The sequence below is a fragment of the Salvelinus namaycush genome, chromosome 12 (assembly GCF_016432855.1).
Source record: "Salvelinus namaycush isolate Seneca chromosome 12, SaNama_1.0, whole genome shotgun sequence".
Classification (NCBI taxonomy): Eukaryota; Metazoa; Chordata; class Actinopteri; order Salmoniformes; family Salmonidae; genus Salvelinus; species Salvelinus namaycush.
In genome coordinates, this window is record NC_052318.1 from 49,375,297 (window position 1) to 49,447,385 (window position 72,089).

Sequence of the window (72,089 nt, forward strand, 5' to 3'; positions counted from 1 at the left end):
CATTTATTTTGTTGTTGTAACAAAGCTGCCTCTCACTTGCATGAGAATAATTATGCGCCAAAATTGCGAAATATCATTGTCTAAATCAATTTAGTGTCGAGTTCCCCGGAGATCCTCAACTACACAGCCACCCTCGTCGAGAGCACACGTGCCCTCCCTCTTTCTCTCTTTATCAACCTCTACTCTCTTTCTGAAAGTGAGCTTTGAAAGTAATCACTGTCCATCAAAAGGCTGAGGGAGAGTCACATAACACATGATCAATTAACCAAATTACCATTTGAAGTGAAAAATAAGACATTGAGAGACTTATTGAACTGACCGTGTGTTATATTGATTTTCTATTGCCTTTAGCTGCAGACTGTGTCCTTCAATGAAGTGGTGTGTTTACTAAAGGTCTGGCAGTGGACCAATGACATCACACTCTCTAGACAACAGTTTGGTGATATAGAACACTTTTAAAACCATCTGCGAAAAATCACTTAACCCCCAATTTATTATTGACTTTTCACTAAATAGCCAGGCGTTTTGCAAAGAGCATGAGCCGTGCTTTGTGGGACTAGTGAAGAGGTGTGTGTTAACCCTTTCTCATGATTTACCTCCAGCAGCATCTGTTGAATGGCTCATTCCCCTCTCTTCCCGCTGTTCACAGTAAAGCCTAAACTCCAACAGAGCTCATAACAGCCACTGAATGTTGTTAGAGCTAGACCATCATCAATAAAGATAAACATGACAGATCATTTTAACCAGGATTAACCAAGCATATGAATCACCATCACCACTTGGCTGATGCCAAGTGATTCAGTTCAGATAAAGTGGCGTTACAGTGAAACTACAACTTCTCCACTGCTGAACGTTTTATTTGTTCATTAAGACTTCAAAGTAACAATATTTATTTACAACGTATTTACAAAACCAAGTCAAATTAGACATAGTGTTTCGTACAAAAGGTGCGAATATGTTGTCGTAATACAATAAACATAATACACAAAAACATACATCATTCATATTTGACAGATGCACATGGTGAGGGACTTCAAGTCCCTGTTTATAGATATACTGTAAATAGACATGATAACAGTTCAAAATTATTGCAAGTTACCAGTAAAGGTTTATATATTTAAGGCAACACTAAGCCAACGTGGGGGCACAAAACATATGAATTAAATACAGGATATAAAATACTCACAATAACAAAGTAACATCAAAAGTAGAGTAATTTCTCTTTACCACAGGTTGTGCCATTACTTCAGTTACGATGAAGAGTTGTAGTACAGGGACTGGAACACGACAGACTGGAGGGGGAATAGAGGAGCAACCAAACAAAACATGGAAAAAAGAAAAGAGAGATGGAAACACATGTTGTTGCTCTTGCTGTCAATGACAACCAAGTATGTGGACTCCACTCTTTGAAGTGCTCTGCAGAACGATGGAGTGTCTCATTACGTGTGTTGTGTATTGCTTTCTACTGCAGCATCAAATACAGCACAAGGTGGTCCGCTCTTTTACTTTTCACTTATGACAGAGTGCATAGCTAGCCTACAGACTCTGTCCCCCTGATATTCTCCCTTGCTCTGAGTCTCAAGTGTTGTTTCAAGTTGTCATCATGGCCGCCCTGCCTTGATGCCATCAGTATGGGTACTGCTTCTTTCTCTTCCCAGCGAAGCAGGCCATCCAGGTACATAACATCATGGCTGCTGCTGCCCCTGCTCCTGTGCAGTAGAACGCCCAGCCAATCTCACAAGAACCTGGATACAGACAGACAGACAGACAGACACAGACACAGACACAGAGACAGAGACAGACAGAGAGACAGAGAGACAGACAGACACAAACAGTTAATTAAAATCAGAGCTAACATAGCATAATATGAGCTGTGACCAAATTGAATGACTTGTTGATTATCAACGTGTGACTTGAATATGATGATGTTGTGTGGATGTGACTGTGTGTAGATGTTTGACCCGCACCAAGCTCAAACTGGTTGGATCTGTTGCTGCATGTCTGTCGGACTTCCTCACTGTCCCAACCTAGAGGGTAGAGTGCACACCCCGACCCAATCAGCAACGCTGTACAGAGAGAGAGAGAGAGAGAGCATGTGCTAAGCTATGTCATAACAAACCCATCATACAGTGAATAGTGCAGCTTGCATTATTCAAAACCACTTAAGTTAAAAAGACAACACATTCCACTATGTCACATGATTTCCTGAGATGGTACTTTCATCAAGAGCCTACGAACACTTCCCAACATATTTATGTGGGCAGTGAAGGCAAAACTTTTACTCCAGCATTTTAGATTTGAGATCAAATGTGTTATATGAGGAACCAGTACAGAATGTCACCTTTTATTTGAGGGTATTTTCATACATATCTGTTTTACCATTTACAAATTAATGCACTTTATTTATCTAGTCCCCTCATTTGAAGGTGTCATAAGGATTTGGACTAATTCACTTATAGTATTAAATTTAGCATTTGGTCCCATATTCTAAGCACGCAATGACTACATCAAGCTTGTGACTCGACAAACTTGTTGAATGCATTTGCAGTTTATTTTGGCTGTGTTTCAGATTATGTTTTGCCCAACAGCAATGAATGGTAAATAATGTAGTGTCTAAGGCACTGCATCGCAGTGTTACGGCGTCACTACAGCCTGGGGTTCGATCCAGGTGTCACAACCGGCCGTGACTGCGAGTACCATAGGACTGCGCACAATTGGGCCAGCGTCCGAGTTAGGGGAGGGTTTGACTTTAGCGACTCGAGGGGGCTTTGCTTGGCTCATCACGCTCTAGCGACTCCTTGTGGTAGGCCAGTTGCCTGCAAGCTGACCTCGGTTGTCAGTTGAACGGTGTTTCCTCTGATATATTGGTGCAGCTGGCTTCCGGGGTTAAGCGAGCTGGTGTTAAGAAGCAGTGCGGCTTGGCAGGTCATATTTCAGAGGACGCATGACTCAACTTTCGCCTCGCTCAAGCTTGATTGGGGTGTTGCAGCGATGAGACAACATCGTAATTGGATATTACAAAATTGGGGAGAAAAAGGGGGTAAAAAAATAATGTAGTGCCATTTTGGAATTTACTAAGATGCAACGATATGTTTTGATTGGACAATGCATCTTAACTAAAGTGAGTTTTCCCCTTCCTCTTTTTCCGTCAATACCCATATTATTGAACAAAATTTGACACCTCAGCTGAGAACTCCATTCCCTAAATGGTCAACCGATGGCGCCACGTCCGTTTGCGAGTTTTCTTTCAAAAAGGGGGGTCGAAATATTAGCATTATGCCATAAGCGAGACTTCAGGAGACATTTAAGAAATGACACTCGAATCACAGGAAAGGATAAAATATCAGAAGGGCCTTCCGTTTGAATATCCGAGAAAGTTGTTGTTGATGTAATTAAAACAAATCTTTTCTCTGCTGTCTTTTCCATTAAAAAAAATTAAAAAGCTTAATTACATGGGGAAAGGCAAATGCTAACAGCTAATAATTATATTTTGTTGGAGGAGAAACAGAAAAGAGAGACACAATTAGGTTTATAGATCATACATTCTCAGTTACCGGAGAATGTAGAATGTCTTGATTGGAAATCTATTTATTATATGTTGAGGAATGTGACGTCGTTCTCTTGTCTAGACTAATTGGCACCGTTAGCAACCAGTAGCTAGCGGCACAAGTTATTAGCTAACTACATAACGTTATATTCTGACATCATGGACACTAAATATATTTTGTTAAATTGTTAGCAATATTCAGAATTTAATTCAAATCAGAATGCTTTAATTTAATATGTTTCTGTTAGCTTCTGTTGTAGCTAAGTAGCTAGCTAGCTAACTGTTGTTAGCCAGAAGGCTCCAGAGTTGTATGTCCCTTCCCAGCGACCAACAACTAGCTAGTAACATTATAGCCATAGCTACCTCTCCGACCGGTGATGGCCACAGAGGAGGAATGCCTCTGCTGTCAGGAGTGTGTACAAGGGCAGGGACTGCGAACAGAAATTGAGGAGCATGCATGCCTCCTCGCCCACCACAGCATTGGACCCCACACTGACAGAGGTATACTTTCCACCTTCCAAATGCTGAAGAGGAACTGTAGTAAGCAGCCCAGACCAGAGGGAGCGGGAGGACAGATGTCCATCAGGTTTGTTATTTCATAAAATTCATTACTTTTTTGACAAGTTCCTTTGCTGCGCATAAGTTAGCTAATGTTAGCTAGAACCAGTCTAGCTAACTAGCATTAGTAGCTTGTCACGCCCTGATCTGCAACTTGTCACGCAACTGTCTTTGTAATTGTCTCCACCCCCTCCAGGTGTTGCCCATCTTCCCCATTATCCCCTGTGTATTTATACCTGTGTTCTCTGTTTGTCTGTTGCCAGTTCATTTTGTTCCTCAAACCTACCAGCGTTTTCCCCCTTGCCTCCTGCCTTGTCTATTTTCCTGTTTTTCTAGTTTTCCCGGTTTTGTCTTTTCTGCCTGCCCTAACCCTGAGCCTGCCTGCTGTCCTGTACCTTTGCCCTCTACTCTGGATTACCGACCTCTGCCTGCCCTGACCCTGCATGCCGTCTGGTACCTTTGCAACCACTACTCTGGATTACCAACCTCTGCCTGACCTGACCCTGAGCCTGCCTGCCATCCTGTACCTTTGCCTGCCTGTGTTCGAAATAATAAACTTTTGCTACTTTGACCTTTTCTGCACCTGGGTCTTACCTTCAAACGTCTCACCTTAACGTTACATTAATTCATTTCCATACGAATAGCTAGCTACATTGTGAAAAAGTAATGACACAATTTAGCTAGCTACCAAACAAACTTTCCCATACTGATGTACTCATACCTTTCTGAAAAGCCCATGGCTTTGTATAAAGACATGTTGATTCATTTTGTGTGGAGTATGTAGCATAACTGGAAGGACTGTCACTTTTTATTTTCACCCATTCAAACCTACCCATTCATTTTAGAAAATCTCCCATCCCCACATATTACAATTATTAATGACAATGATGGTATCGGGAGAGACAGTACCTGTTACCTGGTGAGTAACATGAATGTCTTGCTATCTATTGTGCCTGACAGAAATTTGTTTAGTTCTTTGTAGGCAATTCTGCCTGCCTACTGGTGCCTGGAGTGGGCCATGCGAGGATAGAGGCTGGGGCCAGACAACCAAGTGGTGCTGTTTTGTCAGCTCCATCAGGAGCAAATTCCCCTCTCCTGATGGGCACTACGTGGGGTTCCTGGAGGTTGAGGAGTCGCAAGATATATAATATATTAAATGTTTAATTAAACAAAAGTATAAAAACAGGTCTACTGCACGTCCTTATTCGATTTATAACTTTGGCGAGGGGTTTGCTACAGTGGAACAGGTTTAGAGGAGGGTAAATTAATCAGGCCACAAAAGTAAAATGCATGCTTTATTCAGATACACAGTTGTCTCCAACTATAGACTTGTGCTGTGAACTTCAGGTAGTTACTATTCATGGAGGGCAGGGTAGCCCTAACCCTACTGAGAAGACTGGTGGTACCTGCAGGGAAGAAAATACAGACAGAGAAAAGTCAGGTAGTAATACGTTTTACCAGGTACCATTGGTCTCTAAAAATCAATTCTCTCCTACATCCACATCTCTGTGACTGGGAAATCAATACATTGACACAATATGTAAGATCAGGGTTATGGTAAGGGTTAAGGTTAGGGCTAGGGTTAAGTTTAGGGTTAGGGTAAGGTTTACGGTTACAGCTAGGGTTAAGAAGGTAGAAATGTTACTGATGGTCTGTAGCAGAGGTGGGACCAGTTCACTATTATTCAAGTCACAAGCAAGTCTCAGATCACAAGCTCCGAGTCTCAAGTTGAGTCCCAAGTAGAATGGGTTGAGTCAAGTCCAAGTCATGCATTCTAAGAGCAAGTCAAGTCAAGACAAGTTTTTCAAGTCAAGTCTCAAGTCAAGTAAAAAAAAATAGAATGGGAAAAAATGTAACACGAGGAATAAATACACAATGAGCAATGACAGCTTGACTATATACACGGGGTACCAGTATCAAGTCAATGTGCAGGGGTACAAGGAAATTGAGGTACATATGTACATATAGTAGTGCAATGACTTCTTCGACTACAAATCTTTGTCTATTTATTGAGGCTACCAGACAGCCCTTTACATTATTTTGGCTACAACACATTTTGATTACGTAATTGTCAGCAGAAGGCAAGGCATGTTGACATGCTCGGTGTAGATTTACACTGAGCGTATAAAACATTAAGAACACCTGCTCTTTCCATGACAGACTGACCAGGTGAAAGCTATGATCCCTTATTGATGTCACTTGTTAAATCCACTTCAAATCAGTGTAGATGAATGGGACGAGACATGTTAAAGAATGATTTTTAAGCCTGAGACATGGATTGTGTCATTCAGGGTGAATGGGTAAGACAATATATTTAATGGGGTATTGTAGTAGGTGCCAGTCGCACCTGTTTGTGTCAAGAACTGCAACACTGCTGGGTTTTTCACGCTTAACAGTTTCCCGTGTGTATATCATACAAAATATACAAGTAGACGGCCAATGGCCCAAAAGAAATAGCCTCTTTATCAGGCTAAACCTGTCCTATCTGAATGGACACAAGTAGAGGGCAAGACCGCACACCCTCCCCTTGAGAAACCAAGTTGAATCTGTCTAACAGGACCTCAAACAGGTACATTTAAGTTCTTGGCCCCTACGAAGACCAGGCAATTACCCAATTGACAGTTACAACCAATGGGATCGGACCCTTTTTCCCCATTTTCGCCTAAAATGACACCCAAATCTAACTGCCTGTAGCTCAGGACCTGAAGCAAGGATATGCATATTATTGATACCATTTTAAAGGAAACACTTTGAAGTTTGTGGAAATGTGAGATTAATGTAGGAGAATATAACACATTAGATCTGGTAAAAGATAATACAAAGAAATAAACATGCGTTTTCTATTTTTTTATAATTTTTTTTATCATCTTTGAAATGCAAGAGAAAGGCCATAATATACGGGATCAATATCATGCCAAATGTATTCGCAAATGTAAATCACCAATCCACAAATGTAAATCACTTTCCACAAATGTAAATCGCTATCCACAAATGCAGTTCACTATCCACAAACAAACACATTTTGATTTGTAAATCGAGGGCCTTAAGTAAAATGACTGCCATAAAGATATGCACATAGGAGAGATATGCGCAAACATGACAGATATGGCAAACCTGCAACTCCATATTTGAAAGAGTTTAGGTCACCGTACTTTTGTCAGGGATTCGACGACAAAAATAAGACAAGTATTTCTCATAAGTAAAAAAAGGTACTCATGGTAGAAAGCGATTTGTAGTCGTAGAAAACAGTTATCACGCGTTTAAAAAAGTTAGCACGCATATAAAGCGATTTGTAGTCGTAGAGAAAAAGTTGACCCCATTGATGCTGTTGACCAGGATCACTGGTTGGTGCGGAAACAAGGGGTTGAGTGTAACCGGTGTGAAATGGCTAGTTAGTTAGCGGTGTGCGCTAATAGCGTTTCAATGAAGTAGGTGTTTCCCTTGCTCTGCAAGGGCTGTGGATTTTGTTGCGCAATGGGTAACGATGCTTTGAGGGTGACTTGTCGATGTGTGTAGAGGGTCCCTGGTTCAAGCCCAGGTTGGGGCGAGGAGAGGGACTGAAGCAATACAGTTACAAAGTCTGATCCCATGTCCTACACCTCCCCTCTACCTTTTGCATGCCTCTCCTGGGGAAATGGTTAGAGGCCTCAGGAATACTTATGTCTCCTTAATGCTCATTGTCTGTGCAACATGAGACAGCGGATGGATTATAATCACTTACAATGTATGACATATCCTTCACATTTAGTGGTGCTATCACACTGGCCAGCTAATTCAACTATTTGGGTGATGAACGGGTGTACACCGCAATAGTGTTGCAAATATAGAGTAATCTAGGGATATGGTTTTGATTATTTACGTTGGACATAGTATGGGTACATATATGGTTAACATATTATGGTTACAATACTATAATTTATGCAGCCTTGAAAGGCAGGCATCAAAATGGCCAAACGAGAGGCTGCCAGCAGTTTATAGAAATCGCTTTCTATGGGTACAAACATTTTTTCTACGACTACACATCGCTTTCTACCGTGAGAACTTGTTTTCTATGTGTGAGAACTTCTTGTCTACACCTGAGAACTTCTAGTCTTATTCTTGTCGTTAAATCCCTGCCAAAAGTCTGGTGACCTAGGCGCTTCCAAATATGGAGTTGCAGGTTTGTCAAATCTGTCATGTTTGCGCATGTCTCTCCTATGTGCAAATCTTTATGGCAGTCATTTTACTTAAGGCCCTCGATTTACAAATACAAAATCAAAGGGTGTTTGTTTGTAGATAGTGAATTGCACGGGGCGGCAGGTAGCCTAGTGGTTAGAGCGTTGGACTAGTAACCAACTAGTGCCTATTTTCAATGTTAGCTAGCTAAGACACGAATAAAGCGAAACTTATGCCTCGATCACACCTACAGCGTCACTGCTCAAAATCATATGCAGCATCATCTGGCTATGTGTGCAACAAAAGTTCAACATTCACCTTTTGCTACTATTTCTGTCAAGTCTACACATACAATTTGATGCATACATTGGCTAAATCCAACGTATGCACCACACAGAACACAGAACGCATTGCAACTGCCTCTTTAAAAAACAAAACAATGTTAGCCTTTATTTAACTAGGCAAGTCAGTTAAGAACAAATTCTTATTTTCAATGACGGCCTAGGAACAGTGGGTTAACTGCCTTGTTCAGGGGCAGAACGGCATATTTTTACCTTGTCAGCTCGGGGACTCGATCTTGCAAACTTTCGGTTACTAGTCCAACGCTCTAACCACTAGGCTACCTGCAGCATTGCAACGCAATGTTCTATTGGAAATAAATGTACTTCTGGTGAATCAAAACTCAATGACGCTGTCCGTGAGATCAAGGCGTAATGCCCGATGTCCACCAGATGCATATGCGTTTTGTTTGATGTCTAGCCCGCATTTTCCAAACTTGTCCAACATGTGCTTCGCTTTTTAACTTGCTAAAAACTAGCTAGTTGGAGTGTGTGTACTTCCCTTTTTACCACCCCATTGTAAAGCAAAGCAATGCACAAGTTGAAAGTATTGAACACATGCGGTACACAGAACGCAACGCAGCCTAGTGCGGCACCCCTAACATAGCTTTGCGGACTGCTCCACTGACAATGACTTCCGCCGGAACGCAAAGAGTTTGATGCATCTGGTGGATATGAGGCGTAAGAAAGTTAATTGCTCACGTTACCTGGCTCACTAAGTAGCTGGCTAATGTTATTAAACCTTTTGCGCACCGACACAGTTTCAACAGACAAAGAAACTTACCTCTCCGGTGTGATGATGTCCAGTACAGTATCCACTCGCCTCAAAAGACTACTATCTTACTAGCTAGCGACTGCGAGTGTCCCCGCACACACTCTCCCACCTGACAGCATAACCAGAGAGGAAGAGGCGAAGCGAGAGCGTTTACTCCAATCAAAATCTGTCCACAATAAGCAGACCGATAAGCAGATTAATAGGCAGACTGCCTGCCTTCTCGCCTTTGGGACAACAACTCCCATTGTTAGGGCGGATACAAGACCATCACATCATTATAGACAGTATCTCTGGCATAACCACCAGAGGGCATCTTTGAGAAGCATTTGATAGTCTTCCATATTGCAGGCACTTAGGAGACAGGGGTTCAATCCCCCAGCGGGGAGGAAGGAGTAGGCTGTCCTTGTAAATAAGAAATAGTTCTTAATTCTTAGGGATAGCCCCCTTTTTTCCCAATTTTCGCCTAAAATGACATACCCAAATCTGGACTGTGGCTCAAATCTGGACTGTGGCTCATCGCCGGAGACGCCGGGCTGGGGACCGTCGCTGGAGACCCCGGGCTGGGGACCGTCGCTGGAGGCTCCGGACTGGGGACCGTCGCTGGAGGCTCCGGACTGGGGATCGTCGCTGGAGGCTCCGGACTGGGGATCGTCGTTGGAGGTTCCGGACTGTGGCCCGTCGTTGGAGGTTCCGGACTGTGGCCCGTCGTTGGAGGTTCCGGACTGTGGCCCGTCGTTGGAGGTTCCGGTCTGTGAACTGTTGCCGGACGCTCTGGACTGGGTACTGTTGCCGGATGCTCTGGACTGGGTACTGTTGCCGGACGCTCTGGACTGGGTACTGTCGCCGGACGCTCTGGACTGCCGAGGCGTACTGTAGGCCTGGTGCGTGGTGCCGGAACTGGTGGTACCGGGCTGAGGAAACGCACCTCAGGGCGAGTGCGAGGAGCAGGAACAGGGCGTACTGGACCCTGGAGGCGCACTGGAGGCCTGGTGCGTGGTGCCGGAACTGGTGGTACCGGGCTGAGGACACGCACCTCAGGGCGAGTGCGGGGAGGAGGAACAGGATACACTGGACTGTGGAGACGCATTGGAGATCCAGAACATAGAGCTGGCTCAATATGCCCTGGCTGAATGCCCATTCTAGCCCGGCAAATGCGAGGAGCTGCAATAGAGCGCACCGGGCTAAGAATGCGAACTGGAGACACCGTGCGCATCTCTGCATAACACGGTGCCTGACCAGTTACACGCTCCCCACGGTAAGCACGAGGAGTTGGCACAGGTCTCCTACCTGACTCAGCCAATCTCCTCTTGTGCCCCCCCAACATTTTTTATTGGGGCTGCCTCTCGGGCTTCCGTGCTAGCCGTGTACCCTCATATCGTTGCCGTTCCTCTATTCTCCGGTATTTCTCCTCGTAGTATCGCCGTTCCGCTTTCGCTGCCTCTATCTCCTCCTTAGGACGGCGATACTCCCCCGGCTGCGTCCAGGGTCCTGCACCCATCTAATATCTCCTCCCAGGTCCATTTCCCCATTAAGCGCTTTTCCTCCTTTTCACGCTGCTTGGTCCTGGTTTGGTGGGTTATTCTGTCATGTTCGTCGTAGTGAAGAGACCAAGGCGCAGCGTGATTTGAATACATTCTTCTTTATTTAACGAAGAATACTGAACAAACTATACAAAACAACAAAACGAACGTGAAGCTAATATAACGAGTGCTGACATGCAACTACACATAGACAATAACACACAAAACCAAAATAGGATGGCAACCTAAATAGGATCCCCAATCAGAGACAACGATAAACAGCTGTCTCTGATTGGTAACCAATTCAGGCCACCATAGACCTATAATAAACCTAGACTAACAAACACCCCATGATATACAAAAAACCCTAGACAGGACAAACAAGCATACCCACCCTCCTCACACCCTGACCTAACCAAAATAATACATAAAACATAGAAAACTAAGGTCAGGGCGTGACAACCATGCTCAAAGGGATATTCAATGTCTGTTTTTTTATATTTAAAAAAAAAAAAATCTACAAATAGGTGTCCTTCTTTGCGAGACATCGGAAAACGTCCCTGGTCTTTGTGGTTGAATCTGTTGGAAATTCACTGTTCGACTTTACAGATAATTCTGTGTGAGGTACAGAGATGAGGTAGTTATTCAAAAATTATGTTAAGCACTATTATTGCACACAGAGTGAGTCCATGCACCTTATTATGTGACTTGTTACGCAAATTGTTACTCCTGAACGTATTTAGGCTTGCCATAACAAAGGGGTTGAATACTAATAGACTCAAGACATTTCAGCTTTTCATTTTTAAATACTTTGTTTTTAAAAAATCCTAAAACATTATTCCACTATGGTGTGTGTAGGCGAGTGACAAAGAAATCTCAATTGAATCCATTTTAAATTCAGGTTGTAACACAACAAAATGTGGAAATAAGTCAAGTGATGTGGATACTTTCTGAAGGCACTGAACTGAAGGCACTGAACTGAAGGCACTGAACTGAAGGCACTGAACTGAAGGCACTGAACTGAAGGCACTGAACTGAAGGCACTGCGCATGATCCTGCCAGCTGTAGCTGATTGCTTTACCACATGAAAGGTGTCAGGATTGTTTTTGTGAAATGCTATAGCTACTTCCTTTTCAAACTGTGTGAAAAGTTGGACACCACTTGTATCTCACTTTATGTGCAGTAAACGTCCCTCTAACTGACTGTGTATTTTTTTAACGGTGATGGTAGTAGCTAAACCAGACTGAATGTGTTGATTTGGAGGTGTGATGTTGTGAGGATGTGGGTGAGATGATAGTGGAGGTCCAAGCAACTGGAGCATGTGGCAGGAGGACTTGGGGCTGTGTCCCAAATAGCACCCTATTCCTTATATAGTGCACCACTTTTGATCAGGGCCCATAGTACTCTGGTTTAAAAGTATTGCCATTTGGGATGCACCCAGTGCCATTTGGGATGCACTCAGACACTGCGGTCTGGGTTTATAACCTGGAGTCAAATACAGAAACACCACAGATAGTCTGCATGGTGGTATGCTGTTTGTCTTTGACTGTCTGTCTGTTACTTTCGGGAGGTTGTAAGAAGTTACAGATGAAAGCATGACTGCAGTGCCACCAGCAGTGGGCTATATCTAACTAAGAATATCGTTATGGGAATGGCTTCTATTCGGAATATTCTGAAACCCTGACCTGAAAAGAAGAAGAATTTATGTTTTACTCTTATTGAAAAGCAAATTCATTGGGAGCTTAGGGAGAGGTCTTTTATTTAAGAATCCTCTGAAGAACTTTTCGAATAGAACTCAGCCAGCTGACAAGTAGAAACCACTCACATGCATAGATAGATACATTGCAATGTCTTGTATTCAAATCATCCTCTTACTTTGCTGCCAGCCCAGGCCCACTATATCATCGTGTCTTTCTCTAAGCCCCTTTTGTCTGTATGCATCAAATCCTTTCTATAGACATTCCACACATGCCTAAGTGTCTCCCTCCATTTCTTATGAATACTACCCCAGAAAATCCAGTATGTGTCATTTTAGATTCTTTACTCTTTAATCGAATCCCAAATCATTCAAGGCATTTTCATCTGGGTTAAAAGGCTTTGTGAAATGTCCACAGACTACTGACTGCAGTATATGAGAGCAGGAGAGAGTAGTAGGAGAGAAATGCCTGTCTGGGAATAAACCACACCCTGAACATGACCTATAGGTCATTATGCCCTGAGGGATGCCATAAAGGAACAAGGTGATACAATAGTGAGGTAGGGTCCGTCTGTGAACGTCATCAGATAATACAGATAACAAAACCAAAGTGGGAAAAACAAAGAGGGCAAAAAATAGAACAAAATAGAACAGATAACAATCACAGAATATTAAAAAGGGACACTTCACTATTTTAATTAATCAATCATTTTCTTAGGACCTTTTCTTATCTTTTGGACTACAAAACATAGAAAACTTAAGTTTTTACTTATGTAGACACTGGTATGGTGCTTGAGATGATAGGAAGTTAAAAAGGGGTGGTGTCCCTTTAAATGGTTTCTGCATAGTGTGAAGGTTTAGGGAAAATTGAGTCACGCCTAATTAACATTATACTGACTTTTGAGTGATTTGGTAAACATTTATCTACAGCGCCCTACTAATCAGGATGGTGAAATGCATCCTACAGTAAAGAACTCCAGCCAGAGTCCTGAGCTCTACCACTCTTTAAGAGAGCACGCACGCACACACACACTTCAACATTTTGTCTCTCAGACTTCTATAAGATTTCCAAGATGTCTATGTTAGCTCTTAGAAGAAACGTTGACCAGATTTTCACCACAGATTTTCCTTCCAATCCTCACAGTTTTCACGACCGGCAAGTTCATTCCTTTTAGTTGAGTCATTATCTGTGCACCCCTTAGAATAGTCTTGCCTAGTTAACTGACTTGCCTAGTTGAATAACGGTTAAATAAATAAAAATATTAGTCTTGGAAGGAGAACTGCCTGATGACCCACTAGAACAGCTGCCCTCTCTGCAGTGAGTGTATTCAAACGTCGAGCCGTTGTTGTGTCCCAGAGAGAGTTCCTACCGACAGCTCTCTGATCTCACCACAGAACAGGTGGCATGCTGTCGGCAGCCCTCTGTCGGAGTCGCTCGACAGCACAACCAAACCTTAAAACTGTTCACTGAACTTGACGTCTCGACAGAAACAGGTGGTGCACCGCACCGTCAGGAGGCTCTGCTGTCGAAGACTAGCTTGACAGGACCTTAAAACTGCTCACTCAACACAAGAGCCCCAAACAGGCCCCTGTTTGGCCCTCCTTTTCCTATAGTCCACAATCAGCTCATTTGTCTTGCTCACATGTAGAAGCAGATGTAGAAGCGTATTTCACACCGCCCTCCTCTCATAAAACTCACCCAAACAGGCCTACTCCACTCACAAGACTAATTGTATGCATGGTATGCAGTGAGAAATGCAGAGTGGGGAAAGATCATTCTTTTTTTACTCAAACGTTGTACAGCTATACACTGTACAACTTGAACTATTCATAACTTGACACAAGCTAACTTTTCCACCATTTAACAAGATAATATTTTAATCCAGCATGAACTCTGACTCAACTTTCTACATTTTTCTTTAGCCCTCTCAAAGATAAGGGAATGATACAGTGTTTGCATTAAGCTCAGCAATGTGAACGATAATAACAAACCAAGGATATGCCTTTGAGAGCATGTGGGGGAGAACAATGAGGAAATTAGCTAGAGGGATAAGGATTATAATAGTTGGGCTAACTTACTGTGATTATGGTAAGACTTTTCCATCCTCAGTGTCTGACACATTTCAGCTTTGCTACATCGCTGCAAAAGTACATTTCCCACAACCAATCTATCGTTGTCTGATTCATTTTTGAAGACTTTCTAAAATACTAATTAAAAGGTCAATTGTCATTGTCTATTGGCATTGCCTGCAGCAACGAGTGTATTATAGTGTTTCCCACGACCTTCCTTTCACTCTAGAAGAGACCATGGGGAGACATGGAATGAGGTTGGGCCAAGGGCTTGGAAAGTAGGGAAGGAAAACACAACCCCCACAATTCTGTCGGGGGAAAAATAGTTTAGCTGAACATCAAAAGCAAAATGGATTCTAAACTCGGCAAAAATAGAAACGTCTCTTTTTCAGGGCCCTGTCTTTCAAAGATAATTCGTAAAAATCCAAATAACTTCACAGGAATGAATTGTAAAGGGTTTAAACACTGTTTCCCATGCTTGTTCAATGAACCATAAACAATTAATGAACACGCACCTGTGGAACTGTCGTTAAGACACTAACAGCTTACAGACGGTAGGCAATTAAGGTCACAGTTATGAAAACTTAGGACACTACAGAGGCCTTTCTACTGACTCTGAAAAACACCAAAAGAAAGATGCCCAGGGTCCCTGCTCATCTGCGTGAACATGCCTTAGGAATGCAGACGTGGCCAGGGCAATGAATTGCAATGTCCGTACTGTGAGACGCCTAAGACAGCGCTACAGGGAGACAGGACGGACAACTGATTGTCCTCGCAGTGGCAGACCACGTGTAACAACACCTGCACAGGATCGCTACATCCGAACATCACACCTGCGGGACAGGTAGAGGATGGCAACAACAACTGCCCGAGTTACACCAGGAACGCACAATCCCTCCATCAGTGCTCAGACTGTCCACCATAGGCTGAGAGAGGCTGGACTGTTGTAAGGCAGGTCCTCACCAGACATCACTGGCAATAATGTCGCCTATGGGCACAAACCCAGACAGGACTGGTTGGACCAGACAGGACTGCCCAGACAGGACTGGCTGGACCAGACAAGTGCTCTTCACTGACGAGTCGTGGTTTTTGTCTCAACAGGGGTGATGGTCGGATTCGCGTTTATAGTCGAAGGAATGAGCGTTACACCGAGGCCTGTACTCTGGAGCGGGATCGATTTGGTGGTGGAGGGTCCGTCATGATCTGGGGCGGTGTGTCACAGCATCATCGGACTGAGCTTGTTGTCATTGGAGGCAATCTGAACACTGTGCATTACAGGGAAGACATCCTCCTCTCTCATGTGGTACCCTTCCTGCAGGCTCATCCTGACATGACCTTCCAGCATGACAATGCCACCATCCATACTGCTCGTTCTGTGCGTGATTTCCTGTAAGACAGGAATGTCAGTGTTGTGCCACGGCCAGCGAAGAGCCCTGATCGCAATCCCAATGAGCATGTCTGGGAGCTGTTGGATCGGAGAGTGAGGTTTATGGCCATTCCCCCCCGAAATTTCCGGGAACTTGCAGGTGCCTTGGTGGAAGAGTGGGGTAACATCTTACAGCAAGAACTGGCAAATCTGGTGCAGTCCATGAGGAGGAGATGCACTGCAGTACTTAATGCAGCTGGTGGCCACACCAGATACTGACTGTTACTTCTGATTTTGAACCCCCTTTGTTCAGGGACACATTATTCAATTTCTGTTAGTCACATGTCTGTGGAACTTGTTCAGTTTATGTCTCAGTTGTAGAATCTTGTTATGTTCATACAAATATTTACACGTTAAGTTTGCTGAAAATAAATGCAGTTGACAGTGAGAGGACGTTTCGTTTTTTGCTGAGTTCATAATGGTTGGAAAAGGATAGTGCTCCAAATTTGTTAGGAAATAATCTTCAAAAGGAGAACCTTTTTCATTATTTCCTCGACCTGATATGAATATGCCAAATGCATACAAAATCCTCAACTTTACTGGCAATTTATCAGGCTGTAACAGATAAGATCTGTCAGGTATGCCAGTGCCAATGGAACCACTTTGAAGACTTTGCTTCCCTGAAATAGATCATGCAGCTGCTTAAGCGAATCTTGACAAAATTATTACAGAACAAGTGCACAATATTGCTCACACAGAACCCCGAGGCCCCCTAACGGCACTACTGTAGTTCCGCTATAACATTTCTCTGACAGCCATCTGCTTACTGTATGAATCAGCTTAAATACAGAACTGATATGCCGTCATAGCTGCTCTGATGTTGCCCTTTTATGAAGCTGCCAAGTGCTATTTTTGGATACAGGAAGAGGACCTTGTCTTAATGGAATAAGATACACAGTGACATTATTAGTGTATTTTAACTGCTTAGCAACTCCCTTTGGGGATTCCAATTCCAGCCTGTTTTGATTAGTGACATTCTATACATTCAGCAGAACTGAGGTGACTTTCACAAGAACAACATAATAGTGTTCTCTCGGAATTCACAAGAACAACATATTGTTAATGCGGCTCACTTCAGATGGCTCACCTGCGATAACCTTAGTGTTTGTGCTAACTGAACTGCCCAACAGGGCATGAAGTCATTACAATTCGGAGGGCACAGAGGAGCTGCAGCAACCCTTCACTGTTACCCTTAACCTCATGCTGACCTGGAACAGTCAAAACAGCTCACTTCCTACCTTGCTATTGTCTCAGAACCTGGTGACCTCACCCCATTGGGAGAGGGAGGGGGGGGGGATGAGGGAGGGAGATCTATTGTCAGCCGCAAAAACACAATTTGTTCCAGTCACAGAGCAGAACACACACCCTTTAGATTAGATAGGTGAGGCCTCAACTCCACACCTGGTTGCTCACGTCACAACAGAAAAGTCTTTCTGCTGAAAAGGTCAAGTGTGGAATTCTAGTGCACACCTACAATTCATTGTCTTTGTGATGTTGAAGTGATTGTTTTACCCATTTCTATATTGGAGTGAATGTAGAGCCTCCGGTCAAAGCGGTAACAGAAAAACATCTCTTCTTCTACCCTTTTTATAGCCTTTGCCTTCTTTGGCAATGGACAAACATCATCCATCAAATTTCTATGACAAGCTGAGGCTTTTTTTGAAACAAAAAAATAAGAGTACAGATTATTGTATGGGACAATATACAAACGTTTTTGTGAAAGTTCATTTTGAAAAATAAAATGTTAGAGTAAATGTATTTGTTTTCTTTTCATTTTGAAAATGGAATGGATTGAAGTTTATCTGTTGATGTAAAAATGTGAAATTCTCAATTTTTGAGGTTGTGTCATTAGTTTTGGGGTGGGGGTGTGAGAAAATATTGCGGGGGAAAAATGGGGTCCCCAGAAATTCTGGCGGAAAAAAATGGGGTCCTTGCTGAATACCACTGGGCTAACTCAATCAGCCAAAGACACAAAGTGTAAAAACAAAAGTTGAAGTAGTGTCAGTCATACTGGCTCCAATCCCTTTCGTGTTTAGTTCTCTGTTACTTTTTAATATGACTCCTTTTAACATGCTAGGGAGTCTTGTGTCCTGCTACCGTTCTCTGCTCATTATTCATTACCAGACGCCGGTGAAATCCTGGCTCATGTATACAAGCTGCTGCAGATGGCTGCATTAAAACAAATACTATTAAGGGAGAGGCGACACCTTAGGGTTGTCAAAGTTTATTTTATTTCAACCTGATGCACTTCAAAAAAAAATCTAACGTTTCTGGATTCCTCAATAAACAGGCCAGGTCCACGCCCTCCACAACGAGAGAGAAAATGCAAAGTCATTCCTTAAAGAGCAAGGGCATACTGCACCTCAAGTGTACTTTTTTCCAAATACAGTAAGACTAGCGCAAGTGTATGGAGTCAAATACGATAAAAAAAATCCAACGGAAGCGAGATGGCGCATGTGAGCAAGATGTAACATCATTGCCAGAGCAAATACTTGAGTTGAGAGAGAAGAAATGTGGTAGAGCAAGCAAAGGATGGTCCAGCGAGCGCAGGTCAGCGTTGTGCACGCTAATTAAACTTCAGAGCTTGCGAGTGGGACTTTGAGTGAGCAGAACTGCATTGCTGCATGTAGTAAATTCATTTGAGAGGAGCGATTTTTGTGTTTTGTCAAGACTCAGAAATTGCTGAACTCTCACGAATACACCACGTCCCCAAACAAAGTATCCTCTCCCTCTCACACCAATTTTCCAATTTGCTCTCCAAAATCCATTTTGCTCTCAACTGCTTACTATAATTCTATATCAGGGGAAAATTCTAGCCAATTAACATAGCCTGTAGCAGTCTACTGAAACGCAATTGGTCAGGTTTTGGACCAATCCGGCTTGACTGATTTTTTATCACAGATGAATGGGGATGGTGAAAGGTGAATGATGGCTGACAAAGAGGTAAGTTTGCTTGTTTTCAGTAGAGAAACTAGCTAAACAACGAACTAGCTAGTTAACCAACTAGGATTACAAAATTGAAATTTAAGTAGATAGCTATTTGGTCTTCTGTTCTTAAAGAAAGCAATTGATGAGGCAAGCTAGGTTAAACGTCAGTTAGCTAGGAAGCTAACTAACGTTAGCTAACTAGTTAAGGTTTAACCAAAGCCAAGGTGGTTTTGTTTTCATACCGTCTCTGGTTTAACTAAAAGCATTGTAGCTAAGTCTAGGGCTCCCGAGTGGCGCAGCGGTCTAAGGCACTGCATCTCAGTCCAAGAGGTATCAGTCACTACAGTCCCTAGTTCAAATCCAGGCTGAATCACATCTGGCTGTGATTTGGAGTCCCATAGGGCTGTGCATAATTGGCCCAACGTTGCCCAGGGTAGGCCATCATTGCAAATAAGAATGTGTTCTTAACTGACTTGCCTAGTTAAATAAATAAAAGTTGAGGAGGAGGACTTGGAAGACCAGTGTGGTGGAAGGGTGAGAACAGACAGGGAAGACCCTCACTTGGGAAGAGGTCAGTGATTGAGGAGGGGGAGCCAAGAGAGGTCAAGTGCCAAACCAAATAAAGATTTGATAACTTTTAGTCTGTCAGTTTTTGTGCAGTTACAATAAATGAAGTCAAACCATTGTATCTCTCCATCCAGGTCCAGTGTCACTAATGTGGTAGTGACGTTTTTCTCTGCTTAGCTGACAGAGATAGGAGATACAGGAGTCCATTATGTTCCAAGTAGGTTACATTGGCCCTCCTCTATGCACAGCACTCTGGGGACTTCCTGCAGGTAACCACGCAACTCACCAATCACCTTCATAATTTAATCATTAGTGGTACTGAGAGTTCCTCTAATTACTTTGACGGTGTATGAAGGCATTGTATATAGGACATTAGTCATGTATAGATGATGATGATGACCAGCTGCTGTCTATTGGTTAGAAAGATGGTTCTATGCAGAGTATGGTTCTACACTGAATGTATAGGATAGTCATTGCTAAACAATATGTGGAATGAAGGTAAGGGATGAAGCTCTCCACAAGGTAGGTTGGGCATGAAATTACAGCAGGCTGTTTAATACTGAGCCTTGTTGACTGACAAGTGGCGTGGATTTGACAGGGCAATTCCACGGAAACAGTGATGCTGAGACTCAGGTTTTTCCACTTTAAAATGTATGTCAAACAAACCAATAATTGCAAGTTGTTAACAGTGCATAGAGTTGTATGGTTTGTTACACTTTGAAATCATAGTTTTTGTTTGACATACATTTTAAAGTACAGGGATCACTCAATTAACATGTAATTGCCCTGCAGCTCAGTCCCACAGTGTGTTATCACTTACTTGGCTAAATGATTAGCATGATTGATAGACAGCCACAGCTGTTTTAAAATGGACTGTTGCCTTGAATGCAACATTAAAGATGTTAAAACGTTTGAACTCTCATTGAACTCTGTCTGCGACATTTCCCGACCTCTTATTTTCCTCTCTCTCTTTCACTCCAGCTGTTCTCAGGAGACAGGTCAGTGTGTGTAGAGAACACGTTTGACCAGGTGGAGTCGGGCTTCTACTTCATCGCCCTGGACCACTACACCAATGAGACAGAGGATCTGAAGTTTGGACCAGTGAGTCACCAAGTCATCTTATGCCTTACACAACTCGGCACATATGTATCGCTCCACCTTCCTCAAACTCCCGTACCCTTCTTTTGTTGATCTTTTTACCAATGTTAATGGATTGTACAATTTGGGACTTCGATTCCATGCTAAATCTAATTCCATCTCCTGTATTGTTTTGCCCTCTCTATAGATTATGCTGATGCTCCACTGTAAGAACCTGGAGATCTTGACTGGTTCTGAGGGAGGTGACGTGGCCACAAACAGTGCCTGGGACACCTTCCATCACTACCTCTGTCTAGAGAACAGTCGGAGGGTGGTCAAGACATCTGCCACAACTTCGTGTCAGCTCTGCTTCACCTGGGATCTAAAGGTATGGTACCGCACTCCCAACAGTCATGTATAAATTACATACCCAAATCTAACTGCCTGTAGCTCAGGACCTGAAGCAAGGATATGCATATTCTTGATACTATTTGAAAGGAAACACTTTGAAGTTTGTGGAAATGTGAAAGGAATGTAAGAGAATATAACACATTAGATTTGGTAAAAGATAATACAAAGAAAAACCAAACCGTTTTTTTTTTGTACCATCTTTGAAATGCAAGAGAAAGGCCATAATGTATTATTCCAGCCCAGGTGAAATTTTGATTTTGGCCACTAGATGTCAGCAGTGTATGTGCAAAGTTTAACACTGATCCAATGAACCATTGCATATCTGTTCAAAATGTTGTATCAAGACTGCCCAAAGGTGCCTAATATGTTTATTTATACATTTTCAAGTTCATAATTGTGCACTCTCCTCAAACAATAGCATGGTATTCTTTCACTGTAATAGCTACTGTAAATTGGACAGTGCAGTTAGATTAACAAGAATTTAAGCTTTCTGCCCATATCAGATATATGTCCTGAGAATTTTTTTGGTTTCTTACAACCTCATGCTAATCACATTAGCCTATGTTAGCTCAACCGTCCCGCGGGGGGTACACCGATCCTGTAGCGGTTTTAAACATACTTGTATGCTCATTTATGTGTTTTTTAAAGCAGAAATCAGCAGTTGAAACAAAAACATTGCCATTCCCACCCGTTTTGGTAAAAAACTAGGGATGAGGCTGGAGAAATGTAACCATTCTCAAATTCATAGACAAGAGCTATGGATGCAAGGACTGACCATCGCGCCTCCTTCTAAAACCCCATTGGAGGAGACGACCCAGGGTTCCTCGCCTCAGACCTCCTCCGATGGGTTTTGAGAAGGATGCGAGTAGAGATGAAGTGAGGAGTTGAGCAGAGATGAATTGGGACAGAGCTCATGTCATTGTTTTAGTTGTCACCTTATGTTGAATGATACACGTATTATCGGTTTGCCCTTATATCTTTGTTCTACTTTTGCTCTTTCCACAGATGGCTCTAGCTTGTTGATATCTGATGAGACACCCTATGTGATTTGACTCTTGTATTATTGACTGTATTCAATAAAACTTCCAATGCCAAATTGAAATCATTTGGGATTCTCTAATTGGTAGAAAATTGTAGATCCCAATCAGACAATTACTATAAAACAAATATGTTTCCCTCAGTGCAGTGTTTGGTGAATGCATGGTGTTGTTTTGTGTCCATCCTCACCCCCTTGATCACTGCAACGTATTATCTGGTCTGCTGGGAGGGTCCTTGACTGCCACATGCCCTCCATCGAGGTCCTGCACAACTTCAGGGCAAGGACGTGTGCAGGAAAGATCATCACCGGCCCTTCCAAACCCTCTTCCAAAGACTACCCCTTGGCAAACGGTTCAGGTCAATCACAACAAAAACCTCCCACCACCTGAACGGTTTCTTCCCCCGTGCCGTGGCCCTTACCAACCAGCCACTTGGTCCATGATGATCCTCTCATCCATAGACTTTGCACTATGCTCAAGTGGCTTTAGCTAACTCAACATATGGCTTTGCAGTGCATCGCATTTCACAGAGGGCCATCAATTGCTTTAAAACGTGGTGAATTCAAACTATAAAATGAAGTGGTAGAATACCTCTATTCTGGAATTATTAAAGGGATAGCAGGCTAGCTGTTCCTGGAGACTTCCAGCCATTGCAATAATGATAATTAGCGATGGCTTCAGAAACTACCTTCAACTTCTATTAAACTGCATGCTGAGCCATAAAAATGACATCCATAAGTTCATCTTACTCTGGGTAAATAGAAAAAAGGGCTTGATTGAAGAAAAAAAACAGACCACTATCCCTTTAAAGAACAGTCTTGATAATAAAACGTAGTGAAAGTGCATTTATGTTAGTCACGACTTGGGTGTCACAATCTTCCCTGCTTCGATCTTAAAAATCCCGACATTGCTGCCATGTAGAGTAAGGATAGTGAGGAAAAAGATTGTGATAAATTCACTGCTGCTTTGCAGTTTTAAACCAAGTCAGGATTTTACATAATCCACCAACTGCCTCCCCCTGAAATTGAGTGTAAGCACCTTCTGTGTATATTTCGGTAAATATAGACAGTACTGTAGCTATGCCTGCATAATGAGGTGAGTGTGCGAGAGAGAAGCATAAAGTAGCCCACCACAAAAATGCTGTGATTAAAATGATTTCGCAGAAGAAATAAAGCTTTCCTCTCAGAAACAGAAACATGATACAAATAGAACTCAGCTGTAAAGTAGACTTGAGCCTTAAAGAGATTCCCCAGACCGATGTTGACGGCCTCCGTGAACAGAACACAGTCTTTCTGACATCTTTGTATGTCTTTCTGTGTATGTCTCTCTGTGAAGTCTGTATACACTGAGTGTACAAAACATTATGAACACCTGTTCTTTCATAGACTGACCAGGTGAATCCAGGCAAAAGCTATGATGAAAGCAATGATCCCTTATTGATGTCACTTGTTAAATCCACTTCAGTCAGTGTAAATGAAGAGGAAGAGACAGGTTAAAGAAGGATTTTTAAGCCTTGACACAATTAAGATGGGCCAACATCCCTGTGGAACGATTTCGACACCTTGTAGAGTCCATGCCTCGACTAATTGAGGCTGTTCTGAGGGCAAAAATGGGTGCAAATCAATATTAGGAAGGTGTTCTTAATGTTTTGTAAACTCAGTTTACAGTACGTCTCCAGTGAGCACTGAGCAGCAGATAGAGTTACCCATACTAGACATGAAGGATCCTTACAGCCAGGATCTCTGGTACAGGAATATGATAGGGGACAATGTTTTAATTCACCACTAGTACCTATAGAAACACCACATCTGGACATACTTGAGCTCCAACACGCGAGCTGGTGCAGCCAAAAGCTGGTGCAGCCAACAACTAGAAAGTAGCTTGGCCTTCTCTGTATGGGGGACAGTGCTCTCTTTCTCTTAAAAAACCCATCTGAAACATCTGGACTCACTCAAGCTCTAACTTAACACAATATAGCTAGTGCAGCCAAAAGCACCACAACTAGAAACACATTGGTAAAAGGTGAAGAGTGGGGGAAGCCTGCAGTTGTAAGACAAGTCTCACTGATTACAGGACTCAATGAAGCAAATGCTAGACATACACTACATGACCAAAAGTATGTGGACACCCGCTTGTCGAACATCTCATTCCAAAATCATGGGCATTAATATGGAGTTGGTCCCCCCTTTGCTGCTATAACAGCCTCCACTCTTCTGGGAAGGCTTTCCACTAGATGTTGGAACATTGCTACAGGGACTTGATTCCATTCAGCCACAAGAGCATTAGTGAGGTCGGGCACTGACGTTGGGCGATTAAGCCTGGCTTGCAGTCGGTGTTCCAATTCATCCTAAAGGCGTTCGATGGGGTTGAGGTCAGGGTTCTGTGGAGGACAGTCAAGTTCTTCCACACCGATCTCGACACCATTTCTGTGTGGACCTGGATTTGTGCATGGGGGCACTGTCATGCTGAAACAGGAAAGGGCCTTCCCCAAACTGTTGCCATAAAGTTGGAAGCACAGAATCGCTTAGGATTTCATCGTATGCAGTGGCATTAAGATTTCCCTTCACTGGAACTAAGGGACCTAACCCCAACCATGAAAAACAGCCACAGGCCATTATTCCTCGTCCACCAAACTTTACAGTTGGCACTATGCATTCGGGCATGTAGCATTCTCCTGGCATCTGCCAAACCCAGATTTGACCGTTGGACTGTCAGATCGTGAAGCGTGATTCATCACTCCAGAAAACGAGTTTCCACTGCTCCAAAGCCCAATGGCAGCGAGCTTTACACCACTCCAGCCAATGCTTGGCATTACGCATGGTGATCTTAGGCTTGTGTGCGGCTGCTCGGCCATGGAAACCCACTTCATGAAGCTCCCGACGAACAGTTCTTGTGCTGACGTTGCTTCAGGAAGCAGTTTGGTACTCGATATCGAGTGTTGCAACCGAGGAGAAAGGATTTTTAAGCGCTCTGCGCTTCAGCACTCGGCGGTCCCGTTCTGTGAGCTTGTGTGGCCTACCACTTCGGGGCTGAGCTGTTGTTGCTCCTAGATGTTACTGCTTCACAATAACAGCACTTACAGTTGACCGGACCAGCTCTAGCATGGCAGAAATTTGACAAACTGACTTGTTGGAAAGGTGGCATCCTATGACGGTGCCACGTTGAAAGTGAGTGAGCTCTTCAGTAAAGCCATTCTACTGCCAATGTTTGTCTATGGAGATTGCATGGCTGTGTGCTCGATTTTATACACCTGTCAGCAACTGGTGCGGCTGAAATAGCCGAATCCACTAGTTTGAAGAGATGTCCATATACTTTTGCATATGTGACTCGTTTCAGGAAACCAGGCGTATGTCACGTGTCACTACTTTACAGGAGACCATTTGAACATAAACTTTTTTCATCAAAATGCATTTTTGGGCAGAAATGCCTTCTGGAACATATGAACTTTCATGTGCCTTAATAACAAACTTGTATGCAATCTGTAAATACTAATAAAATTGTTAAATTACGAGCCTAGTTGGTTAAGCCACAGAAAAAGGCGGCAACCTTCCCACTAGCCATGTTTGGCTGAGATAATAAGTGGGCTGGACATGCCGAGAGATGAGTTCGGATTGGTCTGCCATGTAGCATGCTTCTATTGGAGCTGGTCAGTATGTGTAGGTAATCCTGTCTAACGCAGCATTTTATAAATAATATATTGCGTAGTGGAACTGCATAAACATTGTCAACATGCATGTGTAAAGTTATATTGTCTGACATTTTTTCATTTATACCATTGATTTTTGTTGTTGGTAACATTAGAAATAATTGATGTTGAGTCATCAACATTGAATGATCATATCCTTAAAATGTTTACTAATGAATGTAGCAACAGTTAGGTAGATACAAAAACCATATTGAATTAAATTGGGCAACTCTGATGCCAGAACACCAATACGCCATTCAGTAATACCAGTGACGCAATGTAACACCAGTGACGCAATGTAACACCAGTGACACAATGTAACACCAGTGACACAATGTAACACTAGTGACACAATGTAACACTAGTGACACAATGTAACACTAGTGACACAATGTAACACTAGTGACACAATGTAACACTAGTGACACAATGTAACACCAGTGACGCAAGGTAACACCAGTGACACAATGTGAAACCAATGACAAACATAAGATTATTTCAAACAAATGTTATCAATTTATTAGTAATATTTTTAATTACAAATCATTTCAGATTTCATAAGATGAGTTGATTTAATATGAACAATAAAATGAGGGTTATTGTTCAAAGATTAAGATCAAAAGATGAAGCCTATTGACTAAAATGTGTCTTTCATAACACGACATTGTCATACAAACATATAAAACATGTCCACTAGAACATTAGAAACACAAACATTGAACATAAACTAAAACTGGTTTCCTAACCACACTGATACAAACATTTTGTATGCAGTAAAACATGTTCAGGAATTTGTCCTGTAAATGTTCTTCACTTTTACTTCAGACATGTTTGTCTTTGCATTGTTATTGTGTCACGTCCATCTCTTATCATCTCTGAGCCAATCTCCATTGCTTTCTAGCTACTGACGGCTTCTTCACTAGTAGCCAGTTCACATTTCCACTTTCACACAGTCAGGTGCTCCTCCAAGTACTTCCAGATACTGTGACAAATTTGAACTGATCTTTTGTTCACTTGCAGTGGTTCTGGCATCAGACAAACAATCTGGTCATCCCCATACCAGTTTATATAATCTCTTGGGATTGGCCAGTAGAACTTGTTGACACCATTCCTGTCCATGCACTTTACTTTGACATTATGTTCTTTAACCTCCAATACAATGCAAGGGTATGGTTGTTCATCATAGTTCACGATACACCACTGTCCACTGAGACTCGATGACATCTGGACGAAGTGGAGCTGAGGTATCCAGGTCAATGACATCTGGTTGTTGTGGAGGTGAGAGATCACGGCCATTAGCCGGCATTGTCGGGAGGGTGACTTCTTGGAATCCGTAACATGGGCAATCCCACATGCCTTCCGCTGCTTGGCAGAGACAACTTATGTCTCTATATTTTAGGATGCCAGGAGTGATTACTTACAACCTAGTGCATTCGCATGGTTCCTTTTATGGTAACCAGAGATACCTCCTCTGTGCCTTTCTTTCCACCTCTTCCTTGCTGACATAATGCAATTGTATTTGAATGCCAGAGTCCCTCAACTCCTGGTAGAAAGACATTGCATCCGTTATGTCTCTCCCGTGGCGGACCAAGAGGTCGGCTGACCTCTTCAATGAACCCCCCACTCCACCCGGAGCACCTTTTCCGTGACTGGTGTCAAAAAAGTTCCACGTAGTCCCCACGTAGTCCCCTGGAAGCCCTTCATGTAAGGTTCTGTGCAAACTATGTAAAAGTTGCCCTTCTATTTACAGTTGAAGTCGGAAGCTTACATACATCTTAGCCAAATACATTTAACTTCACTAGGGTAGGAAGCAGCATTTGGAATTTTGGATGAAAAGCGTGCCCAAATTAACATGCCTGCTACTCAGACATAAAAGCTAGAATATGCATATACTTTGGATAGAAAACACTCTGACGTTTCTAAAACTGTTTGAATGATGTCTGTGAGTATAACAGAACTCATCAGGCAGGCAAAAATCCAACCAGGAAGTGGGAAATCTGAGGTTGGTCGATTTTCAACTCAGCTCCTATTGAAGATACAGTGGGATATTGGTAATGTTGCACTTCCTAAGGCTTCCACTAGATGTCAACAGTCGTTAGAACCTTGTCTGATGCCTCTACTGTGAAGTGGGGCCGAAGGAGAGAGGAATGAGTAAGGTCTATCATGACCTGAACATGCTCTGACCATGCGCGTTCACGTGAGAGCGAGCTCTGTTCCATTGCACTTCTGAAGACACAGGAATAGTCCGGTTGGAACATTATTGAAGAATTATGTTAAAAACATCCTAAAGATTGATTCAATACTTCGTCTGTCATGTTTTTACGGACTGTAATATAACTTTTTTTTACTTTTCGTCCGTACTTTCCGCTGGACCTGCCCGCGCGTCGTGAGTTGTAAGTGTACTGAACGCTAGAACAACAAGGAGGAATTTGGACATAAATGATGGACATTATCGAAGAAAACAAACATTTATTGTGGAACTGGGATTCCTGGGAGTGCATTCTGATGAAGATCATCAAAGGTAAGTGAATGTTTATAATGTTACTTCTGACTTCTGTTGACTGCATACTATGGTGGCTATATTTGTGTCTTGATTGGGCTCTGAGCGCCGACTCAGATTATTGCATGGGTTGCTTTTTTCGTGAAGCTTTTTTGAAATCTGACACAGCGGTTGCATTAAGGAGAAGTGTAAATTCCATGCATAACAGTTGTATCTTTCAGCAATGTTTTATGAGTATTCCTGTAAATTGATGTGGCTCTCTGCAAAATCAAAGGATGTTTTGTGACTTCTGAACGTAAGGCGCCAATGTAAACTCAGATTTTTGGATATAAATATGAACTTTACCAAACAAAACATACATGTATTGTGTAACATGAAGTCCTATGAGTGTCATCTGATGAAGATCAAAGGTTAGTGATTAATTTTATCTATATTTCAGCTTTTTGTGAATCCTCTCTTTGGCTGGAAAAATGGCTGTGTTATTCTGTGAATAGGCACTCACCTAACATAATCGCTTGGTTTGCTTTCGTCGTAAAGCCTTTTTGAAATCGGACACTGTGGCTGAATTTTCAACAAGTGTATCTTTAAAATGGTGTAAAATACATGTATGTTTGAGGAATTTTAATTATGGGATTTCTGTTGTTTTGAATTTGGCGCCCTGCAGTTTCACTGGCTGTTGAAGAGGTTAGGATGCTACTGTCTCACATATCCTAGAGAGGTTAGGTCACCTAACCTGCCACGTTAATTATCCAAACCAGCTATGTAAACAAACCATCTGTGGTGACAAATCATCAGTATCCCCCACCGGCAGCCAATCACGTCACCCCTGACACTCACAACAAAAGTGTTGATGATTATGTATGTAGCTAGTGGGCTCAGCTGTAGCAATAGCAATATATTTCAAAAGGAGACAACTGTCCCTCTGAAGTCATAGGTCCCTCTGAAGATGCTGGTGGTGATGTAGGCAGACCAACAGTGGGTGAAGTACAGTTGGTCTGCGGTAGTTGAAAGGTCTCCAGCCATTTCACCCCTCCTGGCCCTGCAGTTGGCTTTGATGAGTTCTAGTCTGGTGTGGAAAGCCACCTTTAGGCAGGGAGGGCAGAGCTATGCAGGCCAAATACAGGCCAATGCAATGGTCATGATAAGGCCAGCCTGGGCAGCTTCAGGATATAACACAAGGTAATACTTACTTACCGGCATTAGCATTTGCATTGTTTTATAGAATTAATGGAAAAATGCGAGAGCCTGAAATTCCTCGTTTGTCAACATCACTAAGGAATTATCATGGTCCACACACACACCAACAAAGTCATGAAGAAGGCACGTCAACACCTCTTCCCCCTCAGTAGGCTGAAAAGATTTGGCATGGGCCATCAGATGCTCAAAAAGTTCTACAGCTGAGAGCATCTTGACTGGCTGCATCACTGCTTGGTATGGCAACTGCTTGGCATCCGACCGCAGGACGCTGCAGAGGGTAGTGTGTACTGGGCCGAGCTCCCTGCCATCCAGGACCTCTATACCAAGCGGTGTCAGAGGAAGGCACCAAAAAATTGTCAGACTCCAGCCACACAAGTCATAGACTGTTCTCTCTGCTACTGAACGGCAACTTTTGGCTCATCACATACTGTATACTGCTGCTACTGTTTATATTTATACTGTTGCCTAGTCACTTTATCCCTTCCTATATTTACATATTACCTCAATTACCTCGTACCCCTGCACATCGACTCGGTTACTGGTACCCATGTATATAGCCAAGTTATCGTTGTGTATTTATTTCTTGTTATTATTTTTCTATTATTTATATTTTTCTCTCTGCATTGTTAGGAAGAGCCTGAAAGCATTTCACTGTTAGTCTACACTTGTTGTTTACGAAGCATGTGACAAGTAACATTCGATTTTGTTTGAAAATGGCACCCTTTTCCCTTTATAGTGCAACACTTTATCAAAAGTAGTGCACTATAATAGGGAACAGGATTCTATTTGGGATAGTCCCAGAGACTCACGACTTCAACACCTAAAACACCACACACCAGAGATTATAACACTCGGCTCTCTACTGCAGATCTGCATAATGCTGGGAAGAGAAAGGAGCAGAGAAGGGCATGATTCCTCTGATCAAATCCCACTATTGCAGACATCTACAGTATAGTCAGTGTATTTTATAGCACTATTTATTTTCTGTTATATTAATTTGATCCCAGTGTATGTAAACAGTTTAACTTCCAATCTAAAATTGAGACATATTGGTGAAAAAAACTAACTGGGAAGGAGTTTGACTGTTTCTATTGGAAAAGATCAAAACAACTTGACAGAAAAAGGAGTGAGGAGGAGATTGTGAATGAGTGGGAGAAGATAGCTTCAGTATGTACTGATAATGAGGTGTTCATAGATTAGGAGGTGTGTGTGAGTGAGAGAGCGAGAGTGAGAGAGACAAGGGGGTGCAATGATGCTGGAAGGAAATGTAGTGTGACGGTATACAGTGAGTCTGTGACTACGGTTATAGAGGCCGGGAATAGACACGTGTGAGTGGGAAAATTAGGTCAAGACTGACTGACTGAACTGAGCGGTAGCGGCAGCACTACAGAGCACAGCATGTGTTGATGTCTTTTTACAAACCTCTGAAGTGCCATAGGCCACAACACACCGGCAGAATAGGTGCCAGGAGAAAACTCTGTGTTTACATCCGGCACTGTATAAGACTTCTTACACTATCTTATGGGGATGGCATCCTTTTAACTAAAGCAAGAACATTCTCTCTTTATCTCATCTCACTTCGGTTATGGGTACTGTAAACACAACACTAACACTAAGGGCAGGATTCAATCCAATGTCAAGCGCGCAACACGGCACGATGGGATTGTATCCCGACCTAAATACCAAACACTGAATAACATGTAGTTGCTGGTTTAATAGTGAGTGGATGTCCTTCAAATCAGTCTGGTAGGCATAACTCCTCTCCTCTGCCAAAACAATGTTGAGGTACTCTCATTTAGCCCGCACAGTTCTGTTTTAAATCAGGACACCCCCTGCGAGGATTCTTAATTATTGTGCCTCTAGATGTCTCACCACCATGACTCATACATATTCATTCCTTCTTTCTTTCTGGTTTCTTTTTCACACCCTTCGGCGAGTCTTTGAAGTTGTATTCTGAAATTGTCAGTCTGCCGCTTAGATGAAAGTAGGGAGCCGTCTTGCTTTTGCCTGCTTTTTTGTCAGAGGTTGTTGGTGTGTTGTAAAGCTCAGCTCTTTACGTGGGGAAGAGGAAGAAAAAGAGGGAGATGGCTTCAACTGGTATCAACTCCAGTCTGATGTTGGAAGAACAGAACAGTTTCCAAGCCACATAGGGAGTGTGATTTGGATAGAGTATCTCCAATCTTCAAACCATGACCGTAGAGTGTAATTGGGTTTCTTCCCCCTGGTCTGAAATGACATCTCCTTTGCAGTGCCTCTCTCCCCAACGTGGTCTCGTGGTCGTATTATTCTGTACGCAAATCCGAAACACTACGTTTAGTATGATATGTTACGTTTCATATGGTATGTATTCATCTGTGGATGTCTGTCACCCATTTCTTACGAAAAAATATATAAATACAACATGTAAAGTGTTGGTCTCATGTTTCATGAGCTGATTATTTTTTTATTTATGCTTATTACTATCAAACGTCTTGCACAAAATATGTTTACTGTACATCCCTGTTAGTGAGCATTTCTCCTTTGCCAAGGTAATCCATCCACCTGACATGTGTGGCATATCAAAAAGCTGATTAAACAGAATGAAGTTTACACAGGTGCACCTTCTGCTGGGAACAATAAAAGGCTACTCTAAAAAAATGCAGTTTTGTCAAACAACACAAAGCCAAATTTTGAGGGAGCGTGCAATTGGCATGCTGACTGCAGGAATGTCCACCAGAGCTGTTGCCAGATATTGAAATGCTCATTTATCTTCCATTAGCCACCTCCAACATTGTTTAAGAGAATTTGGCAGTAAGTCCAACCGGCCTCACAACCGCAGACCACGTGTAACCATGCCAGCCCAGGACTTCACCTGCGGGATCATCTGAGACCAGCCACCCGGACAGGTGATGAAACTGAGGAGTATTTCTGTCTGTAATAAAGCCCTTTTGTGGGGAAAAACTCATTCTGATATGCTGGAAGGGTTAGCTAACATGCTAAATAGTTGCAAAGTAGTAAGTAGTTGCAAATGAGCTAAAATGCTAAAGTTGTCCGTGATGAGATTCTAACTCGCAACCTTTGGTTTGCTAGACGTTTGCGTTATATACTCACCAACCAACCGCCCTCCTTTCATTTTTTGCCTTAAGTAACCATCTGCCTTATGTAACCATTCCAAAAGTTAAATAGTATACTAATGTCCTGCATTTACATTTACTGTGTTACGTCTAGTCTCCCCCATTGTAGTACCTTTCTCCGCATTTGCGGTGCCTCTCTCCCCCATTGCGGTGCCTCTCTCCGCAATGGGGGAGAGACTTCACGGTTGTCAGCAGGCCCCAATAAGGCCAGTCAGAGAGAGGCACTGAGCGTCTTCTCGATCACTCCACTGAGCTCTGATTGAGACAACAGTATGTGTGGGTGAAGGTGAGAGCGCACGTGTGTGTTCAAGCATGTTCATTACTTCATTTCAAAGCTGCGAAATGCTTGACGAAGGAGAGCTTTATGGGAATAGCAATCCTAGATGATTGTGAGAGAAAGACTAGCTCATATCATACCGTGGAGGATGGTACGACATATTTACAACATTAGATAGTGCTGCTACAACACAGGATATCCATCAAGTAAACAATGTCTATACTGGTTCACAGTGGATATACTGTACATTTCTGATTTGGAACATATTGTATATACAGCATTCTTGTGATCCTAGATGTATCAAAGGCTTTGGACATTCCAGCACATTGCAGAACTGAGTTACTGTACTTGCAGATAATACAATTACAAACATTGTGTCTGATAGGGATGTTAGTTAATTCCAAGTTTGGGCTTGAAGCAGAGGTTCTCCTGGTATGTTGCATACTATAGCTCCTTGGCAGTCAAGTGAACTAGAAATCACATTTCCTTAAACACTTTGGGTGGAGGCCGGAACTTAAAGTTTAGACAACAAGCAGTAGGGCAGGGTGGGGTAAATTGAGCAATTTTTTTACAATCAGCATCAATCTGTCAAGAGAAATATAGTATTCTTTCTAACAAGGATATCTACATATATTTCAGGATGTTGTGTATCCCTGGAGATAAAATCAGAATTTATGTAAACACTACAAAGTTGTCTCGGGTATGGGGTAGGCCTAAATTGAGCCGTGGGACAGGGTAAGTTAAGCCACCTACACATTTCTGTAATGAATTAAATTACAAATCACTTTTAATCTTTTAATAATTTTAATCACTTTTAAATCACACACATATTTTGACACAGGCTTAACACCTAACAAACACTTTGTACTTTTTAAAAACACTTTTAACATAGGCCAGGCCCTGTTGTTGCATCATATCTCATCGGTAATGCCATGCATTACGCCTGGGAAGAAAACAATTACATTTTCTCAACTTGCCACTTGCTCAACCATTGGCTCAACTCACCCAAAGGAAAACATTTTGACTATATTAGCCAACACAGCTACAAGGAGGCACTCTCATGCTAGGTTTAGGACCTCATATTGAATCTTATAGAGACCCTAACTGATGTATAGAACAGTCTTACAATTATCTACTTTGGTTTAGATACAAGCATCATGAAACCTTTAACACAAATTAATTTGACTTTGTAAAAATGTTTTTTTGGACCTAACCTGCTTACCACTTTGCCCATGTGATTTCTTCCTTCACAAACTCCATGAAATGATGGCCACTTCCTAAATATTTGGTCAAATGATTCATTATGTGTATGGTTTCCTAAAAACAAGGGTGGCTCAACTTACCCCACTCTCCCCTACAGTAAGGTACTACCCAGAAATTATTTTAGATCAATATAAAAATGGCTGCATTGGGCCTTTAGGTATATGTATATACTATCTCATCTACTGCATCTTGCCATCTTTATGTAATACATGTATCACTAGCCACTTTAAACTATGCACTTTTATGTTTACATACCCTACATTACTCATCTCATATGTATATACTGTACTCGATACCATCTACTGCATCTTGCCTATGCCGTTCTGTACCATCACTCATTCATATATCTTTATGTACATATTCTTTATCCCTTTACACTTGTGTGTATAAGGTAGTAGTTGTGGAATTGTTAGGTTAGATTACTCGTTGGTTATTACTGCATTGTCGGAACTAGAAGCACAAGCATTTCGCTACACTCGCATTAACATCTGCTAACCATGTGTATGTGACAAATAAAATGTGATTTGATTTGAGGTAGGCAGGAATGAGCTAAGTTGCAGCTTCATATGTTGATTTATTCACTGTACCCTAGTCAGTGTAAGATCAGCTTTCAGTTCATCATAATTTAGCTTGGAAGAGAAAGTCTTGAGCTGCACAAGCATGGCACGCTTTAAAAAAGTCCAATGCAGCCATTTTTATCTCAATATAAGAATTTCTGAGTAACAATTAAGTACCTTACTGTGATTGTTTTCAGTTAAAATGGCCAAAAAGAAACAAAAATAGCTTCTTAGCTAAGATCAATTTCTCAAGCAAGATTTTTGCTAGGACGGTCTGGGACTGGTCTGTGGTGAGGGAAAAAAATTGGCAGAGAAGTTTGGAAATCTCTTTCTTATTGCTATATTAACTAATTTACTGCATGGTGATGTCAAAAAAGGCTGAAATTGCAGGTGGTCTTTTCAAACAGCACGGACAATTAAAGGGCATGGTCATATTTTATTTCAAATTACACAGTATTATTCCAACCTCATAGTGTGGAAATATACACTGAGTGTATGAAACATTTAGGACACTTGCTCTTTCCAAGACATAGACTGACCAGGTGAAAGCTATGATCCCTTATTGATGTGATTTGTTAAATCCACTTCAAACAGTGTGGATGAAGGGGAGGAGACAAGTTAAAGAAGGATTTTTAAAGCCTTGAAACCATTTTTAAATTTCATTTATTTAACCTTCATTTAACTAGGCAAGTCATTTAAGAACAAATTCTTAATTACAATGACGGCCTACCAAATGGCAAAACGCCTCCTGCGGGGACGGGGGCTGGGATAATTTTTTTTATAAAAATATAGGACAAAAACACACATCACGACAAGAGACACCACAACACTACATAAAGAGAGACCTAAGAAAACAACATAGCATTGCAGCAACACATGACAACACAGCGTGGTAGCAACACAACATGGCAGCAGCCCAACATGGTAACAGCACAAAACATGGTACAAACATTGGGCACAGACAACAGCAAATAAGGCAAGAAGGTAGAGACAACAATACATCACGCAAAGCAGCCACAGGTGTCAGTAAGTGTCCATGATTGAGTCTTTGAATGAAGAGATGGAGATAAAACTGTCCAGTTTGAGTGTTTGTTGCAGCTTGTTCCAGTCGCTAGCTGCAGTTGAGACATGGGATTGTGTATGTGCCATTCAAAAGATTTATTGTAAGTGGGTTTGAACGAGGTATGGTAGTAGGTTCCAGGCACACCGGTTTGTTTCAAGAACTGCAATGCTGCTGGGTTTCTCACGCTCAACAGTTTCCCGTGTGTATAAAGAATGGGCCACCAACCAAAGGACACCCAGCCAACTTGACACAACTGTGGGAATCATTGCCTTCAACATGGGCCAGCATCACAGCTTTCCACACCTTTTAGAGTCCATCTCCAGACAAAAATAAATAAATAATGTATTTAACCTTTATTTAACTAAGCAAGTCAGTTAAGAACAAATTCTTATTTACAATGATGGCCTACCCCTCTGCAAATCGGGGGGGGGGGGGGGGGGTGCAACTCAGCAATAGGAAAGTGTCCCTAATGTTCGGTATACTCACTGTATAGAAAACACAGGAAAAATCATGTTTTTGACTCCAATGGGTCTTTAAGGAGGCGAGAGTGAGAAAAAGTGAGCAATATAGACTTATGGTTGTGGGTTTAAGAGAGAGAGAGGGATATAAATTATGTAGGATTAAAAAGACTGCAAAGGATGAGCTTCAGAGGAATCAGAAGTGGGAGAAGAAGCGGTAGGAAGAAAAGGCTGTCGCATGCATCCCAGTCGAAACAGTTTGAGCATATATTATGATGACATTTTCGTTCGTTTTGATATTAGGCAGGGGGGGGGTTTTGTCGACGGTTCGCGCACACAACATTTTTTCTTGAGGAAAGTCGAAGTTCGGTAGCCGAAGTCTACGCCCTTTCATTGGTGATTGGTCAACAGTAAGGGTGGGAACTAAGGACGGGATTCTTCAATTAAGTGTTTGTTGTCATTTAAGCAGCTACTACACAGCAGCTACGCCCTACTGTCTGCAGTGCACTACTAGATCCATGAAAGTACTGCACCAAATATCTTAGCTAGACGTAAAATTGTGGAACTAAGACATCCTCTGCAAAAATGTCAACATTTATTACAGATCTCTTGATTTATCTTAGATAAATTCAGATTATTTTGAGGAAGCATTACTGGCTATGTTGTTGCACGGTGGCTCAAGAGAGATAAACAGCAGCAATATTGCAGTTTTTTCCCCAAGTTTTTCAAGCAAATGTCTTTAGGGAGTATGCGAGCACATACAGTCGCTTCACCTAGCCAAGTTCTGCTAGGCGCAAACTGAACCTATGTATGCGGATGACTCTTAAGAATACACCCTTTTTTTTTTTAATTTTCGCCTAAAATGACATACCCAAATCTAACTGCCTGTAGCTCAGGCCCTGAAGCGAGGATATTCTTGGTACCATTTGAAAGGAAACACTGAAGTTTGTGGAAATGTGAAAGAAATGTAAGAGAACATAATAGATCTGGTAAAAGATAATACAAAGAGATTTCATTTTATTTTGAAATGCAATATTAATATATTTGAAATGCAAGAGAAAGGCCATAATGTATTATTCCAGCCCAGGCACAATTTAGATTTTGGCCACTAGATGGCAGCAGTGTATGTGCAAAGTTTTAGACTGATCCAATGAACCATTGTATTTCTGTTCAAACATTTGTATCAAGACTGCCCACATGTGCCTAATTTGTTTATTAAAGGAAGCGTTTCGCCGTATTAAAACTAAAGTTCAGTTCACCTAACAGGGCTGAGGGACAGATGTAAATGAATCACTAATAAAAAATTATCTTCAGAGATGACTTGTCAAAGCAAGAACATCACTTTACAATGATGGTGAAAACGAAGAAATTTGGGGGTTAAGTGGGTTAAAACCTTCCTAGAAGTCGTAAAAACATGACAAGGGACATGTTACAATTTAGATTTGTCACTTTAGCAAGTCTTTAATGATATAAAAAATCCGATTTATAGAATTTTCCACGTAGTCTATAGTAAAGTGCACTTCATCTAATATAAACAGGCTTTGAAAACGCAATATTGGTGCACAATTTCTACTTAAAATATCAAACGGACGCAAACTGTACAAAATGTATTAGCTGAACGACCCACCTACCCTGACCATTGGCCACACAGTCAGAACAGCACAGCAGTCAACCAACCCACCCCTACTCTGTCACTGACCACAGGGTAAGAATAGCAGTCAACCAACCCAGCACCATTCCATTTCGCCTTCTAGAACCCCTACACCTACAGAACACTGACCGCAGAGTAAAGAACTTCAGACATTCCCCAACCAAACGGTTATAACCAAGGAGAATAATACATCTACTGTGATTGGCTTCTAAAAGCAGGACAGTGTGTGCAGCAGCAGCGTTGAGACAGACAGACAGACAGTGTCCGCCAGGCAGCATGGTTTTCAAATGAGGAAATGAGAAAGTTGGTCACGAGGCAATATACAGCTGTTAATTATGCAACGCAACCACTCCGCATATTTAACAACCTGCCTGAGAGGCAGTGATTTACTCCATATTGGATGTCTAAATGACTGTACTGTGGTGTGTGTGTGTGTGTGTTTGTCCGGTTCGCTTGCCTGCGTGCGTATGGGGTTAGGATCTTGAACAATGTCTGAGACTTACCTCCTTGTCTGAGACTAACCTTGACAGCTACAGAGAGAAAGGGATCAACTGAAGTAAAGTTGTCTGTATTTACAGGCTATAATATAATGAAAGCCAATAGATTGTCCATAGAAGGTGGTTGGTCAGAGGAGGCATACTGCCACTGGCACGTCCGTGAGGCTGGAGAACAAAGGAGACTGTGTAGCTTTCAAAGATCTCCCTCTGGGCTGCATCCAGCCTGCCAGTAGCCCTACTGTGCCCCTGGACTAAACAGACTGGTCCCAATACATTTGCCATTCTCTCTGGACTGAACCCTTTTACTGTGTCAAGATGGTTCTAAACGTCCCAATTGGTGATGTTTGTATAATTAAAAATCGTCAAGTAACTGGAATTTAAGCAAAGGGTAATGATGCAATATATATTTTTTTAAATCTCTCTGAATCTCACATTTCCATGATTGCTACAAGTTGGCCTCATTGCTGATGTATTCCTGTAAAGACTGTTGATAAAAGGGTGGATTGGAATCTGTCTAAACCTTGGGTGTTTGTGTAGTGATTGTATCTTCAGACTTTCACAGAGTCTGCCTGCTGCTACAGTAATTCAGCCCAGGAATGACGGTATTAGCAAACGCAAGATGTCGTCTGGGGGGGGGATATGTTCAGATTAGACAGAACCAGAATGAGGCAGGGAAACGCTCAAAGTGAAAAACATGGCAAAAATCACAAGGATATAAAAACCTATAATGGAAGATCTTATCAGCACAACAGATCCGTTTCTTCTTGCCAACTGATTGCTAAAAACGGCAAAGCTCAATCATTTGCGGATGCGGTATTGTGAGTGTACCCGTAGATATCAGCTTTCCCTGCACACATAAATGAATTGACAAGATCTAATGTCTGATAGTGAAAATGAGAGCAGTTGCAGGCAGCAGCCAGCCAAAACCATATACAGAAGCCCACCCTAAGCACTGGAGCATGGCCTGCCCTCACAGTCACATAGCAAGGCAGCATAGCCTATTATGTGGCCATGGAAAGTGGCAGCTGTAGGTGGCTTTATATTCTGGAGTGGTGAGATGGTGGGGGTGTCGGGGAGGGTTTAGAATGTCCTGCACTCTGGCATTCTATGTGAATTCCAAGGCATTACAAACATTCCGTAGGCAGACTCAGAGGCCCCTGACAAGCTCTCCAAAACCCACAAGAATGGAACGGACAGTGACACCATGACACACGAAAAGTATTCAGATCCCTTTACTTTTCCCACATTTTGTTACGTTACAGCCTTATTCTAAAATGGATTCAATAGATTTGTTCCCTCATCAATCCACACACAATACCCCATAATGACAAAGCAAAAACAGTTTTTTAAAATTTTAAATATCACATTGACATAAGTATTCAGATCCTTACTCAGTACTTTGTTGAAGCACCTTTGGCAGTAATACAGCCTTGAATCTTCTTGGGTATGACGCTACAAGCGTCGCACACCTGTATTTGGGGAGTTTCTCACAATCTTCTCTGCAGATCCTCTTCCAGCTCTGCCAGGTACAATGGTGAGCGTTGCTGCACAGCTATTTTCAGGTCTCTCCAGAGATGTTCAATCGGGTTCAAGTCCGGGCTCTGGCTGGGCCACTCAAGGACATTCAGAGACTTGTCCCGAAGCCACTCCTGCATTGTCTTAGCTGTGTGCTTAGGGTTGTTGTCCTGTTGGAAGGTGAACCTTAGCCTCAGTCTGAGGTCCTGAGTGCTCTGGAACAGGTTTTCATAAGAGATCTCTCTGTACTTTGCTCCGTTCATCTTTCCCTCGATCCTGACGAGTCTCCCAGTCCCTGCCACTACAAAACATCCCCACAGCATGCTGCCACCATGCTTCTCCAGATGTGACGCTTGGCATTCAGGCCAAAGAGTTCAATCTTGGTTTCATCAGACCATAGAATTTTGTTTCTTATGGTCTGCGAATCTTTAGGTGCCTTTTGGCAAACTCCAAGTGGGCTGTCATGTGCCTTTTACTGAGGAGTGGCTTCGGTCTGGCCACTCTACCATAAAGGCGTGATTGGTGGAGTGCTGCAGAGATGGGAGACTCTTCCAGAAGGACAACCATCTCCACAGAGGAACTCTGGAGCTCTGTCAGAGAAACCATCGTGTTCTTGGTCACCTCCCTGACCAAGGCCATTCTCCCCCGATTGCTAAGTTTGGCCGGGTGGCCAGCTTTAGGAAGAGTCTTGATGGTTCCAAACTTCCTCCATTTAAGAATGATCGACGTCACTGTGCTCTTGGGGACCTTCAATGCTGCAGAAATGTTTTGGTACCCATCCCCAGATCTGTGCCTCAACACAATGCTGCCTCAGAGCTCTACGGACAATTCATTTAACCTCATTGCTTGGTTTTTGCTCTGACATGCACTGTCAACTGTGGGACCTTAAATAGATAGGTGTGTGCCTTTCCAAATCATGTCCAATCGAGTTGTAGCAACATCTGAAGGATAATCAATGGAAACAGGATGCACCTGAGCTCAATTTCGACTGTCATAGCAAAGGGTCTGAATACTTATTTTTTATTTGCATAAAACTACTTTTGTTTTGTCATTATGGGGTATTGTTTGTCGATAGGTGAAAAAATTATATTTCATAAATTTTAGAGTAAGGCAGTACTGTAACAAAATGTGATAAAAGTCAAGGGGCCTGAATACTTTCCGAATGCACTGTACGTTGAACGCACACACAGGCACGCACACACAGACAGGGCTACATTATACACTAGGGTTGAACGGTATCCAGATTTCCATACCTTCATGCCTGTGCCATCCCAGGATGTACAGTATTACCGGTAGTGCACACAAGGGGTGCTATTTATTTAAAAAAATTCTCCAAAAAAAGTCGCGTACCAGAATGCTAATAAAATGTTAACACCTACTAAGGAATCCTCAGAGCAGATGCTAGGTAAATGCTAACGAGTGCACACAAACATTTACTACTAGGACAGACAACCCAGCTCATGAAGTTATGCGAGTATCTCAAAACGCAGTTTGCAGCACACACAAAACAAGCACTTTCTTAATCCAGGAGGGAATTGTCTCTGCTTCTGTTAGCAAGAAGCTTTATCTTCCAAGCTAACATTAGCCACTTAGCTAACATTAGCAAAACTCAGCTGGAGAGAATTTATTTGGCACATCTAAGATATAACTATTAAGTTAACTAAGATATATAGCTGGCAAACATTAGTACTTAAAGAAGCTAACATTTTTTCTCATTGTGCTTCTTTGTAGACAAACATGTGACTGGCTCAAACCACACAGTTTTGTGAAACTAGTACTGGTAAGCTTAATAACGAAAAAGATTCATAATGAAAAATTATCGAATGAGCAAAATAATGAACGCGATCTGCTTTATCTATTACCTAGTGCGCAAGTTTACCGCAGCTATTTATAAAAAAAATACTGATATTCAAAGCCCCAAAACATCAATTACCAGAATGCTAACACAATGCTAACAAAAACTAAGGAATCCTCATAGAGAATGCTAACTAAATGCTAACGAGCGCATTGCCAACATTTTGTACAGTTTCTGACCTAAACTATACAAGTAATACAAAAAAATATATACTCACAGTTTGCTGCACGCACAAAATTAATATTAGCTAGCAAGGCTCTTGATCCAGGAGGGGATTCTCTGCTGTTACCAAGCGAATGCTTGATTTTGAAAGAAGCTAACCACTTAGCTAACTAGCTACTAAATTAGCAAACCAAATGCACAACTGCAGAGCATTTAAAATATTTTAGACATTTAACTTAATTGTAATAAGATTTCAAGCTGGCAAACATTTAGTTGTGATTTCCATTCTGTACTTGGATCCCCTGGTGCATGCTGCACAACAGTGAGTTGTATGCTTGTAAACAAACAACACGTGACTGGGGACTACCGTAAGCTACATAATAATGTGGCAGGTGAAATGAAGAACTCGATGTTCAAATCAAATCAAATTTTATTGGTCACATACACATGGTTAGCAGAAGTTAATGCGAGTGTAGCGAAATGCTTGTGCTTCTAGTTCCGACCATGCAGTAATATCTAACAAGTAATCTAACAATTTCGCAACAACTACCTTATACACACAAGTGTAAAGGAATGAATAAGAATATGTACATATACATATATGGATGAGCGATGGCCGTGCAGCATAGGCATTATGCAGTAGATGGTATAGAGTACAGTATATACATATGAGATGAGTAATGTAGGGTATGTAAACATTATACTGTATAAAGTGGCATTGTTTAAAGTGACATTTATTACATCCAATTTTTTATTGTGGCTAGAGTGGCTAGAGATTTGAGTCAGTATGTTGGCAGCAGCCACTCAATGTTAGTGATGGCTGTTAAACAGTCTGATAGCCTTGAGATTGAAAACCAGCTTCTGTCTCTCGGTCCCAGCTTTGATGCACCTGTACTGACCTTGCCTTCTGGATGATAGCGGGGTGAACAGGCAGTGGCTCGGGTGTTAAAAGCCCCCATGCAGTCTTTATTTTTTAAATCACTGTATGTCTAATTTAAAAAAATATATATATTTCATGAAAATATTTTTTATAAATTTACACCGAGCCTCCTTTTGCCATTGAAATGATCAGTCTGATCTTGTGGGCATGTTGATAGAAATGCGTATATATTTACATACAAAGCACTGATTGGCGGATAGGATCATCTAGACCTACCTCGCTTACCCATTCAAAGTAGGAGGATACATATGCAAACAAAAGAATACTGGTCATTAGTCAGAATAACCAGATCAGATTGTGATGTCATGCTGTGGGTCAAAAACTCCATCCCACCTGAACAGGCTGAAATTCATCCTTTTTTCTTTCTTTCAAAAAGCTCTTACTGCCTTTTTAGTGTATCATAATTTTCACAATTTCAGTGTTATTTCGACCTCAGTATGGAAATATATATATTTTTTTAAATACATGAATATCACGTTTTTGACTGCACTGCTCCTTTAATATACACTACCATTCAAAAGTTTGGGGTCACTTAGAAATGTCCTTGTTTTTGAAATAAGAACACATTTTTTGTCCATTAAAATAACATAAAATTGATCAGAAATACAGTGTAGACATTGTTAATGTTGTAAATGACTATTGTAGCTAGAAACGGCAGATTTTTTATGGAATATCTAAATAGGCGTACAGAGGCCCATTGTCAGCAACCATCACTCCTGTGTTACAATGGCACGTTGAGTTAGCTAATCCAAGTTTATTATTTTAAAAAGCTAATTGATCATTAGAAAACCCTTTTGCAATTATGTTAGCACGGCTGAAAACTGTTGTTCTAATTAAAGAAGAAATAAAACTGTCCTTTAGACTAGTTGAGTATCTGGAGCGTCAGCATATGCGGGTTCGATTACAGGCTCAAAATGGTCAGAAAACAAATGACTTTCTTCTGAAACTCATCAGTCTATTCTTGTTCTGAGAAATGAAGGCTATTCCATGTGAGACATTTCCAAGAAACTTAAGATCTCATACAACGCTGTGTACTACTCCCTTCACAGAACAGCGCAAACTGGCTCTAACCAGAAAAGAGGAGTGGGAGGTCCCGGTGCACAACTGAGCAAGAGGATAAGTACAAGAGTGTCTGGAAACAGACGCCTCACAAGTCCTCAACTGGCAGCTTCATTAAATTATACCCGCAAAACACAAGTCTCAACGTCAACAGTGAAGAGGCGACTCCGGTCCACGGCCCGGAGCCTCCAGCGACGGTCCATGGCCCGGAGCCTCCCACTGCGCCGGTGCCATGGCCGGAGCCTCCCACTGCGCCGGTGCCATGGCCGGAGCCTCCCACTGCGCCGGTGCCATGGCCGGAGCCTCCCACTGCGCCGGTGCCATGGCCGGAGCCTCCCACTGCGCCGGTGCCATGGCCGGAGCCTCCCACTGCGCCGGTGCCATGGCCGGAGCCTCCCACTGCGCCGGTGCCATGGCCGGAGCCTTCCACTGCGCCGGTGCCATGGCCGGAGCCTTCCACTGCGCCGGTGCCATGGCCGGGCCTTCCACTGCGCCGGTGCCATGGCCGGAGCCTTCCACTGCGCCGGTGCCATGGCCGGAGCCTTCCACTGCGCCGAAGTCCAGGCCAGGCACGGCGTCCAGTCCCGCTCCATGGCCCGGAGCTTTCCTCTTCGCAGGTGCCCAGTCCAGGCACAGCGTCCAGTCCCGCTCCATGGCCGGAGCCTTCATCTGCGCCGGTGCTCAGTCCAGGCACGGCGTCCAGTCCCGCTCCATGGCCGGAGCCTTCCTCTGCACCGGTGCCCAGTCCGGCATGGCGTTCAGCCCGGCTTCATGGCCGGATCTGCGGTCTGAGCGGAGTCGCCACCGACACTAGTTGCCCAGCCTAACCATCTAGTTTCAGGTTTTGCGGTCAGAGTCCGCACCTTTGGGGGGGGGGGGGGGGGGGGGTACGGTCACGCCCTGACCATAGAGAGCCCTCGGGGTTCTCCATGGTGTTTTAGGTCAGGTCGTGACTAGGGGGGTTTCTAGGTATTATATTTCTATGTTGGTGTGTGTGTATGGTTCCCAATTGGAGGCAGCTGATATTCGTTACCTCTAATTGGGGATCATACTTATTAGTGTGTCCTTTTTCCCACCTGCGATGTGGGATATTGTTTTGTGTGAGTGCCTATGTTCGCTACGTATTTCACGATCGTTATATCTTTGTTGTTATTGGAAGTTTCACTATTATTAAAATGTGGAACTCTACTCACGCTGCGCCTTGGTCTAATTATTCATACGACGGTCGTGACAACACTGTATTTCTGATCAATTTGATGTTATTTTAATGTTACATTTTTTTGCTTTTCTTTCAAAAACAAGGACATTTCTAAGTGACCCCAAACTCTGGAACGGTAGTATATACATACGTACATATGTATATGTGGCTTTTGCCTGATCAGTTTGGATTCACCAAAACAAGCCACAGATCTGGTTTCTGGGAAAGAAACTTGTTTGTTGTTTTAGCAATTAATGAATGTGCTTTCCTTCAAATCTCCCCTTGTTTTGACAGGATGACCTCTCTTGGAGGATAATTGACATATTTACATGAGTGAGTCTCCAGTTGAGAAGGGTATAATTTCCACAGCAGCACGTTCAGTCTCTATTTGTGGAACCAATCCGGTCCATGCTGTCTTCAGGTCACTGATTTACTCTACTGCTGTTCCTTCGTGTTCTCTCTCTACCTCCCTCGGTCCTTCTGTCTCTTTCCTCCCCTCCACTACCTGTCTCTCCCTCTTTTGATGAACTGCCGGGCCGTACATTAGGGAGACTGGAGGTATGGGGCCCTTTGTGGGAAATGAATGGGAGATTGATTGCAGAGAGAACAGTGTTATACTTCAAAAGACCAGAGTTTAGAGACCAGGGAGAAGGAAAGAGAAACAAGAGGGATTGGGTGGGAGATGAGCAGACAAGTACCACCTGGCACCTGTGGATATGTATGATGCAGTAGATTGATAGAAGAACTGATAGACAGAGCGACCGAACAGACAGACAGTGAAAAGCATGAAAATAAACAGACAGAATAATATGATTTTTTTGTTCCTTCTCTCACTTCCAAGAAGAGAAATACTTCCAAGAGCACATATTTTGTGCTTTACCATACAATAATATATGATATAGCCTCAAGCGAATAGGATCAATTTCACAGCTTCGGTTTAGCTTTTGGTTTCCGGATAACTCATAAGTCGTCTGAAACAGTGAAATATTACCTATGCATGGCGCCATCTGAACCTCATCCGTCATACTAGGATTTAAAGCATGCAAAACAGAACATATAGCCCTAACCTGTCTAGACACAGTAGTGCTCAGTGTGTTGTGCTGAGCTGTGCTAGGGCTGGGTGATATGGCCAAAATATCATATCACAATATTTTCAAATTTTTTAATGGTATTTTAGGTTATCTTTCAATAATTTTGTTTAGATATCTCACGTGGGATTCACTGGAATCTCAGAAGCTCGAAGAACCAATCACACACGTCTGTCAGATACAGAGGTGACTGCTTTTCCGCTTTTTCTTCCTTTTGTCTCCTGTGGTAGCTAGCATCATACAGCTAGGGTAGAATAGGGATGGGCGGTATTTCTTATTTTACTATATATCGGTATTGCTGCACGGACTAGTTTAGGTATTTACTTTATTTCAATGTTAAGGATCTGCCCCTTTTTTGTCAATTTTCACCTAAAATGACATACCCAAATCTAACTGCCTGTAGCTCAGGGCCTGAAGCAAGGACATGCATATTCTTGATACCATTTGAAAGGAAACACTTTGAAGTTTGTGGAAATGTGACATGAATGTAGGATAATATAACACATTAGATCTGGTAAACGATAATGCGTTTTTTTGTTTTTTCGTACCATCATCTTTGAAACGCAAAGAGAAAGGCCATAATGTATTATTCCAGCCCAGGCGCAATTTAAATTTCACCCACTAGATGGCAGCAGTGTATGTGCAAAGTTTTACACTGATCCAATGAACCATTGCATTTCTGTTCAATTTTGTATCCAGACTGCCCAAATGTGCCTAACTGGCTTATTAACACATTTTCAAGTTCATAACTGTGCACTCTCCTCAAACAATAGCATGGTATTATTTCACTGTAATAGCTACTGTAAATTGGACAGTGCAGTTAGATTAACCAGAATTTAAGCTTTCTGCCAATGTCAGATATGTCTATGTCCATGGAAAGGTTCTTGCTACTTACAATCTCATGCTAATTGCATTAGCCTATGTTAGCTCAACCGTCCCGTGGGGGACCTACCGATCCTGTAGAGGTTTAAAGTGATACACCACTCCCGTTTTTATAATTTACTGTGCTACTTGCATCGGCTCTCTCCTTCTCTCACCAAGCCCCGCCCCCTGTCACTCAATGAGCGCAGTTGTTGTTGCTCGACCACGGGATCATTTGCCGACCGTTCCCTCTTTAGTCTGCATGATTGCAGCAGATGCAACAATATGTTGATGACAACAATGCAGCTTTCCACGTCGCTTCCTAATATAAATCCTCAAGCATTCCATAATTATACTATTAGTTTGTGTATCTTACCGTCTGCAAACAGCTAGTTTGTCTATTCTTATCAAGTTGCTAAAAAAAAAATTGTGTTAGCTGCTTATGTTAATTGCTATTTAGTTGGCTAGCTAGCTAATAAATGTACTGAGTCAATACAGCCTCGCACAAGTGCTGGTGTAGGCCAGCATGTTGTTTGTGCAATGGTATCTAAATCAGAGAGGAATAGGTGAAGCATGAATATGTTAGCTACATGAAGAAAGAGAAAACATTTAATGTAGCCAAAGATTACATGGTCCTACTCCCCTGGAAACACTGACCAACACTTGTCCCTACCCTGTCACAATAACGCCTCTATAGAGATCCTATTAGCTAGTATTCTAATTCCCAGCCTCTTGGCTGTTTCATGTCAAACAACACTGTATTCAAAGTGCCCTCTATTACATTTGAACTATAGAATGTTGCATTGTTGCGGCATTGTTGGAGCTAGAAACATAAGCATTTTGCTGCACCTGCGATAACATCTGCAAAACTGTGTACGCGACCAATAAACATTGAATTGATTAAGGTCAAAAATCATTCTATTTCCTTGATTCCAACAGTTCACCCAAAATTGTTGATCTAAAATCGTAAGTCAAATCGCAATTACAATATTTGGTAAACAATAAGGCCAACCTTTTTTGCCCATATCGTGCAGCAAACAGAGTGTGCAAAGCTGTCATCAAGGCAAAGAGTGGCTACTTTGAAGAATCTCATAAAATATATTTTACATTTGTTAAACACTTTTTTGGTTACTACATGATTCCATTTGTTATTTCATAGTTTTGATGTCTTCACTACTATTCTACATGTAGAAAAAAATAGTCAAACTAAAGAAAAACTCTGGAATGGGTAGGTGTGTTCAAACTTTTGACTGGTACTGTATGTCTTGCCACCCTAGGGTCATGCACACCTCATAATGTTGAACTTTTATTATTCAAAAACATAAAATATCAGAATACTGGGAAAAATGTGAAAAATATTGTTATATGTTATTTTGGCCATATCGCCATAACCTAGGGTAGAATTATTAGCTTGCTCTCTCCTTTAGCTCAACCCACTACCGTGCCGCAACCATCCTAGCTTCACTGTGCATCCGGAAAGTATTCAGACCCCTTGACTTTTTCCATATTTTGTTACATTACAGCCTTCAAAAATGGATTAAGTAAAAAAAATTCCCCTCATCAATCTACACACAATACCCCATAAATGACAAAACAAAAAACATTATTTAGACATTTTTACAAAAATACCTTATTTACACAAATATTCAGACTCTTTGCTATGAGACTCGAATTTGAGCTCAGGTGCATCCTGTCTCCATTGATCATCCTTGAGATGTTTCTACAACTTGGAGGAGTCCACCTGTGGTAAATTCAATTGATTGGACATGATTTGGAAAGGCACACACCTGTCCATATAAGGTTCCACAGTTGACAGTGCATCTCAGAGCAAAAAAACAAGCCATTAGGTCAAAGGGATTGTCAGTAGAGCTCCAAGACAGGATTGTGTTGAGGCACAGATCTGGGGAAGGGTACCAAAACATTTCTGCGCAATTGAAGGTCCACAAGAACAGTGGCCTCCATCATTCTTTTTTCATTTAACTAGGCAAGTCAGTTAAGAACAAATTCTTATTTACAATGAATGCCTAGGAACAGTGGATTAACTGCTTTCTTCAGGGGCAGAACAACATATTTTTACCTTGTCAGCTCTGGGATTCAATCTAGCAACCGTTTGGTTACTGGCCCAACGCTCTAACCACTAGGCTACCAAACTTCTTAAAAATGGAAGAAGTTTGGAACTGCCCAGCCAAACTTCCCAGCCAAAGGACAACCATCTCTGCAGCACTCCACCAATCAGGCCTTTATGATAGAGTTGCCAGACAAAAACCACTCCTCAGTAAAAGGCACGACAGCCCACTTGGAGCTTGCCAAAAGGCACATGAAGAAGGACTCTGACCATGAGAAACCAGATTCTCTTGTCTGAAGGAAACCTAGCACCATCCTACAGTGAAGCATGGTGATGGTAGCATAATGGTGTGGGGATGTTTTCCAGCTGCAGGGACTGGGATACTAGTCAGGATCGAGGGAAAGATGAATGGAGCAAAGTACAGAGAGATCCTTGATGAAAACCGGCTCCAGAGTGCTCAGGACAGACTGGGGTGAAGGTTCACCTTCCAACAGCACAACGACCCTAAGCACACAGCCAAGACGATGCAGGAGTGGCTTTGGGACAAGTCTCTGAATGTCCTTGAGTGGCCCAGCCAGAGACCGTACTTGAACCCGATCAAACATCTCTGGAAAGACCTGAAAATAGCTGTGCAGCGAAACTTCCCATCTAACCTGCAGGGGAGAATGGGAGAAACTCCCCATATATTTCCAGGGTTTTTTTGCAAACATTTCTAAAAATCACTTTTTTCTTTGTCATTATGGGGTATTGTGTGTAGATCGATAAGGGGGGAAAAAATACTATTTAATCAATTGTAGAATAAGGCTATAACGTAACAACAAAATGTGGAAAAAGTCAAGGGGTCTGAATACTTTCCGAATGCACTGTATAACATCTCCTCCCCTCTTATATTAACAATGGTCATCAAAATTGTTAAAAAGGTTCTAATAAACAATTCTAATAAACGCAAACAGTCGGACAACGGATGAAGATAATCCAAATTCTTTGCATTTTTTTTAAATCCATCAGATATTGACTGAACTATAGCACATGTATTTATTTATTTTCACCTTTATTTAACCAGATAGGCCAGTTGAGAACAAGTTCTCATTTACAATTGCGACCTGGCCAAGATAAAGCAAAGCAGTACGATAAAAAACGACAGAGTTACACGTGGGATAAACAAAAGTACAGTTAATAACACAATAGAAAAATGTATATACAGTGTGTGCAAATGGCGTAAGGAGGTAAGGCAATAAATAGGCCATAGTAGCAAAGTAACTACATTTTAGCAAATTAACACTGGAGTGATAGATGTGCAAGTAGAAATACTGGTGTGCAAAAGAGCAAAAAAAATGTTAAAAAACAATATGGGGATGAGGTAGGTAGTTGGATGGGCTATGCACAGAAGGGCTGTGTACAGCTGCAGCGATCTGTAAGCTGCTCAGATTGCTGATGCTTAAAGCTAGTGAGGGAGATATGAGTCTCCAACTTCAGCGATTTTTGCAATTCGTTCCAGTCATTGGCAGCAGAGAACTGGAAGGAAAGGCAGCCAAAGGAGGTGTTGGCTTTGGGGATGACGAGTGAGATATACCTGCTGGAGCGCGTGCTTCGGGTGGGTGTTGTTATGGTGACCAGTGAGCTGAGATAAGGCGGAGTATGTGAGCAGAGTTGAGATTGGAATTCCCTCTCATCGCTCATGGATCGGCGCTTGTGCAACTGCTGTCACGCCCTGATCTGTTTCACCTGTCCTTGTGCTTGTCTCCACCCCCTCCAGGTGTTGCCCTTATTCCCCATTATCCCCTGGGTACTTCTACCTGTGTTTTCTGTCTGTCTGTGAGAGTTTGTTTTGTTCCTCAAACCTACTAGCGGTTTACCCCTTGCTCCTGCCTTGTCTATTTCCCGGTTTTGTCCTTGCTGCATGCCCTGACCCTGCCTGCCGTCCGGTACCTTTGCCTGCCCTTGTTCGAATTAATAGCCTTTTGTTGCTTCGACATTGTACCCAGGTGCAGACAAACGTGATTTCCATGTCCTTCCAACCGCTCTGCTAAAAACCGCTCCACGCTCACAGAAAAAAAAGAAACTGCCTCTCCAAATTCACTCTATTGATTAAAATCACAATTTAACCAACACCCATCTATTTTTGTAACTACCTGGACCTACCATTTGGTTTGAAGTATTGAAACCAAACCATGATGTTAATGAAAAGTATTCGAATAAACATGAAAAGGTGAATAATTCAAATAGGCTATATTAATAGGCTGTTTAATATTTCATATTAAACAGCATATAAACACTAAATAGGCCCCCTGTCTGGCTCCTGACCTAAGAAGGAACAAATTAATTATTTAGGCTATAATATTTCAATTATTTCAAGGCTGTACCCTACATAGAAATACATTGTGAAGCATTTGCGAGTGCGACACAATAGGCTGGTAGGGACATAAAGCGCTCAGCATTTAAACATTTTGTTGTATTAAATCATTATAGTCTATACATTTCACATATAGGCTGTGATTTACTTAGAATGAAATACAAATTAAACAAAAAAGGACTTCATGCTTTTGAAATTATTTTTATAAATTCATATTTAGAAACACGAGTTTGGCCAGTCTGTGGCTTCAGGCTCATGAGATGGTGCCTGGAGAGAAGGCCAGCAGCGGAGAATATCCTTTCCACACTTTTGTCCATTCTTGACAAGCTGGGCAGAGATGTTTTTTATTTTTCTATAGGTAGGCCTAACGTTTTTTCGGCAAAAAAAACTATAAAAACAGAGAGCTTCTTGAATGTGGGAATATACCAGGCCTACTGGGCCAAAATCAAATATGGCCTATTGTGTATATATAATAGGCCATATTTGATAATAAGTTTAAAGAGATCTGATTTTTTTGTTTATAAATACTTTGCTACACTGACCCACTTATTTACCCACCTTGTTCCTTTTAGCATGTGGGTGTAGTAATAAGTACACCATCATGCTTTCGGGATACGTGTCTTTTCAGATTCCACGATGATTCTTTAGTTGTGGACACGGCACTACCTCTCTTGCTCTTGGTCCTCATCTTTGTAAGTCACCTTGAATTTGCACCTTTGTGTGTTTTGTGTGTTTTGATCAGTTTCTTTATGAAAGTATTTAGCGAACGCCACGACAGAAGCTAAAACAAGGGGCTATAGCAGCAGCACACAAGTAGACTACAAATGCATGCTGGTGCGGGCGTGCCCTGAGCTCGTGAAGTGAGCACTACTGGAGCGAAATTGTAGTGGGCGAGAAGGCCTTATGCTCCAGCCTTTGGGAATCTCGCTCCGCGCTCCAGTCATAATGGGATCGCTCCACTCCGCTCACATACTCTGGAATGTACTCATATACAGTGCATTCGGAAAGTATTCATACCCCTCGACTTTTTCCAAATGTTGTTACGTTACAGCCTTATTCTAAAATTGATTCAATTGTTTATTTCCACACAACCCCCCCCCCCCCCCCCAAAACAGATTAAGAAATGTTTGCACGTTTATTGAAAATTAAACTGAAAAATTACAATTTACATAAGTATTAAGACCCATTACTCAGTACTTTGTTGATATGAACCGAATAAACAGCAACTCGTTAGTTACTTTAACAAGTGAATTTCCATGAAAATTGCAATACTTTATCTCAATTTTCATGGAAATTGTATTGTATTATATCATAAGTGAGGATCTCTAAAAATCCCCCCTGCTGGCATTGTAGCCATTACCTAATGGAAGTGTATTTCTAAGCGTGTAAGAACCACTGCATGGACTATAGAACAGAATTTATAACAGACCATAGAGGAGAATTTAGGAGGATAAACAGTCTCCCTCTTTCATTAATAAATAATGAGGCGGACGCTGTGTCATCTCAGAGAGCAAAATGTCGGGAGATATTTATCGTGCATGAAATGGCCACTGGCCTCCTGAGAGATACAGTATGTTTACATGCACACTAATAATTCAATATTAAATTGATTGTGCCAGTAAGCCGAGTACGGCAATAAGCAGAGTAAAGTGTTTACATGACTATCTTGAGGTAAAAGGTAAAGGTAAGGTAAAAATCTAAGTAAGCATACACCAATTAAAACACCTGGTTTTCCATTGGGACTGCTGTTGGGACAGCTTTATGTAGGCCCTAACAGTTTATGGGCACCGTTTGTCACCATTATAGTGCAATTAATGTGTTGTGTAGTGGCTTTGCTGGCATGCATCCCACAATTATTTTTTTGCCCCACCAAGATTTACATGCTAAAATCACCACTGGTTATATGGTTGATTCCTCTCTCTCTATGACAGAAGGCATAACTCCCAGATAAGTTGTATTTAACGTCGCCCGAAACACCACGTGCGTCCAGTAATATATCAGTGCTTTAACCATTACAAAATGTCTATTAGATCAAATAAGCTTTACGTAGCAAATTGGCAATTACATTTTTGTTGTTGACCAAATTCAACACTTTCTCATTGACCATACAAAAATTCCTCACTTCATGGGCTTATTTTTGTGGAAAAATTTAGGGTGGAGTAAAACCTCTCACTTGGCCTCTTCCTCTCTGTCTCAACCCAATTGAACACTTACGGGAGATTCTGGGCAGCGTTTTCCACCACCATAAAAAAAACGCCAAATGATGGAATTTCTGGTGGAAGAATGGTGTAACATACTGTAAGAATATGTTGAAGATAAATACACAACGCAGAGACAGAGGACGAGAGGTCAAAAGGAAGAGAGGTCAAAAGGCCGAGAAGTCAAAAGAGTAATAACGATCAATGGAAAGTTTTTTTTTTTCTGTAATAGGGGATTAATGAGCAATGGGTCAGAGACATGGGAGGAATATGTCTTCTGAAATAGGATACTTGTTACTTGGCCATTGGCTAGTTTTATTGCAAGGAATTCTAATTGGTCAACCACAGGCTAGGGCTGGGTTATAACACTACATGCTGTCCCTTTGTTCTGGGGAGAGAATCACTGGAGAGAGCCACTGGAGAGAATCACTAAGAGCATCACTGAGGACAGAGGAGCAGGACCATCTACTTCCAAGCATGATTTGTCCTTTTTGAATAAACCTATTTTCCTCCCCCTGATTTGCCTTGTGGTCTGTGTTATTACAGAATAACATAAATTGCTAGCAATACCTCCAATGGAGTTCCAGACACTTGTAAAATCTATGCGAAGGCACATTGCTGTTCTGGCTTGTGGTGGCCCAACACCCTATTAAGACACTTCATGTAGGGGTTTCCATTATTTTGGCAGATGCCTGTATATTTAGTATTATAGCTAATATTCTCATTGTTGTCCCTGTTGTTTTCATACTTTTTATGTGTATCGCTTTGGCAACATTGACCTCGTCATTCATGCCATTAAAGCATACAGAATTTGAGAGAGACAGCGAGGACTCCGAGGCCCTGATATGCAAGCAAGAAGAGGTCACACTTAATCAACCCCAGTCCCCCACACTGGCTGAATGAATAAAGCGGTCAAAGTCTTTATACAGATGGAGGAGAGGGGGATGAGTGCATGAGGGGGAAGAGAAGCAGTATGCTCTGATTTACTACTGAGGCCTTTCCTCTATAAGAGGCATTTTTCTTAGAGGACACACACCACATGTTGAGTGTGTTACATCTGGATCAGGAAGCCCCCACCATCACCACCTCATTTCTCTCTCCCCTCAGACCCCCAAGGTCCGAAAAATAAGACAAACGGTGAAACCAAAAATGAACGTTGTGGAGTCATTGTTCAGCCCAGCTCCATTCTATTAAATCATTCAACGATAACATTCTACACCCATTGGTGGAGGAGTCAGTCTACTCATTATTGTATCCACCCATCCATCCTTCCTTCCACCCATCCAATCTTCAAATCACTTAAAAAACAACAGCGCATAATGATTTTAACTTACCCCCTACAAATTGGATGCCCCCGGCCACACGTCCAATGGTCCTGGAGATGAGGTCAGACACACAGCAGCCCATCAGGGCCGTGAGGGACACCAGGAGCAGCAGGCCACAGCCCACCCCTGTCACCACCGTACAGATCCTCCACTCCAGACTGGGGATGCCCTGAAACGAGGCGTAACGCCCACACTGCTCCAGCATCACCGTGGCCTGGTGAACCTCATCACGCACCGGGTACGAGCACCGCCGGAAGGTCCCGAAGGAGACCGGTTTACCCATCTGGGACCCTAGGAGCCAGTATGGCATAAAGAAACCCACACACGAGGCCGCCGCACACAGGAAGGAGAGCAGAGCCCACACCACGCCCGCACATGTCAGGCTAGAACCCATGTCTCAGTATCTCCTGTGACCAGCAACAACGATGACCCCAAAAAATGTTTGTTTTTTTATCCCACAGAAGTTGCTTGCTTTTTATCAGCAGCTCTGTTGTTGGTGAATAATGTCCAGGCTGAGAGAGAGAAAGAGAAAGAGAGAGAGAGAGAGAGAAAGAGAGAGAGAGAGAGAGAAAGAGAAAGAGAGAGAGAGAGAGAGAAAGAGAAAGAGAGAGTTGGATTTGAGGTACAGACAGGAAAAACAACTATACTGTCACTGGATACATGAAGGTTAGTACCCCATGGGGAATAACAACAGATTAAGGGATCATAAACTATGGACCTCACAATTGCAAAACATCTTTACAATTTGGGCTAAGACTTAACAGTGCTATTAAATAATGCAAGTGGCAACTCTTGACTTTGTTCATGTGCCCTTAATTGCAACGGGTGACTCATTTTAACAATACATGCATGAAATTATTTACATAGGTAATAATTATAATAGCTGCATATGAGCTTTAAAATTCAGACGTGCTAAGCCTTAGCCTACTAATAATAACCCAAGGCAATCAAGGCTATTTTTAGAAGTCTGCAGTGTTTGTTTCCATATCAAAAGTTGCTAAATATTTTTAAAAAAAATACCTCTCAGGCATAGATGTCCGTGTGTTCATAGATATTCCCTATTTCCTTTCATCTCAGCACCATAGGCGCTTAATTTCGAAGCAAACAGACATTGTGTCGAGCATTCTATTCTATTCTTGTAATGCAAGGGAAAGTTTTCAAAGATCTTACGTTTCAATTCCTCAACGTGATCCCAAACGTGTAGGTGAGAGGTGGATTTCAAAGTTCAATCTAATTGATAAAGAGCAGAGCAACACGAGTTCAATAAAGTGCCCGCCGTCGGTACAGCTCTCGTTTATCGAAAAAAAATTAATCCAATATGTCAAACTCGCTCAGTTACTGTAGGCAAAGCAGTCCGCGTTCTGGAGTTAACGGGAAACTGAAAACACCTCTGTCCCAATGCAGCGACCAGAGAAACATTCCTTGGCTTCGAAGTGAGTGACGACGACGTCGGCTTGAACACAATTATTCTGTGAGCAGCAGAATGTGGGTTGGTTCCTGTTTGCCGACTGCGGTTGCAGCTTGGTCTCATAGACTAGACGTAACATAGTACATTTAAATCCGGAACAATCAATTTAGTATACTGCACGTTACATTTGGTATGGTTACATGAGACAAAAGGTTATTTAAGGCAAAAACGAACAGCTTGGTCTCAGACTAGACGTAACACAGTAAATCCGGGACAATCAAATGTATATAATATGTTACATTTGGTATGGTTACATAAGACGGTTACTTCTACTTCCGGCGCCGACAGAGATGGCCGGCTCGCTTCGCGTTCCTAGGAAACTATGCAGTATTTGTTTTTTTATGTGTTATTTCTTACATTGGTACCCCAGGTAATCTTAGGTTTCATTACATATATTCAGTAGTTCCTCCCGACTGTAAGAGCAACGTCAACTCACTATCATTACGACCAGGAATATGACTCTCCCGAAGCGGATCCTGTGTTTTGCCTTCCACCCAGTACAATGGATCGGATCCCAGCCGGCGACCCTAAACAACGACGCCGTAAAAGGGGCAAACGAAACGGTCTTCTGGTCAGGCTCCGGAGAAGGGCACACCGCGCTCCACTCCCTAGCATACTACTCACCAATGTCAAGTCTCTTGACAACAAGGTTGATGAAATCCGAGCAAGGGTAGCATTCCAGAGAGACATCAGAGACTGTAACATTCTTTGCTTCACGGAAACATGGCTCACTCGAGAGACGCTAACGGAGTCGGTGCAGCCAGCTGGTTTCTTCACGCATCGCGCCGACAGAAACAAACGTCTTTCTGGTAAGAAGAGGGGCGGGGGGGGGTATGCCTTATGATTAACGAGACGTGGTGTGATCATAACAACATACAGGAACTCAAGTCATTCTGTTCACCTGACTTAGAATTCCTCACAATCAAATGTCGACCGCATTATATACCAAGGGAATTCTCTTCGATTATAATCACAGCCGTATATATTCCCCCCCAAGCAGACACATCGATGGCCCTGAACGAACTTTATCTGACTCTATGTAAACTGGAAACCACACACCCTGAGGCTGCATTCATTGTAGCTGGGGATTTTAACAAGGCTAATCTGAAAACAAAACTCCCTAAATTCTATCAGCATATCGATTGTGCTACCAGGGCTGGTAAAACCCTGGATCGTTGTTATTCTAACTTCCGCGATGCATATAAGGCCCTCCCCCGCCCTCCTTTCGGAAAAGCTGACCACGACTCCATTTTGTTGCTTCCAGCCTACAAACATAAACTAAAACAAGAAGCTCCCGCGCTCAGGTCTGTTCAACGCTGGTCCGACCAATCTGATTCCACGCTTCAAGACTGCTTCGATCACGTGGATTGGGATATGTTCCGCATTGCGTCCAACAACAACATTGCCGAATACGCTGATTCGTCAGACACCCTACCTGACACCCTAGACCCACTTCAATTTGCTTACCGACCCAATAGGTCCACAGACGACGCAATCACACTGCACACTGCCCTAACCCATCTGGACAAGAGGAATACCTATGTGAGAATGCTGTTCATCGACTACAGCTCAGCATTTAACACCATAGTACCCTCCAAACTCGTCATCAAGCTCGAGACCCTGGGTCTCGACCCCGCCCTGTGCAACTGGGTACTGGACTTCCTGACGGGCCGCCCCCAGGTGGTGAGGGTAGGTAACAACATCTCCACCCCGCTGATCCTCAACACTGGGGCCCCACAAGGGTGCGTTCTGAGCCCTCTCCTGTACTCCCTGTTCACCCACGACTGTGTGGCCATGCACGCCTCCAACTCAATCATCAAGTTTGCGGACGACACTACAATGGTAGGCTTGATTACCAACAACGACGAGACGGCCTACAGGGAGGAGGTGAGGGCCCTCGGAGTGTGGTGTCAGGAAAATAACCTCACACTCAACGTCAACAAAACAAAAGAGATGATTGTGGACTTCAGGAAACAGCAGAGGGAGCACCCCCCTATCCACATCGACGGGACAGTAGTGGAGAGGGTAGTAAGTTAAGTTCCTCGGCGTACACATCACGGACAAACTGAATTGGTCCACCCACACAAACAGCGTTGTGAAGAAGGCGCAGCAGTGCCTCTTCAACCTCAGGAGGCTGAAGAAATTTGGCTTGTCACCAAAAGCACAAACTTCTACAGATGCACAATCGAGAGCATCCTGTCGGGCTGTATCACCGCCTGGTACGGCAACTGCTCCACCCACAACCGTAAGGCTCTCCAGAGGGTAGTGAGGTCTGCACAACGCATCACCGGGGGCACACTACATGCCCTCCAGGACACCTACACCACCCGATGTCACAGGAAGGCCATAAAGATCATCAAGGACAACAACCACCCGAGCCACTGCCTGTTCACCCCGCTATCATCCAGAAGGCGAGGTCAGTACAGGTGCATCAAAGCAGGGACCGAGAGACTGAAAAACAGCTTCTATCTCAAGGCCATCAGACTGTTAAACAGCCACCACTAACATTTAGTGGCTGCTGCCAACATACTGACTCAACTCCAGCCACTTTAATAATGGGAATTGATGGAAATTTATGTAAAAATGTATCACTAGCCACTTTAAACAATGCCACTTAATATAATGTTTACATACCCTACATTACTCATCTCATATGTATATGTATATACTGTACTCTATATCATCTACTGCATCTTGCCATCTTTATGTAATACATGTATCACTAGCCACTTTAAACTATGCCACTTTATGTTTATATACCCTACATTACTCATCTCATATGTATATACTGTACTCTCTGTACCATCACTCATTCATATATCTTTATGTACATATTCTTTATCCCTTTACACTTGTGTGTATAAGGTAGTAGTTGTAGAATTGTTAGGTTAGATTACTTGTTGGTTATTACTGCATTGTCGGAACTAGAAGCACAAGCATTTCGCTACACTCGCATTAACATCTGCTAACCATGTGTATGTGACAAATAAAATTTGATTTGATACTTAAGGCAAATATGAAAGGAGGTTGGTTGATCGCAACCTAGTCCCAGAGCATTTCTTATTATTCTGTATGTAAATCTGAGAAACTTCATTTAGTATGATATGTTACGTTTTGTATGGTATGTATTAATTTGTGGATGTCCATCACCCATTTTATATGATATGTTAAAAATTACAATTCGTATTATATGTTACAAATCTGCAAGATGCACAATATGTTACTAATTTGCAAAACGCATGATATGATATTCTAGCTAGGTGGCTAACGTTAGCTAGACTAGGGGTTAGGGTTAAGTTTAGGAGTTAGGTTAAAAGGTTAAGGTTAGGAGAAATGTTAGCGAAAAGGGTTAAGGTTAGGGTTAGGGTTAGCTAAAAGGGTTAAAGTTAGGGTTAGGGGAAGGGTCAGCTAACATGGTAAGTAGTTGCAATGTATCTAAAAAGTAGTAAGTAGTTGAAAAGTTGCTAGTTAGCAAAAAAAGTTGTCCGTGATGAGATTCGAACTTGGTAACTTTTGGTACGCCTGACCAACCACCCTACTTTCGTTTTGCATTAAATAACCATCTGTCTTATGTAACCATACAAACGTAATATATTAATTTCAGTATTCCGGATATACATTTACTATGTTACGTTTGGTCTATGAGACTAGGCTGAAAGTAGGGGATTATAAAACTAATGGCCATCAATCTAATTATCTAATACACTCGTTCAAACAGGCATCACTGTCCACTCACGCTTATCAATCTAATGATCCAATAACTCGCATGTACACGCACGCATACAGCAAGTTTACCCCTGTTAATGTCAGACTAAAGGCATACACTCTTCTAACCGCGATGGTGGGTTAAGAGCACAAACAAAAATCGTTTTGGGCACTGTCACTGAATGCGAAAAGAACTGGGATTGAGTCCCTTTCAGTCTGCCTCCGAATTCGCCATAGAACGTTCTACTGTGTAGCCTAGGCGAACACCTTGTAAATAATCTGTGCATAAAGCAAACTATTAACGACCTTATCCATGGTGCTTTACCAACAGTGTCCCATGTCAAACTGCTCTCCAAATTAGCTACAACACCGCTATTTTGCAGCTTATTATAAACCTATAGCGGCACACTAGATTGAGTACCCTAACCTGTAGGCTAATCGTACATTGCACAGTGGGCAAGTGAAAGTAAATTATAGGTATAAACAATGAAGCAGGGGTGGGAGGAGAGGCAACTCAGAAACACTCCTGCATGCGCAAAGCAGCTGATCTGAGGCACTCTTTGAATATATTCATGGGTGGATTCTCCCTCTCTTGAAACTGTCAATGATCTAAATATAGGCCTATTAGATCAATTATGATAGGCTATATACAGTACCAGTCAAAAGTTTGGACACACCTACTCATCCAGGGTTTTTCTATATTCTACATTGTAGAATAATGGTGAAGACATCAAAACTAGGAAATAACACATTGAATCGTGTAGTAACCGAAAAAATGTTAAACAAATCAAAATATATTTTATATTTGAGAATCTTCAAAGTAGCCACCCTTTGCCTTGACGACAGCTTTGCACACTCTTGGCATTCTTTCATCCAGCTTCATGAGGTAGTCACCTGGAATACATTTAAATTAACAGGTGTTCAAAACCTGAGGTGACAAGGTAAAAACTTGTCGTTCTGCCCCTGAGCAAGGCATTAACCCACTGTTCCCCGGGCACCAAAGACGTGAATGTCGATTAAGGCAGCCCCCCCGCACCTCTCTGATTCAGAGGTTAAATGCAGAATACACATTTCTGTTGAACAACTGACTAGGTATCCCCTTTCCTTGTTAAAAGTACATTTTTGGAATTTATTTCCTTCTTAATGTGTTTGAGCCAATCAATTGGGTTGTGACAAGGTAGGGATGGTATACCGAAGATAGCCATATTTTGTAAAAGACCAAGTCCATATTTTTTATTTAACTAGAACAGTCAGTTAAGAACAAATTCTTATTTTCAATGATGGCCTAGGAACTGTGGGTTAACTGCCTTGTTCAGGGGCAGAACGACAGATTTGTACCTTGTCAGCTCAGGGATTTGAACTTGCAACCTTCCGGTCCAACGCTCTAACCACTAGGCTACTCTGCCACCCCGAGAGAACAGCTCAAATAAGCAAAGAGAAATTACAGTCCATCATTACTGCTGGATCGGTGTCCCGAAATCGGGCCAATTGCTACTCAATATGCGATAATGTTTTTTAATATATATTTTTTAAATTTAACCTTTATTTAACCAGGTAGGTCAGTTGAGAACAAGTTCTCATTTACAACTGCGACCTGGCCAAGATAAAGCAAAGCAGTGCGACAAAAACAACACAGAGTTACACATGGGATAAACAAACGTACAGTCAATAACACAATAGAAATATCTGTATACAGTGTGTGCAAATGAAGTAAGGAGGTAAGGCAATAAATAGGCCATAGTGGCAAAGTCATTACAATTTAGCAATTTACACTGGAGTGATAGATGTGCAGAAGAGGATGTGCAAGTAGAAATACTGGTGTGCAAAAGAGCAGAAAAACAAAAATGGGATGAGGTAGGTAGTTGGTTGGATGGGCTATTTACATATGGGCTGTGTACAGCTGCAGCGATCTGTAAGCTGCTCTGACAGCTGATGCTTAAAGTTAGTGAGGGAGATATGAGTCTCCAACTTCAGGCATTTTTGCAATTCGTTCCAGTCATTAGCAGCAGAGAACTGGAAGGAAAGGCGGCCGAAGGAAGAATTGGTTTTGGGGGTGACCAGTGAGATATACTTGCTGGAGCACGTGCTACGGGTGGGTGCTGCTATGGTGACCAGTGAGCTGAGATAAGGCAGAGCTTTACCTAGCAAAGACTTATAGATGACCTGGAGCCAGTGGGTTTAGCAACGAATATGTAGCCAGGACCAGCCAACGAGCATACAGGTCGCAGTGGTAGGTAGTATATGGGGCTTTGGTGACAAAACGGATGGCACTGTGATAGACTAAATCTAATTTGCTGAGTAGAGTGTTGGAGGCTATTTTGTAAATGACATCGCCGAAGTCGAGGATCTGTAGGATAGTCAGTTTTACGAGGGTATGTTTGGCAGGATGAGTGAAGGAGACTTTGTTGCGAAATAGGAAGCCGATTCTATATTTCATTTTGGATTGGAGATGCTTGATGTGAGTCTGGGAGGAGAGTTTACAGTCTAACTAGACACCTAGGTATTTGTAGTTGTCCACATAATCTAAGTCAGAACCGTCCAGAGTAGTGATGCTAGTCGGGCGGGCGGGTACGGGCAGTGATCGGTTGAAGAGCATGCATTTAGTTTTACTAGCATTTAAGAGCAGTTGGAGGCCACGGAAATAGTGTTGTATGACATTGAAGCTCGTTTGGAGGTTTGTTAACACAGTGTCCAAAGAAGGGCCAGATGTATACAGAATGGTGTCGTCTACGTAGAGGTGGATCAAACAATCACCTGCAGCAAGAGCGACATCATTGATGTATACAGAGAAGAGAGTCGGCCCGAGATTTGAACCCTGTGACACCCCCATAGAGACTGCCAGAGGTCCGGACAACAGGCCCTCCGATTTGACACACTGAACTATATATCAGAGAAGTAGTTGGTGAACCAGGCGAGGCAATAATTTGAGAAACCAAGTCTGTTGAGTCTGCCGATAAGAATGTGGTGATTAACAGAGTCGAAAGCCTTGGCCAGGTCGATGAATACGGTTGCACAGTAATGTCTCTTATCGATAGCGGTTATGATATCGTTTAGGACCTTAAGCATGGCTGAGGTGCACCCATGACCAGCTCTGAAACCAGATTGCATAGCAGAGAAGGTACGGTGGAATTCGAAATGGTTGGTAATCTGTTTGTTAACTTGGCTTTCGAAGACCTTAGAAAGGCAGGGTAGGATGGATATAGGTCTATAGCAGTTTGGGTCTAGAGGGTCTCCCCCTTTGAAGAGGGGGATGATCGCGGCAGCTTTCCAAACTTTGGGAATCTCAGACGATATGAAAGAGAGGTTGAACAGGTTAGTAATAGGGGTTGCAACGATTTCGGCAGATCATTTTAGAAAGAGAGTTTCCAGATTGTCTAGCCCAGCTGATTTGTAGGGGTCCAGATTTTGCAGCTCTTTCAGAACATCAGCTATCTGGATTTGGGTGAAGGAGAAATGGTGGAGGCTTGGGCGAGTTGCTGTGGGGGGTGCAGGGCTGTTGATCAGGGTTGGGGTAGCCAGGTGAAAGCATGACCAGCCGTAGAAAAATGCTTATTGAAATTCTCAATTATAGTGGATTTATCGGTGGTGACAGTGTTTCCTAGCCGCAGTGCAGTGGGAAGCTGGGAGGAGGTGCTCTTATTCTCCATGGACTTTACAGTGTCCCAGAACCTTTTTGAGTTTGTGCTACAGGATGAACATTTCTGCTTGAAAAAGCTAGCCTTAGCTTTCCTAACTGCCTGTGTATATTGGTTCCTAGCTTCCCTGAAAAGTTGCATATCACGGGGGCTATTCGATGCTAATGCAGTACGCCACAGGATGTTTTTATGCTGGTCAAGGGCAGTCAGGTCTGGAGACAACCTAGATCTATATCTGTTCCTGGTTCAACATTTTTAGAATGGGGCATGCTTATTTTACATGGCGAGAAAGGCACTTTTAAAGAATAACCAGTTATCCTCTACTGACGGGATGAGGTCAATATCCTTCCAGGATACCCGGGCCAGGTCGATTAGAAAGGCCTGCTCGCTGAAGTGTTTCAGGGAGCGTTTGACAGTGATGAGGGGTGGTCGTTTGACCACAGACCCATTACGGATGCAGGCAATGAGGCAGTGATCGCTGAGATCTTGGTTGAAAACAGCAGAGGTGTATTTGGAGGGCAAGTTGGTTAGGATGATATCTATGAGGGTGCCTGTGTTTACGGATTTGGGGTTGTACCTGGTGGGTTCATTGATAATTTAAGTGAGATTGAGGGCATGAAGCTTAGCTTGTAGGATGGCCGGGGTGTTAAGCATGTCCCAGTTTAGGTCACCTAGCAGCACGAGCTCTGAAGATAGATGGGGGGCAATCAAATCACATATGGTGTCCAGGGCACAGCTGGGGGCAGAGGGTGGTCTATAGCAAGCGGCAATGTTGAGAGACTTGTTTCTGGAAAAGTGGATTTTTAAAAGTAGAAGCTCAAATTGTTTGGGTACAGACCTGGATAGTAAGACAGAACTCTGCAGGCTATCTCTGCAGTCGATTGCAACACCGCCCCCTTTGGCAGTTCTATCTTGTCAGAAGATGTTGTAGTTAGGGATGGAAATGTCAGGGTTTTGGTGGTCTTCCTAAGCCAGGATTCAGACAATAATAGAGAAGACAACCGCTTTGCACACTCTTGGCATTCTGTCAACCAGCTTCACCTGGAATGCTTTTCCAACAGTCTTGAAGAAGTTCCCACATGCTGAGCCATGCTGGTTAAGTGTGCCTTGAATTCTAAATAAATCACTGACAGTGTCACTAGAAAAGCACCTACACACCATCATACCTCCTCCTCCATGCTTCAAGGTGGGAACCACACATGCGGACATCATCCGCTCACCTAATCTGCGTATCACAAAGACATGGCGGTTGGAATCAAAAATCTCAAATTTGGACTCATCAGACGAAAGGACAGATTTCCACCAGTCTAATGTCCATTGCTTGTGTTTCTTGGCCCAAGCAAGTCTCTTCTTATTATTGGTATCCTTTAGTAGTGGTTTCTTTGCAGCAATTCGACCATGAAGGCCTGATTCACGCAGTCTCCTCTGAACAGTTGATGTTGAGATGTGTCTGTTACTTGAACTGTGAAGCATTTATTTGGGCTGCATTTCCTGAGGCTGGTAACTCTAATGAACGTATCCTCTGCAGCAGAGGTAACTCTGGTTCTTCTTTTCCTGTGGCGGTCCTCATGAGACAGTTTCATCTTAGCGTTTGATGGTTTTTGCGACTGCGCTTGAAGAAACTTTTACAAGTTTTTTTCATTGACTGACCTTTATGTCTCTTAAGGATCTTACCCTTCTTTTCAATTTCCACCTAAAATGACATACCCAAATCTAACTGCCTGTAGCTCAGGATCTGAAGCAAAGATATGCATATTCTTGATACTATTTGAAAGGAAACACTCTGAAGTTTGTGGAAATGTGAAATTGATGTAGGAGAATATAACATATTAGATCTGGTAAAAGATAATACAAACAAAAAAACATGTATTTTCTATACTTTTTTTTACAATATTATAATGCAAAAAAAATTGTTCGCTGTAATAGCTATTGTAAATTGGACACTGCAGTTAGATTAACAATAATTTAAGCTTTCTGCCCATATAAGACATGTCTATGTCCCGGAAAGTTGGCTGTTGTTTACAACAACATTCTAGTCACAAGATGGCGTAGCAGTAAGACGTGTTTGTTTTTGCCCCGTGTAAAGATTCAGGTTTAAAAAATAATAATAATTGTATACATTTCAATATATTTCAATTTCTTTATTCCATTTTCGGATTAAATATACCTTCCTGCAACCCGCCTCACCCAATGTGGTACGGATGTGCTATTTTTTAGACCTTATAACTGGAACCTCCATCAGAAGCTAGCCAGCTAATTAGCTACTAGCTATTTAGTCAATGTTAGCCACTGCTAGCGGTCTTTACCTTTAGCTCAGACACCAGCTGCTTTAGCCAGGATAATACTTGCCAGTCTTCGATATCCGCCCTGAACATATCGGACTGCTTTTTTCCACTACATCACCGAATTCCTGCCGCAAGCTCTGGACCATTACACCGGATTATCGCAGTGAGCTAGCTGCTACCGAGTGGCTATTGTGGCTAATGCCCTTGTCCAGAAGCAGGCACCAGTTAGCCTCGAGCTAGCCTAGGCCCATCTCCCAGCTAGCAAACGAAGTACACCAACTACAATACCTCTCTTGCCAATTGGCCTGGATCCTTTGTCGACACGGAGCCCCGCCGATCCATCACGACTGGTCTGCTGGTCTGCTGACATAATTCGGCCGATGTGCTCTCAACCGGCCACTGCGTCGTGGATGTCGATGAAACGTCGTGGATGTCGATGTCACCAAAGCCCCATACACTACCCACCTTTGCGACCTGTTACGCTCTCGTTGGTTGGCCCTCGCTTCATACTCGTCGCCAAACCCACTGGCTACAGGTTATCTACAAGTCTCTGCTAGGTAAAGCCCCGCCTTATCTCAGCTCACTGGTCACCATAGCAGCACCCACTCGTAGCACGCGCTCCAGCAGGTATATCTCACTGGTCACCCCCAAAGCCAATTCCTCCTTTGGTCGTCTTTCCTTCCAGTTCTCTGCTGCCAATGACTGGAACGAACTGCAAAAATCTCTGAAGCTGGAAACACTTATCTCCCTCACTAGCTTTAAGCACCAGCTGTCAGAGCAGCTCACAGATTACTGCACCTGTACATAGCTCATCTATAATTTAGCCCAAACAACTACCTCTTCCCCTACTGTATTTATTTATTTTGCTCCTTTGCACCCCATTATTTATATTTCTCCTTTGCACATTCTTCCACTGCAAATCTACCATTCCAGTGTTTTACTTGCTATATTGTATTTACCTCACCACCATGGCCTTTTTTTGCCTTTACCTCCCTTGTCTCACCTCATTTGCTCACATTGTATATAGACTTATTTTTCTACTGTATTATTGACTGTATGTTTTGTTTATTCCATGTGTAACTCTGTGTTGTTGTATGTGTCGAATTGCTATGCTTTATCTTGGCCCGGTCACAGTTGCAAATGAGAACTTGTTCTCAACTAGCCTACCTGGTTAAATAAAGGTGAAATAAAAAATAAAAATGTATTGTTGTATTTATGATATAGACTTTTGTTTTGTTCCTGTTTGGACCCAAGGAAGAGTAGAGGCTGCCTTGGAAGCAGCAGCTAATGGGGATTCTAATTTTACTATGCAGATAATTGTGTTTTCAAGGCAGATGTTTTATGTACTGATTATACAATACAAGAGCAAGGTAATGTTCATAAGAATGTCTTTACTTCAGCATCATCAGGTAGCCTGCATACAGCTCCATTCAGTGCATATTCAATGGGTGTGTTCAAGCGGTAAGCCTAACTCACATGGAACCCAAACCGGCTGCGCGCGTGCGCCATCGGGCATAAATGTATATTGTCCCCTTACACCAAACGCAATCACGACACGCAGGTTAAAATATCAAAACAAACTCTGAACCAATGACATTAATTTGGGGACAAGTCGAAAAGCATTAAACATGTATGGCAATTTAACTAGTTAGCTTGCACTTGCTAGCTAATTTGTCCTATTTAGCTCGTTTGCTGTTGCTAGCTAATTTGTCCTGGGATATAAACATTTGAGTTGTTATTTTACCTGAAATGCACAAGGTCCTCTACTCCGACAATTAATCCACACATAAAACGGTCAACCGAATCTGTTTCTAGTCATCTCTCCTCCTTCCAGGCTTTTTCAACTTTGAACTTATATGGTGATTGGCATCTACACTTTCATAGTATTACCACGACAACTGGCAAAACAGTTCGTCTTTCAATCACCCACGTGGGTATAACCAATGAGGAGATGGCACTGGGTACCTGCTTCTATAAACCAATGAGGAGATGGGAGAGGCAGGACTTGCAGCGCGATCTGCGTCAGAAATAGGAATGACTTCTAAGCGCAGACGCTCATTGGTGCGCGCGAGCAGTGTGGGTGCAATAATTGAATAACATATATTCCTAAATTTATTTTTCAAAGCTTGCGCACGCTACGCGAGCGGTGTAGTCAGGGTATAAGCCCAACCACAAGCCTCAGATCAACATGGCAGTGTCAACATAGCTGCTATTGTTTATAAACGTTTTTCTGTATAAATGTCGAACACTTTTCTATACCCCCATATCACACACACACGAACTGAAAACATAATGTGTGTACAATTAAATGGTTAGAGAGGTCTCATATCACTTTCATTGGTGGCACCTGTAGCTTAAGAATAGCGGCAAAGTTGGTTCCTGTTTCTGTCACGTCTTTGGCGAGGGTCAAACAAAAACACCGTAATAATTGGTCGACAAATAGTGCCTCCCACAATGCAGGCGATGTCTGCATGGTGCAGTTGGTGAGATCAACTGCAGCGACTTGAATGCGACTTCATCAAAAACTGCATGGCCTTTGATCACTTGATTTTTGTAAAGTTCATGCAGTCAACATGTAGTCGCAAATCTGACAATATTTATAACCATAATGCAAACACACTTTGAAAGGCAAATTGATCAGCTCGAACGCCTCACTTGGCTCACTCGTACAACAGAGTACCAAACCAAGCTACATATAACAGCAGCGCCATCTACTGTACTCAGTAGGCAACATCTCGTAACACCAGACACCAGTAAGGGGTTGGGTTTGGATCCGCCTGCCTTTGACCCTTGCTTGACACAGATACAGATCTCCTAATACCACTTGAGTAAATCTGAGAGACGATTAATCTACCCCAGTCTTGATAAAGATAATGTTCTGTCTCGGGGCATACCATTGGAACACAGTGTGTAGAACACATTGGCTACACATTTGGTTATCTTCTATTTCTAGTACAGTTCTAGATCTATCAATCAAATTCTTAGCCTTAAGGCTCAATAAGGTAAGTCACACTAAGCTAAGGCTCTATGAATTCACTGTGTGTCTTCAAAGTGTATGACAAAACAGTAATGGATATGGCAAAACATTTATTGTTACAGGTCTAATTACATTGGTAACCAGTTTATAATAGCAATAAGGCACCTTGGGTGTTTGATATACAGCCAATATACCACAATATACCACTAAGGCCTTAGGGGGTGTGGTATATGGACAATATACCACGGCTAAGGGCTGTGTCCAGACACTCAGTGTTGCGTCTTGATTTAAGAACAACCCTTAGCCCTTATTGTCCATATACCACACCCCCTAGGGCCTTATTGCTTAAGTATATCACACATATATCTGTTTTTAGATCAGTGGTACAAGACACAAGGGTTTTTCCTCACTGAACATTCCCTCTGAAAATAAGTGGCCCCACTTTTCACACTTTTGGTTCGTGACCCTTTGCTCCGAGCAACATTTGTTGTGTATATGGCCCCTTCCATTTTTACCACGGTTGTCATGACAACCCGCTGACTGAATTACCATCGTGCTGTAATGATATCAATTCACTGCTGTCACTGTGGTGTGGACAGCTGTGCAGGGTATAGATGGACGTGGAGGCATAGGGAAAGAAGAAATAGCAAGTTATATTAACACATCCATGAATATAGTACACAGTATGTGTACCATAAATGAGATCTTTTTTTCAGGCAGTTTCCTGGACCCAGGTTAAGCATATTACTGGACTAAAAAGCTCTTTCAATGGACATTCTCCACTGACCATGCTTTCTAGTCCAGGAGAAGGTTTAATCTGGTCCTGGGAAACTAGCCAGTATTATCCATTAAATGCTTCGTGTACACGATCGTTAGATTGTATCTCTCCCTTTCTAATCTTATACTATATTCTATATAATATACTGTATGTCAACATGCTGTTTAGTACACCAAAATTAATCAGTTGGACGGGAATTTGACTTCTATAGGCAGGCCCGTTTTGTTCACGGGACCTGTTGTGTGCTTGTGCATGCATTTGTTAATGGGTGTTATAATAAAGACCATAGGCAGCTCATGAGTTTCAAGTTTGTGAAGCTTACAATTTATCTTACCATTTTTGCCTATCTGCGTGCCAGTTATGTTTATAATAACGTTTTCGTTTCTCAAACGTATTGTCAGGTGGTTAATAATAAAAATCTGAGTTAAAATGACACATTGATGGCGGCTAATGAAATTAGCGCATGGAACTCGGAGATAGCCTAGAGGCCAATGCAGCAGTATAAATTCCATCGTCAACTAATTCATATACATCGGCCTAAAACGAACAAATAAAAACAAGTAGAAAATATCCCGATGAAAATGCAGGTTCTTACAATCGCATTAATCTCTCCACTCCACCTGTCTGACCCCCTTTCTATCTGTCTTGATTTGAGCGATCTCTAGTGAAGTGCAACATTGTATCAACTCAGCAGGTTGGCGTGCTCAGGCGTGCGCACTCCTTCGACGTTATCAGGACAGAGAAACCACACACATGCTCATTGCTCACATTGAGCACTCCAAACAGAAGACTGAAAAAATGTACAAAACTCCTAAATGGTGGTTATGAAATTAACCCAAACTTATTTCTCACAAGTGTAGTGGGTTGTGAACTCTGCAAACAATGTTTCCACTCCGAGAATGAGAACAGTAAATGACTGTAACACATGCATTAAAATAGATGTGTATAACCAAATGACATGGATTAATGGTACATTTATTAGGCCTACTGGTTACATATGTAATGGGGATTTTTTTTTTTTTTTTTTAACAATCAAAGGGAAAACAATTCAGACAATGAATGTGCAAGGATTGGCTGGAGACAGCGGAGCACATTCTGGAGAGACTCCCATATCTTCGCAACGCTCCTTCTTCTTGTCTCAACATTTTAAATTATACTCAATACAAATTATCTTTACACATTTTAGAAGCTTTTCACTGACAGACTTAACTCAATAATCAGCTAGCTTACTGTCATGCTCGCAGTAGGCCTAGCTGTTTTGTCAAGCTCTCTGGTAAAGTATTTTGAATGATTTTATTTAGACAGGAGTAATTATATAATGTTGTCAAAACATCTATTTACTTTAGGGGAAGCCAACATCCGAACCGTGCACTGTGCACCTCTCAAATTTACTTTTTAATTTGCCTGTGGCTGAAACCAGAGATCTGTGTATAATGACGATATGGTCATGTCTCCAACCTAACATTTAAGTCATTTAGCAGACGCTCTTATCCAGAGCGACTTACAAATTGGTGCATTCACCTTATGATATCCAGTGGAACAACCACTTTACAATAGTGCATCTAAATCTTTTAAGGGGGGGGGGGGGTTAGAAGGATTACTTTATCCTATCCTAGGTATTCCTAACAATGCGAGTCGATGTCCCAAAGGTGGGAATGCAGGCGACAAGCTTAGGTCTGCATATCAAGCCCATAGAAACACATTTGGCTTATTCAGGCAGGTTTTTGTTAGAGTTAGTCACTTCCTCTCTGCTGAAACTAGCGAGCGAAACGGCGTCCCACTGTTTAACAACATGTAGCCCATGTATCTGATTCTGTCTGGACAGAAAAAGTATGACATGCCATACTCCGTTTGTCCAGACAGCATCAGATTCATAGTCTACAAATATGGAAGCAGAGGGGCGCTGTTTCGCACGCTCGGGTGCTTAATCTGAGACGGATGCGTCTTTCTGTCGGTGAGTGAGAGAGAGGGCCTCTGTGTTTCCCTACCCAAGAAGAAATGAAGAGCTGTTACCTCCCAAGAAGGTAGAGGAGTTCACTCTTCCTGAAACACACACTCCTCCTGAAACACACACATACATACGCACAGACACACACACTTCACGTGTTCTAAAACTGTCAACACACCAATATCTTCATTATTACACTGAACAAAAATATACATGTGAAAGATTTTACTGAGTTACAGTTCATATAAGGAACCATATAAGGACACCGAACTGCAGTCAGGTCAAGACCCCGGTGAAGACAACGAGGA

At 42.4% G+C, this 72,089-nt stretch overlaps 1 protein-coding gene across 2 annotated transcripts; it reads right to left on the minus strand.

Moving 5' to 3' along the window:
* Positions 1-852: 852 nt before the first annotated feature.
* LOC120056676 (LHFPL tetraspan subfamily member 6 protein) lies at positions 853-56,396 on the minus strand. 2 transcript variants are annotated; one of them, XM_039004883.1, is made up of 4 exons: positions 56,156-56,396; positions 54,995-55,497; positions 1,968-2,066; positions 853-1,745 (listed from the first exon to the last, which is right to left on the minus strand). In XM_039004883.1, the coding sequence occupies exons 2-4, from the start codon at positions 55,377-55,379 to the stop codon at positions 1,627-1,629; spliced, it is 603 nt and encodes a 200-aa protein (XP_038860811.1). In that variant the 5' UTR covers positions 55,380-55,497; positions 56,156-56,396; the 3' UTR covers positions 853-1,626. The 2 variants fall into 2 exon arrangements, with proteins under 2 accessions (XP_038860811.1, XP_038860812.1); XM_039004884.1 differs by lacking the exon at positions 1,968-2,066.
* Between the last annotated feature and the right edge of the window lie 15,693 nt (positions 56,397-72,089).

Excerpts from the sequence above, each read along its gene's own strand:
- LOC120056676 (XM_039004883.1), bottom strand. The coding sequence starts at position 55,379 with ATGGGTTCTAGCCTGACATGTGCGGGCGTGGTGTGGGCTCTGCTCTCC. Across the intron at positions 2,067-54,994 it reads GGGCATCCAATTTGTAGGGG|CGTTGCTGATTGGGTCGGGG; the intron begins GTAAGTTAAAAT and ends CTCTCTGTACAG. Across the intron at positions 1,746-1,967 it reads ATCCAACCAGTTTGAGCTTG|GTTCTTGTGAGATTGGCTGG; the intron begins GTGCGGGTCAAA and ends GTCTGTATCCAG.